The following is a 72,089-nucleotide window of genomic DNA, read 5'->3' on the forward strand; positions in this document are numbered from 1 at the left end:
TCCAGATGGCAAAGACCTTTCTTTCCTTAACCATCACTGCCTCACCTTCAACAGAATGAGAGGTATCCGGTTTCATGACAAATCGAAGTAACATCTCTATGCAGTATTGTCCATAAAGTCTTAAGATAACAGCATGCTATGAAGAGGAAGGCAACTACTCCCGTTCCTAGAGGTACAGAAAAATACTTCATCATAAAAGCATGCCAAACCAGAACAGGTCTTTCCACATCAATAACGAAAAATTCACTTTGAAAACACTCATTTTGTTAGAAAACCATTACAAAAAGAATATTTTCACTGAGGTTCCCTGCCCTGTACTGAATATCAACCCATTGCAATAATAATCTGAAGGAAAATAATACCTATAAAAAGTTACATTTGCACCTCTGAAAAGGACTGAAAGGATATAAGACCTACTTGCTGGCAAAACAGAGCATTGTGCAGTCCATAGGAAGCAACAGTATTAGAAAAAAAATCCATAACTATTATCACATTAGTTTTGACACAAAAGCTTTCTTCTCTCTACCTGTCCCACACTCAATTTCTGTGAAACCAGTAGAAATTTAACAAAAAATTTTTCATTTTTTGCACTGGTTGCTATGTCTGTGCTTTCCCCCCAGTTTTACAGGAAAAACAAACAGGCTGCAAGGATAGCATATTTTGAAGAGCTGGCAAACTTTTTTCTATTATTTCCTAAATCAGCACATCAGTTACATAAATTAGTGATGCATACTGCCAGCTGACTATTTAAAAGAAAATACATATATATTTCCAGACCAGAAAAATTTCTCTCAGCAACAAAACTCACTACTATTACTATCAGTTAAAAAATTTGTCACTTCCTCTTGTGAACCCTGTAATTACTTCAACACATTTTACCCCATTCTTTTGTCATTATGTTTTAGACTGCTCAGTGATTTTGTGCTCTCATGTTATCTTTTTCTCATTTTCTCAGGAAAAAAAAAAGTGCAACTCATTCAGATATTTAGGAAACAATACATTTATTAGAATTTTTTATAGCAAGATTTTCACCATCTTCCTCAAGAACACTGCTAGAAAGGTATGTCAATCAACAATATTCTGAAACTTTTGTCTCCCTGACAAATAGGAAATACTAGTAACCAGTAGAAAAAAAGATTTATGAGCTGACGGGCTCATATCTTCTCAGTATCTAGTGGACTACAGTGAAGCACTCCTTTGGAGATTTGGAGCACCTCAGCTCCCACAAGTGGGAAGGAAAAAACCCAACAGATTAAGAAAGGAGATACATCAAGCCACGATGGGATAGATGGACATAGGGAGAGGTTATGAGCTAGCTTAAACATGCACATAGCCTCTGGGCCTCAGGACACCACCTGCAACAGCTTTTGGGATGCATAAGGTAAACACCTGACAACTCCTTGCCTTGAAAGCCCCCTCTGCCTGTCAGAGAATACCCCACCACCTGCTAAAGCCAACAGCTTTGTTTCTAGAACAGACTCCTCTTGCCTCATTTCTTCAGGCTAGTCACAGGGCTCCCAACTGTAACAGTTATGGTTTGATGCTCAAAGTCTACCTCATTTTATTTCATATGCTAGTTTCAATGAAGATAATTGCATCCAAGGAGTGTTTAAAAAAAACAAACACCAAACATTATGCTTCTACCTAGTCTTTCTGGCAGCTTTGTAATAGAGAATATCTAGGTTGGAAACCCTGATCTGGATCCTTGACTCCTAGTCATCTGTCCTACCCAGTTCCTTTGATGTGGCAATGTCCATTTGGTGTTAGGGAAGATGGTTTTTGAAGAAAAATACTTCTAATAGGTCAAGTACACACCACTTCCACCAAGTGATTATCTAAAAGGAAGAGGGGGCAAGGCGTTTTGATACTTCATCCTTAACTTTCCTAAGCCAGAGGTGACAGAACGACTTGGCCTTACAGCTGTCTTGCCTGCTGGGAACTTGACAGAACCCTTATGGTTCACTTGGCGAAAGGAACTAGCCAACTGTCAGAAAGTTTAGTGGGCTGTGACCTAGAAAGGTAACCTCCCATTCCACGCAAGTAAATGGATTTTAAAGATTTCTGTTCAAATGGAGCTATTCCAGGTGATGTCTTTGCAGAGCAGATGATGCTTCCTATGACATTTGTAATGATACTTTTTGGATAGAAAACATTACATTTCAGAACAGCTGACCCAGTTTTGCTTCAGACTTTAAAATGACAAGGGAGACTACGGAAAATAGATAGTTTTAATCTCCTGCTTTTAAGTCCCTCTGATATAGCCTCTGACTGGGCCTTCCTTGAGTTTCTTTCTATAGGACAATAGAAATTAACCATCTGTTTGGGTGCGGTTTGCCTTTTTATTTTAGTCTCCGGATCACAAACTGAGTTTTCAGAAATGGAAAGCAAAAGGATGAATGCTTAAGAAATCAATAATGCTAAAGGTCTACATTTAACAAAAGTGTCAGAAATGTAAGTTTTCTTTTTAAAGTATCTTAGCCTCACATCAGAATACAGTCAACAGTCCATCCAGCTTCAGCAGCTAGTGTAGCATCATTAAGGCTAGCTCTGGAGCATTCAATGGGGAAGGCAGCAAAAAGTTAATTCTGCCATTAAACACATTTCATGGAATGTGATAAACACGAAATGTGTGACCTTTCTACACGAAAACATACTGTAATTGCTTGAAAAAATGGGTGCACGTGACTAACGGCAACATGTTGGTTTTAGCCCTCAAACAGAATTAAAAAACCTTAAGTAAGTACAGTACTTCCCCGCACATGCTGGTTTTTAACATCAGATTACAAACATCTAAACACACAGGTTCTCTGTGCTGACAGCTGCCAAGAAAGTATTCGGCTACACTGCCTTCACAACAGGACTGGACTGCCCTAACAGGTTGAGCGCTGCATTGGCAGCACTATCAAATCAGTTATTTGCACCCAAACGGTCAGTAGATTAGCAAAATGAGCACAGATCTCTACAAAAAGAGTGAACAGATATGCTGTACCCTGCAGTAAAGCAGACTACCCTACCACACTCATATAAAGGCCACATCCCTCATTTATAATGCCAAAACTGGGGAAGAGTGAAGCTCTCATTAAAGCCAATAAGATATACGTGCAGATGCACAGACATACTTGCAGTCTCTGTACAGAAAACTGTGAGCATAGGCACCCCCTCTTTGTTGACTTCCCCCCCTTTTTTGACTTCCTTCTTCAAGACAGGACTCTGTTCTTGCTCCAGAGTTAGGAGTTTTTACATATTTGAACAAGAATAAAGTTTTACATGTCTATAGTGCCTTTCACTCAAAGATCTCAAAGGACTTTATACCTATTACATATGTCCCAACCCCTCCCCCTGTGAGGTAGGTATTATTCCTGTTATTTACAGATGGGGAAATTCAGGCACAGAGGTTACATTATTTGCCCAAGGTCACACAGTGAGTCAGTGACAAAATAAAACAGAATCCAGATGGTCCGATTCCTGTTTGCACAATCCAACTACTAACAAGCCTCAATTTTAAAAGAGCCTTAAACAAGTACCAGTGCGCATAAGAACAATCTTGGGTTTCAAGGGCCACTCCTAAAAAGTGTAAGAAAGGAAGAAAAGAAAAAACAAAACAAAAAAGAGTGAGGGGGACACGTAACTTACTTCGGCAAGCCAACACAGCTTTACAGAAAGAGTTCCTGCTAATCCCCTTCCCAAAGCTGAGGCAGCTTGACTATGAGCCTGGGATACAGGGGGTGGGAAAAGGAGGCTGATGGAACCAAAGTTTGAAACAAAAAAGCAAGCTAGAGTAAACAGCCGTACCATAAGCCTTCATCTTTTTGAAAGCACAGGGTCATAGAAAAATAGGGCTGAGAGGGACCTCAAGAGATCATTGACGTCCATACAACCTGCCTTGAAGTCAGAATCAACTACACCTACTCGTTCCCAACAGTCTGGTTAGTCTGTTCTCAAAGACCTCCATCAGTGGAGATGCCATGCCCTTCCTCTGCAATCTGTTCCACCTTGCACTATTCACGTGAGCAAAAGAGGACAAGCGAGTCTAAGATAGCTACTTCTGCTCCTTCAGTGGGGGTACCATTATTCCCAGGGCTACCTAATGATCTGAATACCTTTCAGAGAAGGTAGTCTCCAGATATTTACTTGTTTCTGTCCTGGATTCCTTGGGAAAACATCAAACACTGGTTTCTGCTGTAGTGTAATATTTGAGTTTTGAAAATACTGATTAATACCAGGATAGATATCAATATACTTACTGCAAGTGCCAAATCCTACAAGGTCAGTAACAAAGACTTTGATATGATAATTTTAGCTCATTGCAGATTCAAACTGCAATATGAGGGCAGGGAAGACTACAGAAAAACCCCACAGCAAAAGTCAGCAGCTCAGAGTTGCCAAGTTTCATCCAACTGCAGACAAAAATCAGGCAGTTGAGCAACACATCTTCAGCAGAGGCAGCACCATATGATCTCTGTAGCATCCCTCCATCTCATCTGTCTTCAAAGTGCATTCTCAGTGCAAAAAGTAGGATTGAATTTAGAGGGGCTCACTGTCCCCAGCGGATTTCATACTAAGACCAGAATTCTTGCTTGAGTTCATATGCTGCAGCTTTGTGTGTGTTAAGTTCACTTCTGCATAGCGGAATGGTGCTGTCCTGGCTCTGCCCCTCAGCGTCTATGTCCAACAGTGTCCGCTCCTCTACAGGAAGACCCACCTGGAAAGGGAGCAGTGCAGGCAGTCCAGGTCTCTCTTCTACAGTGCTGCTGCTACTAGCAAAACAAGAGTCCAGATTGCTTGGAGTATCAGTACTTGAACTGTTGGCAGAAGATTCACCCTTGGCATTACTGGGTGACACAAACCACCAGGGATCAAGCCGCTGCCGACTGGCTGCAGGACGTGGCCGGGGCAGGAACTCCAATGTCTTGGGTCTTTCCAGTGTGGGGTCCTGCTGTGCATTCCATCGTCTCGGGGTTGGAGGAAAAACAAGGTTGGGGTCTGGCAGGCGAGGGACCTCATTGGGATCTCTACTTGGACTAGGTGTTTTTAATACACCTATCCAAAACAGAGAATGTAAGAGAAGAGGGAAACATGTTAGATGTCACTGCTAAATGGTTCCAACAGATCTTAGTTTATTGTATGTACACTGTGAAAAAATTTTCAAGCAGAAAGCCTCCATTCAGAATCTACAAACTCCGTATCTTCAAGATTACACCAATCTGAAGTGACTAACTGGCTTCTTTATCCCTATGCTGTTCTCAGCACATTGGAAGACACCTGTTTCACTGACCTAGCACAAGCAGCAAGTTTTGTTCATGCTCTCATCTGCTTTCTTCAGTTTTCAGACTGGAGAGCACAGATTTGACCTCCTACCAGAGGTGAGGAGACTCCAAATCGTTCAGAGGGCACCTTACCCATTAAGAGCTTGAACGGATCAGGGAGACACTTGCACAGCAGAGTATGTGACAGCTGTTTGCAGCGAGCAGGACCAGCTTCCTGGAAGAGCCATTTACCACTGCCTACTGTGGATGCTTCCTGGTTTGTTTTCCTTTAGGGGTGGGCGGTGGTGTTTAGCTTTTTGTTTTGTTTGGGGTTTTTTCTGTTTTTATAAAGACAACGTAACTTCTCAATTTTCATGAATACCATTTTAATGAGTATTCTCAGCTGCATTAACCCACATTTTACTGCAGACTGCCATTCAACAGACAACTTCACATTTTGTTTTACCATTGGGACAAGTCTAATTAAATCAGATTTTAATTTATTACTCTAGACTTTTTTTGTTCTCTCTGAATTACTAGGGCAAGAAAGCAGAAAAGCATTTTTTAAGTTATCAAGTCACAGCCGCTCCTAAAGACTGCAACAGTGAGAACACTACCTACCCAGGAAGATCCCTCTTGCTTGCAAAGGAGTAAGAGCAACAGTGGCACAGCCCCAAACTGCTTTAGAGATCCAGTTTTCACTGCCTTAAAGATCAGAATTTACTTTGAAATTGTAACAGCAATACAAACAAGTGTATAAAGGAAACTGAGATGCAATCCCGAGGAACTGCTAAAAATGCGCAGTATTTGTACTTTGGTACCATCTTTGTCTAAGAAACAATACTACACTCTGCCTCACAGCACAGGGGAGCAGAGAGAGTTCCTTAGTGCAGAGATGCTGGAACAGAGGCCATTACTGCATTATTCTGTTCATTATTTGTGTAAAGATAGCATCCATAAGCTCTTCTTGTAAGCTGGCCATCACAATGGATGCTGTATAAGCAACACGTTTACTTCCTAACAAGTAATTATACTGTTTGGGTCTTTATTCTGAAGAGGAAAAGGAAGATGGCTGAAAACCTACCTGCTCCCAGTGCTCCAGTTAAACAGCTACTGGAAGGGCATCCACTGGTTGGGCACCCATTGACAACTAGTCCACTCCCTTTGATGGCCCCATCAGAAGGTGTGCGCCTGTGCCCGCTCTGATGGGTGTGGGAAGAGACCGTCACATGCGTGGGAGTCAGGGACTGGTTGGGGTCTTGTTTGAACCTCTCGATCTGGACATTGACTAGTGGATTGGTAATGGCTGGCAAGGGAGCCTTGACTGTCACCGGGCTGACAGGCATTTCATACACCACAATCTCATCGCTGTCTGAGCGCAGCAGGGACCGGGTGGAATTACATTCGGAAATGGAAGACAGGGAAAGAAGGGTGAGGGATGTGGATGGCTCGCCTAGCAACAACATGGGATCCTCTTTCTTGAAGATCTTTCGGGAAGGTGGACTAGTGCTCCTGCGTGGGCGTCCAGCTCGCTGGAAAATGCTGTCACGCTTCTTCTTCTCTTCCTTGGGTGCCTCTGGCTCCTCCTCAATCAGCAGCTGACACTTCCCTGCTTCTAACAGATCAAAACCCAGGCCTGCAGCAGCCAGCACTGCTCCACAGCCAAGCAACGCAACCTCACATCGCTTTTGGTGGGAGCCACTACGTTTGAGGCTGTTGGTGGGTGTCAGCTGTGGGGTGCTAGTAGCAGAGTTCACAGGGGTGGACTCCTCATTGGCATCACTAGAAGGGCCATCCCAGTCTTCATTCTTCTGAAATGGGATGCAGAGGTATGACTGATTGTGCCCAGGTGAAGGGTGCACTTTGCCCTCCCCATTAAGACATTCGCTGTCTTCATCATCTGGAAAGCAAATTAAAACAGACTTTGCATGGATATAACATTTTCACTGGCAAATTTCACTGTCTTACAAATATACATGAAAATAAGCTTCTCCTCAGACAATGCAACTGTCCTTATCGCAAGCATCATTCACCAACTGCCAAATACTCACAGGCTATTGTCTCCAAAGCAGATAGGCTGAGACAAGTAACTGGAAACACCATCAAAGTGGAAGAAATTAGTGACATGTTAATCTATTTGGGATCAACTGCAGAACAGCATTTCAGAAGCAATCTACACCTCAGTTACTTCTAGAGTAAATTTATATGTTTGGGAGTGAGGAGCAAAAGGTAGGAAAATTATAAGGATCTCTTCTTGCAAGTGAAGATGTAACCATGCTGTACATCTAAATATCGTTAACAGGGAAGGAGCTGAGAGGTAGCATGGAGCTAGAGGGGAATTAAGAGAAGCTTGTTAGCTTGACAGATAAGAAGCACAAACAGAGAGGTGAACAAAAAGAAAATCCAGAGGGAGAAAGTAGTTACTTCACAAAGAATAAAAGAAAAACGGGTACCACGAAAATGAAAACATTGCTGTAAGCTACCAGGTGAAGGTCAGGAAAGGAGATGTTCATTCAAACGTGAATGGAAGCGGGGATGAGAATATAAAGTCCAGGGAATTCCTTTACCCATCTCTGCTAAGCTGGTGAATCCTGGAAAAGCAGGTGCAGTTCTCTGGATCTTCCCAAGGTTCGGTGCACTGGATGACCACTGTTTGTATCCTTCTACCAGAGCTTTCAGACTGAAACAGTAAAAAGATGAGAGAAAATGTACCATGGTCACAACTGATTTTCATTCTCCCCTTCTATATTCTCTATTGCTCTACTTAGAGCATGCACGTATTCTTCTTAATTACATAGATTTGAAGTTGTCCCATAGCAAGACATTTTGCAACATCTTTACAGCACCTTCAAATACAAGAAAAGTCAAAACATCTCTCCCTCATTTGTTATACCATGGCAGTCAAAAGACCTCTGCTGATAACCAACAGCTATGAATGCAGAATACCAGAAAGCACCACTGCAAAAATCAGATGAAACATTTTCTTTTTAAACCAAAGCAAGCCTACCATGGCAGGTAAAAAATAAAGTGCTCAGCAGGAGGAGGGAAAAAATATCCCCAAAACTTTTCCATGCGAAATAAAAATGAACAGTGAAAGTCAAAGATCACTCATTGGGACAATAATATCCTAAAGTCATTGTAACAGCAAAGTCATGCCTCTATATTATAAACCCCAATATTTCTCCTCTAAAGAAAACACTGCATTCAAGTACAGACAACTAAAAGCGTAAGTTCTAGATTACAGAAAAACAGGTAACTAAGATCATAAATCATGTCATTGTTTCTTTTACTTACAGACAAAAAACCCCAAAACCCACAAAAACAAACTAGTGAAAAACCCAAAGTCAAATCCCCTACTTTGACATCACCTGCATTTAAAGGTATGTCACCAGCTGCCTGAGCTTATTAGTAGTCCCCATTCGTAGGTATTCATCACCATCATCCTATTTGTTCCCTGCAGTACTTTCATGACATCAGAAACAACTTTAGTAAGCAGCACAACTTTCTGACATATGAACAGTCAGCAAAGTTTTATTGTACAGTTATCAATATAGTCTGAACTGGGAGATTTCTGGTGCCTTTCTCCAAACTACAACATGAAACACATCACAGTGTTGGTGAAAAGCTAACATACACTTAGGATACACAGGAATTGAATGAAAGGAGCAAAAAGATCTGTGGATAGTCTGAATGATCTCAGCTGGACACACACAAGAGCATTGACCTGTTATTGAAAGAACAGAAAACTTAGGAGATGAGACCTCTTCCAGCTCCATTACTAACTCACATTGTTCTTTGATAAGACACATAATTCATTACAATCCTTCCCATACAGAGAAAGGATATAAGCATATAAAAATTATCTCTCATATGCTTATATCCTTTCTCTGTATGGGAAGGATTGTGTTTCTTATTTTCCACCAGAATCATTCTGCATTTCTAAGATGGCTTCCACTGCAGAATTTCCAAGTTTTATTATATCACGTTTTTTGCCTTGGTATATATTTTTCCTCTATTCTCTACCTAACTGGGATGCCCTACTTGTCACCAAACTATATTGCTATAGCAAGGTCACAAGGACTAAATTTGATTCAGCACATGTTCAGTTGGTTGATGACTGTGCTATAGGCATTATGTTAAAAGTATCCTGTGCAGTTCTCAACTGTCTTGAAAGCCCATCATTTCCCCCCCATTAACCATTCTGGCACATGCCATGAACTTCAGTCACAGCACAGTGACAGCACAGTGCTGAACCCTGCTTGTCAAGACAGACAACCACATGGTTTTACAACAGAGATGCAATTCCGTGTGTGGGTCTGTTCTGATTTACTCCCTCCATACTACACTCAGCTATGTAACACAACCCACCAAATAATGTATGTTGTATCTAAATTATCCATATGTACAACATGCATAGTTAAGATAAATACTATAAATAGAGCAGCATATTAAGGGAAAGCTGGTGAGTGAAAAGGAACCATGTTAGCAGTGTGATCACCTCCAACAGTAAATGTCAAAGCTTTTATAATATGGGTAGGCAACTATTGAGGAAGGGGAGATTTCCATGGAGCTGGGAAAACACACACTCTGTTCTCTATACGCAGAGATAGCAAAGTTGTAAGTGATAGGCAGCAGTAATCTTCAGTTTAGCCTTCACTTCAGAGTCATAGTTATCTAAAGGGTCCTGGGAATTGCCCTTTACTGTACAGCAGGACACATCAACTTAGTTTGCTTCCTCGTGACTTCTCAGAGCCATCTTCTCTTGCAAACAACAGACTGAAGATTTGTTGTTGCTGACAAAGCGCAGCTCAATCTGAACAGAAAGATAAATAGCTACCAGAATAATTTCAAGGCCTGCTACATTTGCCTCAAGGTTATAAAATCTTCATCCTTCCCTTTTATTTTTCACTCCTCTCTTCCTCGCCCCCGAATTATAAGCAGACCCTGAAGACCTGTGCAGAGGATAGCTGCACATCCTCTTAATTAGACAGTAGTGTGCATTTGAAAACAATTCAAAACATGCTGAATTAAGAGTACATTCCTGCTACAGCAGTATTATCTGTTACTGCTCCAAGGAAAGAGCAACCGGAATGATCTGAAAGCACTAGCAGCAAATCTATTTCAGTCACCAGCATGACAATTCAGAAATGTAAAGACTTCTTACCTGTAATCTGTTTAGATTAAACAACAGGAAGGTTATTACTCTGTTTGTTGTATTATGGTTGAGTTACTTCTCTGTTGCCTTTTTCTATTGGGAAGTCAAAAGCACCTCTCTTTAGAAGTGATAAGGTGACAAGGCTTATTTGCTCAGCAAATTGCACAAAACTTCCCTACAACTGTAAAACGGCATCTCCAGCGTCTTAATACCATTCTGTAACAACATGTTGAGGCATTAATACAATACTGTCATGAATAAAAAGCGTCTGTTCCCAGGCTTACCCTTATTTAGCTTGCAAGATATTTATGAGATAACTGCTAAAGGACTATGACTACCCAACATTCAGTGCCACCTTCTATGAAATCAGTAACCCCACCAGCATGAAAACTTAAACAGGGTAAAGTAACAATCTGAGACTGATCAATGCCAAGTTTAAAGACAATTAAGACTTCACCATATATCCTTCAGAATATACCATAAGATCACAACTGAACTGTCACAACACTAGTCCAACATAAAGCTTCATCCAGTCTCTGCAATTCAGCACAGCAAGCTTCTGCTGCTGTGCATATTCCTTAGGCTCAAAGATAAATGCAGGAGGGTGAATAATCACTGTATAATCTTTTCATGACTGCCTTTACTTGATGTTAATTATAGGTCAGTTTACTCATGCTAGAGAATTTCACTGCAATTCCCACAATGTAATTCTTGCATAAATTTGGAATTACCTCCTGTGAAGAACACATAGAAAGTGATAAAAAAGATGAAGATTCAAGTTCCCTTGATCACAGAGTCGTGTAAGCAGCTGGAATAGCAGCACTGCTGCTACCAGAACAGTGTCATGGAGAAGACTTGAACTGGACTTTTCTATCCTAAGGTTAGCTCTTCACTTTACCCCAATTTTTATCCTCCTACCCTCTAAAATTAGAATTAAAAAATACTAAAAATAGCAAGCACTCTATCTTTAGAGTCACTAACGTTTACTGCAACTCTGCTCCCTTTTAATTAAAGTCTGCAGTCTGGCACGATCTCAGCAAGAAGCAGTAGTTCACTGTGTGTTAACCGTACTGCCCTCTCAGCAACACTATCATGTTTCAGATACTCTGCAAAATGCCATAGCTGTATTGAGTCTCCCTGGAAAAGGTGATGAATACTATAGAAAATCTCAGCTGTAGAGAGAACAGGATAGTTTTAGACGGTTAGCATGCAACTCCTTTCCATCTGTCTGTGCCCAAAAGCAATTCAGTGCTTCAGACTGTACAGTAATGAACAGAAAACTGAAGAGCTTTACTCCCAGAATTCTAAGAACATGATTTCAAGGTAGAAGTGTTTTTCTACCAGCTTCAGTGATCTCCTGCCCTTTTATATAATTAATGATTGTAAAGTGTGACATCTGTTTTAGTTCTGTAGAATGCTATACTTCATCTACAGAATAGGTAAGGCATAGGCAGCAGTCAAAGAAGCTTCCTCCACATTGCCCTGTTAACATGTCAAGAGTACCTTTGAGGGAGAACATATTTTAATGTCATTAGAACACTTAGATCCAGGCCCTCTTGCGGAGGACCGCAATAGTGATGCATTATGTAAACATCTATTTTCCAGGAATTTCACACTTCAGCACATAATATTAAAGATAAATTATAACCAGTTATTTTATTTTCCCTGCTAAAAAAATATGGCAAGAGTCAAACTATCAATTTAGCAGGGGAAAAAGCTTCAAACTCCACTAAAAAATAATCACAAGACATTCAAACCTTTTAGAAGATCAAAATGCTCCTATGTTTAAAGCAGCATTTCCGCAATCATCCATTGGTGTCCTGGTATAAATAACTCACACACACACAAAAAAAGAAGCCACAGAAGAAGAATCTGTAGAAATAGACGTACAACCTATTTCTGCAAAAATCACTTTAGGATGTATTCACTCAAGGTAAGTGTCCTTTTCAAAAGCCTGAAGAGAAGATATTTGCCTGGCCCTACCAAATACTTTTAAAATAATAGCATTTAAGACAAGAAAAAGCATAGCTGAGAATTGTAAAAGAGAAGTAGTTTCAGATATAAGAAAGTTGAGCCCCAAAATAAAGAAAAGCTACTAGAGAAAGTTTTGCACAGCTAATAAGTTCTACTTCTTACAAATACACATAACAAGGTACTAGCAGACAGTGAAAGCATCAGTCAGTGCTGAAACTCTAGCAAGGGACTGAATGCAATGCAATTTCGTAATCTGCTTTGAATCTCTAACATCTCTGGTACAGCAAATAAGTTTGAAAGCAGAAAAGTGTTTGCAAGAGGATAGGCAAACCTCCTGCGAGCCAGCTCATAACCAGTTTTAAAACCTGGAAACCAGTCTGGTTCCAGGCCCTCTCTTACCCATCTTCTCCTGCACCCAGCTCCTTGTGACAAAGTGAGCTTGGTCCCCAAGTGCGTCCCTTTTTCTTCTGGCCTCTCTTCTCTTCTTCCTCTCCTTCCTCCTTTGGAAGGACTGAGCTTCGTCCCCACGTTTTACTGCTTTCAGCAGGAGTCACTTCACAAGTGGGAAGAACAGTGGAAAATGGGAAAGGAAAAGAGATACACAAATTAAAAAACTGGTTCCACAGCAACATAAAGAATAAAACACAGGCCGGAACAGGAATAGTAATGAAAACATCCATTCAGGCTTCTTTCCCATAATTCTGAGCAATTATTAACACAGATCTAACAACCACATTCCCTCAAAAATAGTATAGATAGGCTTTACAGCCTTATTCCATCACTGGTTTCTCTTTTAGAACCACTAGTTTGATACCAGACACAAAAGTGTCATGATATCCAATACAAACACTACACATTAACTAACATCCCTTTCACACTTCTCATACACGCTTGTCTGCCTAGTTCTGTTTTATTATGGGGACACTATTTTCATGACAGGTGCCCTTGTTCTTCTTTTCTTCCAACAGTAACTTAATCCACTTCAATAATGTTTCAGTGATCTATTCTGCAAATTACTATTTTTAAAAACTAACCTGTACACCTAAGGAATGTATTTCCTATACAATCAAAGAGCAATATTTCAAGAACTTGGGTAATTAAGGTTTGGACTCCAGAGAAGGTGATACTCCTCCCCATCATCAACACACTCAATTTTTTTCTCCAAATGCATACATGCAGGGCACGAGGCAAACATTTTAGAAACATCTTTTTCTACAGTCCTGTCCTAGATATGGAATCTTGGCATCTTACCACGCTGACAGACTGCACATTTCCCAAATTCAATACTACATTGAGCTCCTTACACTGTATGGCCCTGAGTCTGGGAATAATGGTAGGACTTGCAGGAGGGCTGGAGCAGCTACTGATCAAGCTTTTCCTTTTATCCATCGTTGGAGAAGCCTGCACAGTGAATTTATGCTGGAAATCTGTTTACCAAAAGAAAAAGGAAAAAAAAAAAATCAAAACAAAAGCAGAAAGACGCAGTTAAAATTCATTTTTAATATAAGAAAAAAGAAATAATATTTTATGGTAACTTTCAAAGAGCACAATTTACAGGATCTCTGTAGAAATGAAGTTTTACAGCTAATTGCTATCCCCCCATCATACATGCAGTTACTTCAGAACAAAGATGTGCGCTCACACTCACGAAGATGTGTCTTCTTAGTGTGTGAGATACATACACATACACACATAGATCCCCATGTGTTGACTGTCATTTATGCCAAAGTATATCGCTGTCTAAATTCTTTTCACCTTATCTCTCAGTTTCTTAAACTAAGCAAAACCACCAGCATTAGGTGTTTACAGACCTTAAGAAAGGCATAGTAAACATGCACATTTTATCATCATTGTTCTTCTGAACAGCCAGTCTCTCTCAGAAAACAAAGAATTTAAGCGTAAGCCATCATCCTTGAGGTAATGATGAGCCTTAGGTGATTTACAAAACCCACACTTTTGTTGTTTTACAAATTTGAGTCTCCATACAGAATCTGCAGCAGAAATGCTAAGGATTCGATATTTCTGAAAATCACCATCTTCGTTCTTAAGAGTGACTTCCCTGACAGCTCACCAATATTTAACATTTCTTCCCAAAGGGTAATATTAGAGCTCACTTGTCTGTTAATATGAGTTTACATATGAACTAGCAATGTAGGGCTGTAGTCTCACAGCTATCAACGTATTTTTGATAATTTTTAGATTCCCACACCAGGAAATTGAGTAGATTATGGTTTCTGCTGCAGCATTATGTAAAATATTCCCAGAGCAAGAACCTCCACCATTTTTAATGTACATCCTTTATTAAACTGATCATTTTGAGTATTAACATGTTAAACTGCGACGCCAACATTTTTACCATGAACCATATACAGCCATTGACTAACAAAAATGTAACATCTCAAATTTACTTCTGACCTTCATACTTGGAACTTTGGGGAATGCTAGCCACAAGAGCATCAAATTTAGTTTCTTGATCCCAAAGAGGCATGTTTTTCCCAAAGTACATCAAACACTTTCTAACGTGTAAGTATCAGTACAAAGGAGCTACCAAAGCTACAGGTTCACCTGTTCCTCCCATTTCACCTGACACAGCCTAACATGTCACCAACCTGAAGGCAGGCTGATATGATTGCCATCTTTTAACTTGAGCCGGTTCCTCTTGAACTTCCCCATGCGTTTCTTCACCCGCGGCTTCTCCTGACACAGCTGGTGGATGATGATGTTGAGCTCCCTTTCCAGGATGTCAATCTCACGTTCTGCCAGCTCCTGTTCCCGCCTTCGCAGCAACTCCTCATGGTTCTTCTGTTCAACAGCAGCACGAGTCAGCTCTTCTTCCCATGTGCGCAGCTCCTGCGGGGAGATAAGAAAGGAGAAATGAAAAGCTCCCTTGTGGCCTGCGGGTTAAGACTAATGTTACCTATTCCTAAGGTACAGCAGCAATGACTTGTGCTCACAGCACTGCTAGCGCCACTGTTTAAAGGCTCAGCTGAAAGCCCAAAACCCAAAACAATCCTCAAGAACTTCTGTGCTTGCCATTTAAGGGCCTTCATATCAGTACTAAAATTTGGACGTCGGCACTTGTGAGGCCACACCTGGAATCCTGTGTGCAGTTCTGGACTTTCCAGTACAAGAAAGACATGGACGTGCTGGAGGGAGTCCAACGAAGGGCCATGAAGATGATTAAGAGACTGGATCATTTCTCCTATGAGGAAGGGCTGAGAGAGATGGGACTGTTTATCCTAGCAAAGAGAAGGTTTGGGTGGGGGGAAGGAGGATCTTATCAGTGTATATAAAAACCTGAAGGAAGGGTGCAAAGAAGAGAGCCAGGCTCTTTTCAGCGCTGCCCAGGGACAGGACAAGAGGCAATGGGCACACACTGAAACACAGGAGATTCCGTCTGAACACTTTTTTCCTGTGAGCGTTACTGAGCACTGGCACAGGTTGCCCAGAAAGGCTGTGGAATCTCCCTCCTTGGAGATATTCAAAAGCCATCTGGATATGGTCCTGGGCAACTGGCTCTAGGTGGCCCTCATTGAGTAGGGGAGTTGGACCACATGACCTCCAGAGGTCCCTCCAACTTCAACCATTCTGATTCTGTGAAAAGGCACTGAATCCTAAATTCAGTGTCATGAGAAAATACGCTGCGTATCTGACATGAACATGTTTACAAGAGCCATTGGAGAGTACCGTGCATACAGGAACCCATTTTGGAAGACTTATTCATAACATTGAAAAGAATTAATCCTTGCTTTCCTGTTAAGCAAGTACCTATGCTAACTTCAGTATTGACTTAAAACTGTTTAAAAGTAACCTTGTCATCTCATGCATCGTAAGATAGCAAAAACCACAGCTCTAACATAAAAATGAATGAAAAAAACATCATCAGGAGGTCATTCCCATCATTTGCCACCAAGCATGGCTGCTCGTTAGGCATAAAGATGCATAAGACAAACTTTTCAATCTTTTCCTTGTTGACAAAATGAATCAACTGAAATTGTCCTTGAGATCTCAAAATGTCTTCTCACTGCACTCCTCTCGCCACAAGGACAAAAGAATTCAGCACTCAGAATAATTATCTCCAGTTGGCTAATTCCACTGCAGGAGGTAAAAACTGAAGAATTCAAGTTAAACTTCAGATAGATTATCAGATAGATTTTAGTTCATATTATTAATTTTTTTTTTTTTCAATAACGTCATCATTACCTGTCCCATCACCACGGCAGTTTGGTACATTTTACTCATGAGGTGAATAGGATATAAAACCCTTTCCTCATTGCTGCAGACGAATACAGTAGTCAAAACCTGAGGCCAGTCTAGCTACTACTGTTTGGTCTTCTGTTTGTCTGTTGAAGTTTCTGGTTTTCAAAACCTGTTCCAACACAGTTACGCCATGGGACAACAGCAGCAGAGAAATGCCTATTAGCTATTTTATTTTTCCCAAAAGCTACTATAATATGTGAATAGAAATGTTTTAAGTATTGTTGCAGGACTTCTCTCCCCTGCACCAAGGTCTCCTTTTCTTTCTCTCTGCTTCCTAAACCCAACTTCTGAGCCCAAATCAAGTTGGCTGCTTATTACGAGTTTATTTTTAGGCAAGAGACGGTGAACTTAGAAAAATATTATTACTTTAGTGATTCCACTGCAGTATTTCACACCAACAACTGTAAAGACAGTCTCTGTAAGGACCTTAACATAGATGCAAGCAAGCTGTGCTTTCTGCAAGTGTGCTTGAAGAAAACTTCAGCTTTTTCACCTCTACTCTTTGAGGCTGATGATCACAATTCCTTTTATTCCTGCTAGCACTTTGTTTCCTGCTATTTACCCAGATGGACTTCAATTATAACAGTTATTGGACCATTCCCTTGGTAGCACTCACGTTTATTATAGTCTATCCACTTTGGCTGTGCTCAAAGCCTGGAAAACTGACAGAACCAAAGCTGCAATGTTTGTCACAGTATATATGACGAAACTACCCCTCCTACTTTTACTGTTAACAGTTATCATTGGGCTTCTCCATTAAGATGCTAACAGTGAAATAATTATCAGATGCATTAAACAATGAAGCCAACTCATCATAGCAGTTTGCACAGTGTATAATGGAAGCTCACTACAATATTAGAAAGAGTAGCAGCTCAGGATGCAGGTATTTATTTTACTCATGATTCTGCCCTTGTGTGCTTTATAACCTGCCATTGATTCAGGAACTTATTACAAGCTCCAGTAAAGCACATACAAAATTAACTCTGGAATGCACTAAACAACGATCCCTGTTTGAATTATGAAATGGGGAAAATTATAATCCAGAGAGCACAAGCATGGAGTGTTTTTCTCTACTTACCTTTTCTTTGGCTCTGAGCTGATCAAACATCTCTTGGATCTCTTGTTTCCAGTCTTCCTGCAGGGAGTGGAAGGAATCTTTGGGCATTTCAAAGAAACCAGACTCTTCTATGGCGGTGAGATGGTCTAGGATAGTGGCAAAGGAAGGTCGTGAGTGTGGGTCAGGGTTCCAACAATCTAGAATAGGACAAAGACAAGCAGCTGTTAAGCATCTCTTAGTATGGAGATTTGAGAGGATGAGTAGTACTTTACTGATCCCCAGTGGCTAAGAGTGGCATGCACACTATCTCTGTTACCCCATCTTTCCCATTTCCCACTTGCATTGCCTACTGTCCAATCATAAGACATATATGGAATTCATGCTTTCATGCTTATACAATATCCCACATCACTTAAGATCTTGAACTACCTGGTCTCTAGATTCTATTGCAATACTGTGCCAAGTAAAAGAGAGGTTGACTAACTTTACAGAAAGTTACATTCTCAATCATATACTAAAAAATCATAAATAATTTCCTTAAATATTTTGCTTTAAGTTGCACGTGCTCACAGAGATGAGATACTATGCAAGACTCTTGCCAACAGTTCTTTTATCACACTTACACTGCAGAGTTAACAGCCATACTGCAGAAGGATATCTATCAGAGTTCTTTCTAATGCCAAACTCTAATACTAAGCTGAGTCATTATGAATCTCTTCCACAGAACTGAGAATCAATCCTGCAAAGCAGACTGGGCATAGCTTGAGTGAAAATAGGAGATTCAAGTAAATAATTACATCAAATAGTGCATTTGGAGTTTTCTTATTTTTAAGGGCTCCTTTTTATTATTTGAGAGAAAATCGCTTGATCAGGCTTTTTTCTTTTGCTTTTAAGAGAAACCACACATAAACAAGCTTTTTCATTTACAGTCTAACGCAATGACTTACCCAATTACAATTCTGCTCTAAAACCGCAGAATTTAAGGTACGCATCTTAGACATGAGACAACTCAACTAGCAATGGTATAAAATGGTATTCGTTTTACAATGATGGGAATTGAACATTGAAAACAGAAATGGAAATAGAAAATGCTATGAAGCGACATATCAAGCTATGAAATCATTAAGAACTTGTTTTTAAAAAGCCATTAAGTCAAAATGTTTGACTTTTAACAACACTTTTGAATAGGAAATTCTTACTCATTCAGTCCCCCCCTCTTACTTCACCCTTATTTCTACTTCTGCAGAAAACATCACTTTCTCATTCTATACTGTCCTGTACTGGCACTTACACAGGTTCTTGTTCAACAAGTATCCTTATTGTCTTTAGTACTGCTAGACTCCCACATGCCACAATTTGAGAAGAACCAAACAGAAAAACTCAGCATTCAAGTATATTTCTAGGGAATACAGCTTTTGTGCATGAATGGAAGAAACTAACACGTGGGTCTCTCTCAATATATTCATATTATCATTGCTCTAAATGGTCACTGGATTTAAAGACACATTACTGCAGCACAAGGCAAGAGTTATAAAAATGTTCTAAAGTTTCCTAGACCTCACAGTTGGAAAAAAGGAAACATTCTTAAAAAAATTTTGGGGATGTCCTAAAAGACATTTATTGATCAGTTTTGTGGATTGAAATACATCAAGGACCAGCTGTAATTAAAAATGAACAACACTTCACAAAATCTGTGCAACTGCTGAGGCTTGGTTTTACAGGTCTTTTCTTTGATTTTAGCATTACTGAGATTTTGCATTTGGAAGCTTTGGTTTCAAGACTGCTGGTATCAAGATGCTGGTATTTAAGCATCTGATCAGGTTCCAGGAGGCATAAGCTGCCACACATTTGTGTTTATGGATTTCAAATTGCTTCTCTTATCAAAATAGAGAACTGAGGATGTTAAAGAGTGCTATGAAGGTCCCCTGCTGCTGACCAATTAGTAGCAATGGGCGATACAGCTGGACTGTCAGTACCATAATCCCTGCCTCTTTACCCCAGTTTTAAGCATGGCAAAGCAAACATGACCCAAAGTAAAACAAAATGCTGCAGCCAGCCAAACGCATGAATGAGTGAACAGGATAACTACGCAGGTGGCCCGTGGCTTTTATTTCCCCAGGCCTAGATCTGCCATTATTTGCACTAATGAGGACAGTTGTAACATACAAGTCTTTTCTGTGAAGAGGGAAAGTTCAGCTTTGTTGTCTCAGTGAAGACCACCAGGGCAGTAATTCAAAAGTAAAAGCAGCATTAGGGGAACAAGAGTTCACCCGAGCCGAGACGGGAAACAGCCTGTTTGAAAAACAGTTTTGGTGAAGAGGCAGAAAGCAATTTTTTTCTTGTTCTCTTCTTCCCCTTCCACATGGAGAAGCCAAGCGTTGCAAAGCCATGTGGGTGCTGACCCCTGCGCTGCTGGGTTCAAGCGCAGGCCATATGCCTCTACCTGACTTTCCCAATAGAGGGCATTATTTTTAACCCCAGCAGCAGATACCTCACTTATATTTAAGAAATCCAGGGTCCTTGTTTTAGGGAACCATATCAAAATAAACTGCCCTGGCACAATACTGAGCTGGTAGTTCCATTAACTCTTTCAGATGCAGCTTCTTGCTTTACATCGCTTCCACGCTACTGTACCTGCAACTCTGCTGCTGTTTGCTATCCAGTAGAATATTTCTTTTCTAAAACAACAGTATGTGAAATTTTCTATTTTAACTTAATTGAAGCCTGTAACCTACAGAAAAGACCAGGGAAATGCAAAAGTATTCTAAAAGCAGAGAAATCAATCAGAAACATTTTCTTGCATAAATCAAATTCCTTTCTTGGGGCTAAAAACACCACCAGAGGCCACAGAATATCAGTTCTATGTTCAGACTCATTCTTTGCTCACTAAGACTATAAAACATGTTTGATTCCTCTTTACCTCAGTTTTAATTTCTGCCGGATAGGTATAAAAATGTTTATTAGGTATAAACACCTGGAAATCCTTGGGAAGAGGGGCACTGAAAAAAACCACTAAAGGTACTGCTGTGAGAGAGGGAGGGAAGGAAGAAGGGAGGGAACAACAACCGAAGCTCGGGAGATATGTAAGTAGTTGCAATAGCCAGTAGGGCAGGTCACAGAGGTACACCCCAAAAACTACCTCACAGAATCCTTTTTAATAACTACAGCAGCTCTGATGACAAACTCCTGTATTTCTTTCATCCATATGTAGCCCACCTTGGGCATGAACTATCTCCACACGCAAAGCGGAAAATCACATCATTCTGACTGAAAATTTGGGTTGTTTTCAAATGTCAAAGCCACATTTAAACCCTCTCCCTGAAGTGTCAGTAAGATAAAGTTTCATTCCAAATCAATCTGACACTGCCCAGCAAGATGTTCAAGCTATGAATTTCAAAACAAGTTGAAGACTTCAAACTAGACCAAAATACTTGAAAGTTTGGTCTTGGTGAGTCTTCACTACTAGAAAACAACAAGCTAGATGATGACAGCAATAGCCCCCCATTTTCCTGTAAAGCCAGTTGATTAAAAAATGGCAGGGAAATGTCTTTCACATACTACTCTTGTAATAGAGTAACTGTCACAGCACACTAACAGCCAAGCCTAGCTCTCATAAGAACTTGCACCATTGAATAAAGCCATTTGAGAAATCTGTGCTCTTAGGTATCAAAACCAACACAAGGAGGCAATGCTCAACAGCACTCTAGAAACAGCACAAACCATACTCACACCACAGCTAGCTTACCTTCCATGAGTTTGGCAAAAGGCTCTGGACATGTGGAAGGGATTGGAAGGGCAAGTTTATTCATGGCAACACCGTATGCTACTGCAAGACCATCAATTCCTCGGAATGGTACTTCTCCTGTTAGCAGTTCCCAAAGCAGCACACCGTAACTACCAGGAAGAAAACAGAAAAGAGAATAGGTGTTTGACTAACACGTTCTTTGTTGAGCAACAATAAAGTACCTGAACCTATCAAGGTAAGTCTGGTACGCTGAAGAAATTGCTGGTTTCTGGACAAGCTTATCATGGCTGCCAAGCTGGTCAAGTGCCTTATCTTACCTGCTTTTTTAATAAGACTGAAATAAGATGCCATTTTCGCCTTTTAGGCAAAAATCATTTTCTCTCTGGAAACTGGGAACAATCTGAAAAACATTAACATAAATTTTCTAACTATTTTAGCAAATTTCAAACCAGACCCAGTGAAACTCTCAAAAATGTGAAGGAGGGTTGTTTGGTGCATTGTGATTTTTAAATATAAGTGAAAAGTACTTCTTCAGAATTAAGTTGTTCTTAAGATGTTCCATGAAATATTAACTATGAAGGTATGGAAGTAGTTCCAGGACTGTGTCGTGTGTGTGTGTGTGTGTGTGTGTGTGTGTGTCCCCAGGTATACGACAAACAACACATCCTCAGAATATTCTCTCTGCTTCTAAGAAACCTGAGCCAGAGATGGTTTCTTCATACTTAGTGACCTGACCATTTTTCCTTCCATTGATCTGTCTTACTCTCTTCTGAACCCCATTTACTGTTCACTATGTTCTGTGGTAGTGAGTTCCACAAATTTAACGATGCATTGCCAAAAAAATACTTCCGTGTGTTCGTTTTGAGCTTGTCATTTGGTAATTTCATTTGTTTTCCTGTAGTTCTTTCAATACAAGGAAGAATGAACATATGTTCCCTATTAGCTCTTTCCATGCCATCCATGATTTCACAGGCTCCCACTACATCCTGCCTAAATCATCTTTTTTCCAGCCCCCAAAATCCTAATCCAGCTAAATTCTAATCTAGTTACTCTCCTGAACAGAAGCCATTTAATATCTTTCATTGACCTTGACATCTTCCGTACCATCTCATTCCATTTAAGCCTTTTATGTTGGAATGACCAAAATCACATAAAGTTTTAAAGATATGGGGAGAGGCACAGTATTTCCTGTTTTCTTCTTTATTTCTCTCCTACTAAATTTTAATTTGCCAATTGCCTTTCTGACTCCTTACGAAATGAGATAGGTTACCCACAGTAACTCCAGTATCTTTTACTGAATCATAATAGTAAAATTTAGAGCCCATCATTGTACATGTGAAATTCTCCCATGGGTACTACTTTGTATTCATTACCGTTTCATCTATTTTATCATTCAGTATAGTAAAACTTTTCCTCAGCTCTGTGCCACAGATTAATTTTTCTTATCCTGAATAACTTGGTACCATCAACAAATATTACCTAATCATTTATTGCTTTTTCAAATCACTTATTATGTTGAACACAGAATTCCCCACCAAGAAAACTGACTTATTCCTTTAGTAATTAAGAATTGACTAAATGATGGGAAACAGACTTCCCCTCTTTTCCCACATCAATTTACTTTCTTTAAAACCTTTTGATGAAAGATTTTGTTGAAAGTTTTTATAAATCCAAATATGGCACAAGCAATCTTACCACTTGGCCACATACTCAGTAAGTCCTTCAAGAATTTTCATTTTACACAAGATATGATTTCCTTCTACAAAAGCCGACTCTTCCCCAGAGATGCTCATATGTCCACCAGCTTCCTGCTCTTTAGTGCTCTTTCCACCATTTAGTAGAACTAAAAATCAGGCTTGCTCATCCTTAGGAAGCTCTTTTAAGACCTGTCATCATGTTTGCTGCCTTCCATTTCTCTGGTATTAAGGCAGCTTTAAGCAACAGATTACACAGCACAGCTATTAACTCAGCTGGCTCTCTCATGTTCCTGTAGAAATCTTGGGTGTTACTGTAAATCCCAGCAATTTGTTACTGTTCATTTTATCAGTCAGTTTTAACACCTCAGTGGACTGTATTTCAGTATGAGACGTCCTGCAGCTCAGTTCCCTTAAAGAGAAATTTTCAGCTTAAAAAGCCTCTCATTGCTCCATTCTAGCAGACACAAGTCACTTACTAAGTTTTTTCTGCTATAGTCTTATCTTCTTTGCGTTCTTACATCTTGGTCACCTCTGGGCTGTATGTTCTCCTGCAGGGTCCTCACCTGGGCTGCATTTGAAAGCAATTTTTGTTTTTTATGCTTTTTGCAAGACTCCTCAAAACCCTTTTAATCTTCTTGAGTGTTTTACATTCAACTTGCTAGCACTTACGTCCATGCCTAATTTTCCTCATTTGGATACAGGTTCAACTTTTTCAAGGATGCCTTCCAGTAGCCTCTTCTACATCATCATCTTCATTCATTTAAGGTCTTTCCTATGCATTTCCTCTGAGCTTTAACTTAGTGTCCTTAAGAGATATCCATGTTGCGCATTCCCATTTTGCCGTTTTTACACAAAATTCCTCAATGTTGTCATTAATCTCCTTGAGAGTAAACACTACTGTAATGGACTAATTTTTCTTAATTGTTCTTGCAAAGATATTGAATCTAAGTATACATATATTTTGACCATGGTCATATTGTACAGTTTTGAAGGCTTCCTAAGCACGCCTGAAGACCAAATGAAAAACTGCTTCTCCTCCTAAAAGCTTCCTGAATAGCTGCTCCATGAAACAGTCATTTCTGAAGCTAAAAGATTAATCTCTTCTTGTTTCAAAGCAACAATTGCCCTGTCCATTTGGGACTAATCAAAATTTTCATTATCACAACCTGTACTCTTGCAACCTCCCCTCCACCCCGCCAAGTCTTTAACATTCATTGTAACTGCTGTCACCTTAGTTGGACAGCCTTAATACTACTTTTACTATTTAGATATGGAATTTCAGTCACTAGAGATTCCACCTTTGCTGCTAACACAGTTTACTTTATTAAGCAAAATACCGGGTTTTTTTTTTCACCTATACAATCTTTTGCATTTTTCCTATGTAATTCATACTCTTGATATTATAATGATAATTATAACTGATTATTGCTTTCCATCAAGGTTCTCAATTTCTTATTGTCTCAAGAGCCTCATTTGAAAAAAATAAAGAGGACTTTAAGGATTTCCCATTTTCTTTTTGGTCTTCTAGGATTCATAAGACACTCAAAGAAAATGAATACTGGACTGAATATATATTTGGCCTGTCTAAATCTGATTGATCGTTCATGTTACTCTTCAGTTTGGATGCGAGTGTTGATATCAAAAGGTAGGAAAAGCTCCTGAAGAGTTGTGTTATTACTTTACCACTAGTGCTGGATAAAACATGTATTACATATTTCTCTTAATGGAATGGTTAGGAAAGCACTGTTTATGTGCTCAAAGCATTTCTTCTGCAGGGTAATTTTGAAAAGACAAAGGAATGGGACAGATAGATTGATGTTTCTTCTAGCGTGACACTAGACGTATATATTGCAGGAAAGGTCACTTTGTTTCTGACAAAACTGAATGCCACCTCTTCCTCATGTACTTAGAGCTCATTGCTGAGAATACTGCTTCCACCGAACTAGGGAAACACTGCTTTGTGGCATTTGAACAACAATCATCCCAAGTGATTAAACAGCAAGAGAGGTGCTGAACAGAGTGTTTTCCATTAACTCTCAAGCAGGGGATTGGGAATTACAAAGGAAAAAGCCAGAGACAGAAGAGATTTATAGAAAAAAGGCATAGGAAGAAAGAATCAAGGGCCTCTCCTCATTTGCAACAGGGAGGAAGAAAAACTGATCAAGCTCACCTACTTTTCCAGCATCCAGCAGTAATTTTTGGACTTTAATTACGAAATGAACCATGTGATACAGACCATGCGTCCAAGTCAGCTGACACTTGTATGAATAATTAACCATCTCCCAGTGTTACAGTAATCCCTTAAGCCATTTAACATCACGTTCAGTCCTACACACTGGATTTTCAGGGAGAGGGAGGCTTGAGGTCTGCAGGATTTCACGTGTGATTTTGCCACCTCCCTTGTAAGTCTGAACTGAGAAAAAAAAGCAGTAATTTCTTCTCACTGTTATTGTTCAATGGCATTTGTGCCACAGGTTCCTCTTCTCCACCACCCAAGGTTCAGCACTTTCTATGAGAAAGGAACTATCAGCCCAACAAGGAAATTCCAGCAACAATAGAAACTAGAACATTACTTTTGTTAAGAAAAAACTTCATTACATTTTAACGGCTATTAACAGTTAGTATTTCGCATGTTATCAGACTGGCAGTTCGAGAGATGATATTCCTGCTTATTTCACAACAGTCAGTTGCACACACTTCTCCCACGTGAGCTTCTACCAATATTGCTAGTCAACACTTATCAGCCAGGTACTGAAGTCTTGCCAGTGCTTCATTACACACAGAAGACTACAGAAGTGTGCAAGCAGTCAGTTGTGGATGGAAGTGCTTGCCAACACTTGATTCAAATGAAATATTCTAATGACTGAAGTTCTACACCCACCACTGAATGCCTGAAACATCCTGATCTGCTAATCAGATGGTTTTAGCTAGTTCTGGTATTCCATTCCTAAATGAAAATTAAATTCCTAATTATTTCACTGGTCTCGGAGTAGATACATCTTAAAGCATCTAAATTGAGGAACATAGGGAACTCAGATGAAGGCTGCATGGTGGCTTTATATTCTGCATACCAATCATATTGACAACATGATTGTCTTTTAAGCAGCACAAGTCAAAAATGAAGTGTGCAGCAAACAAGAAATACATTTAAGCAGTTAAAATGACAGGGAAATTTGAATTACATGCCTACTAACATTAGCATGCCATACAGTACTTGATAAGCTGCAATATCTGTGCTTCAACTTTACCCCTGTAAATCCAAAGCAAATATGTAACTCTCCTCTCAAACATATAAATAGATTTACAGGAACTGACATATTTAAATAAAACCATAGCTTCTTTGTCCTCTGTGCAAAATAAGCACAAGGTTTCTGCCGTGTATCTAAAGCGTGAGGATGCAGCACAGCAAAATTCATAGCAACAAATTTTCACTAGCAAGATGTACTAAGTACTCTTATTATCAACAAGCTTTACAGTGGCCCGGACCCTGGTGATAGACACCGGCGTGTGGGAGCATTCCTCAGCCTTGTAAGTTCTTTGCCAACCCTCCCTTAGAGTGGGACAAAACAAATACCAGAAACCAAAACAGATGATTGATTTTTTTAAATGGAGCTTGATACATGTTTTGAAAGGAATTGCACGAAGCAGTTATTTATGATGAGATAAGACTGACTCAGGAAATTTCAGTCCTGGCAAGCATCTTCTTCAGCATCTTCTTCACCTGTTCATGCAGCGAGAACACAAGCAGAACACGATTCTTGTTAAAAGGCTGGGCAATAATTCAGCCAGCAGTATTATTCTAATAAGCTTTAAAGAAAAGGCGTTGAAATAAAAGGGTTTGTGAATGTTAGAGACAGAGACAGCCAATTTTGTTGATGCCGCACAGACTAACTGGAAGGTTGTCAGGCAAAAAACTCCCTCGACTCCAGTGTTTAATCAAGAGGTTGAAGTGGACAAGAGGAGGGGCGAGTCTAATACGATAAAAAAGTTCATCCTGTTAAGAATTTCAAGTTGCATCCTTTGGTGGGTATAGGATTTATTACACATGTCCATGACTGCTTTTGTAAAATCCAGTGCTTACAATTGTTGACACACTAGCAGTGACCGCACTGGCAAGTATTTGTCCTCTGCATACATGCCTCAAACACCATGTTCTTTTCAGCTTATTTAACTATGTCTCAAGGTTTTGGCCACCAGTGAGAGAAGGCTTATTCAGAGACAGTATAACAGCTCTCTTAATGGTGATGACCCTCTGTTTAAGGAAGAGCACTGAGAGGAACTCAACCTGTTTTCAAGGGAAGACTGGTAACTATAAAAAGAGAAAGTAATGAGGGAATCTTAAAAATAGAAATACAGTATTCTGAAAAACTAACAAATAATTTAAGTTATTTACAATCTTTAAGTCCTGAAGCGATTCACAGTCCTTAAGTCAATGACCAAACTGGCATTTTTGCACAGGTACTAGAGCTACCTTCACAAAAATCACCAACTGACCTATTAAGTCTTATCCTTTTTAAAATGAGGTCATACTGGTACAGAACATCTACTGATCTGTTCACAGCATGCCTGGATTAGTAAAGTTACAATCACAGTGAAATGGTTTCTCTCTTCCCTTCTCCCTCTCCCCCAGGTTACCCTTAAAGGCCATTGCTGGCACTGTTTCAGAGAAGAGCAAACTGAGGTTTGAGCTTGACAAGCTGTGCACAAACCAGTACTGTCATCATGTGCACAGAAAAGGTGCGCAGCCTTGAGGTTTTAACTTCTGCCAGACTTCACTCAGAATAAAAGCCTGGTTCTTGCTCAATTCATCTCAGATTAACTACAAAGGCTACCACATTTAATTAGAGTCAGAATTTTATCCACACCATTAGTGTGCAAAGTACAAGTTCACAGACTTATCACAAGGCAGTGCATTATCTATTCAGCAAAACTGGATAAGGAAAATGAAAATCCCCACACCAAATCTCTGCCATCACAGCCAGACAATTCTGTCAGCTGGGATATTTTTTTATCCTGACAGATTTCACAGCATGCACACAGTTGTGTGGGAGCATTACTGGCCAGCGACAGAATCTTACTGCTCTAAAGATGAAGTCACCCTGACATTTCAAAACCTCTCTCCCCACAGGAAAAACTAAATTCCATCTACTTCATCTGTTTCAGATGCTCAGTACTAATTCTGTGTCACACAGCATCCAGAAAAGTCACTGTCCTAGAGCTATTTACTGAATATTTACTCAATTTCTGGAAGCCTACGGGCTGACCTTTATGCTCCTTCCCACCAAAGTAGCTCCTATTCTCAAAGATCCGGGTGCATAAATGGAAAAGACAATATATATGTGCAAATCACTACTTATGGCTTACATACTCAGATGGTTGTAGAGAAGAGATTTATTATTTTATGTGAAAGACTAGAAGGGTGGAAATAATTCATGAAATTATTACGAAAGTGAAAAACATTGTATTCAGGCTGAAACTGCACAAGGAATTCAATTAGATACAGTGTGTTTGTGTACATGTACATCAGTAACAGATTACTACCAAAACATAAAATGATCTCACTGTTGGTAAAACAGTAAAGAATTAGTGATTTTAAGTACTTCACAGATGGGTTTATGGCCTTTTATTATGTCAGCCAATAGCCAAATAAGCACAAAAAGTTTGTTTTAGAGACAGGAAAGGGAATTGGGATTATGAATCCTAGGATAATCTGAAGGTAACTTTATAGAACAACAAAAATTTAGAGGCATGCAGGAGCTGGTTCACCACTTTCTACAGTAAAAAAAGAAATGTTTACAATTAATACAAAGTAGTCTGAGAGTCTGATAGATGGAAAGCTGATGGATAAAGTTTTCTTAAGACCTGAATTTTAATATTTGATTCACTATTACTCATTCTTAAACATAAAAGAGGTTTCCTGGCAGGTCTAGTTACTCTTTAGTATCCAATCACTTAATGCCAAATCAATACCTCCACACATCGCTGCCTTTGGAGAACATGGAGGAGCGGATGACCTCAGGAGCCATCCAGGCATATGTCCCAGCTGCGCTCATTTTGGTAGTTTTATGCCATTCCCTGGCCAAGCCGAAATCCGTGATCTTCAATATCTTGTTGCTCAGATCTCCATTTTCCACCTTTTCGAGTATCAGTACTGGAGAAAAGGGAGGGGGGGAAATAAAAGGTATGCAGAGTAAAGCTAGTATTTATGCAAAAAAGATCCTCCTGGACATCTCCCAGATTTCAAGATTCCCCCTGACTTTTAGTTATTCAAACGTACCACACTCCATTACAAGTTACTTCAAGCTGATCTCTTCATCTGACAAGTGAACAGCTGTCAAGCAAGTAACTTCAAATTTAACTGAAATATGAAGCCCCAGAGAACAAATAGATAATAACATAATTATTTAATATAGTGCCTAGTGTCGTTCTGTATAATAATTCTCTGCTAAGAGGAAGTGAACCACTGTAACTTCTAGAAATCCAGATAAGGGAAGACATTTCCTAATTAATCCTCTCTCAGCAAGCCAGTAATAGCATCTTTTTCTTGAACTGCTTAGACGACTTTTTTTTTAAATCCAGATACACACGCAGGCTGGATATACCCTTCACGTAAATGTATTAGGAGTGGAAACTCTACGCGCACAGATTTTTTTTTTTTTTTTTTTAAATCACAATTAAAAAAAAAGACTCATGATCAGTAATAACACACCCAATTCAAGACTTCATATATGCCACCACGTTATAGATTCCTTCCCCCATCATTATGAAACTATTTTTTTAGTTAAGCTGCCGAAGTTTCTACCATGTTTCAGTAGCAAAGCAGTCTATACCCCAAGAACTTTAAAAAAACCTTGAGGCAGAACTCAAGAATGTTTTGGTATAAAGCACATATTCCTCTTTACCCAGAAAGCTGTACTGTCACACCACTGTGAAATGAGTGTAAACCAGAGTCCAGAAGTACCCACTCTGCTTTAGCAGCACCTCATTATCCTCTTTCTTTATCTTAACATAAAGTGACCGCACAAGTTGCGTCAGCAATGTAACATCAAGCAAGAGACTATAATAGGCCACCAAACTTCCATAACTAATGTAGCCATAAGCCCGTGAAATGATTTTCAGCCACTTCGTAAAGGGCCACAAAAAAAATACTTCTATTACCATTAGTCCAATGACTTTACAGCAAAAGACGTCAAGCCACTAATACACCATCATTATGCAGCTACTCTGTTTTTAATGTCATTACAGACACAGGTTCTTAGAAAACAAGAGGGCTTTTTTCCCTTTTATGTATGTGTGTGTGAATTGCAAAAGAAGAAAAAAAACCAACAAAAAACCCCGCACACGCCACACAGCCAAACAATCATGGATTGAAACCTATAAAAGGCAAAAACATTGCAGAAATTACAGTACATATAAAAATCATCTTCAGGACCATTTTAAGCAGTCCATGAAAAGACTCAAATATCAGTCTCAAGCTAATACAGCTCTTTGCAGGGAGGATTTAATTCATTCTCATACTTCCCTCCAATAATCAAAATGGGATTTCCCATGAAATAAAAGCCAAAAGTGTTATTTGAACCCTTCTGCATAATAATACACATCTAAATGTTAAAATACTGCATTTACTTTTATTATAGTTAAATGAACTGTCTGTTCTCTGAAAATTAAAGAAAATGATCTACCCTTTCTACAAGTCTTCAGAATTCACAAAATACTACTTCATTAAAGATTTTTGTGGGCCAACTCAAGTTGTGAACGAACTACTTATGGTTAAGCTCTTGGTTCTTGCTTCTTTTGCAAAATTCCTTTCTAATATTACTGAATGCTCAATTTTCTTAATTGCAGAGGAAGGAGGAGTTTGAGGCCTAGAGTTACTGTTCTCCTCATTTGGGCAAAAGCATATGTATTTTTAGAGCCACACTTCAGTGTAGAACAGAACCACCACAAGAAACAAAGCAGACTTCCTTTGTGCCTCCTCTTCTAGTAAGCCTAACTTTTTTCCTTCTTTCTAGCAGATGAAGAACTGCTAAGAGAAATTGCTAACAAGTTGCTCATTGATTGCAAGAGTGAAAAGCTTCCTAGAATATACGTACTAAGTTTCTTCTTCCAGCATGTACCCACTCTGCCTAAAGAGCCGGCACAATAATAAAATCTAATTTTAAATTTAAATGCAGTAATATATAGATATACAGTGAAGTTGTAAAGGTAAAACTTTGAAACAAAAAACCATGGGTTTGGGATTTTTTTGCTTCCCTCCATAAGCACAACGAGCAACAAACAAATTTGTTGTTCACAAGGTAGATCATATTCTGTCTGAATGAGCTCAGTAGCAGGACAGAGAGCCAGATAGCACAGTTGGGTTGTACATACCTTCCTGGCAAGAGGTTATTTAAATCTAATTAACTTGATTTGTATTAAGTTCTAACAAAATAATTAGTACTTACACAGATCTTTTGTATCCATGAACTTGTTCTTTTGTCAGATGCAGGCAAAGTAAGACAAATTACCATGACAAAAGACCACAGAGAAGGACAATGAAAGAGCTGGATTTATTGCAAGTCCTTGATTCCTTAGTTACATCCTTGGCTCCCCTCCTATTTCCTAGTAAAAACTGCTTGAGATAATAAGCCTGCAACCCAAAATTGTAGAAATTAATTTTAAGAATCGTATCTCTCTCCAGCATCTGTTTCAGTTCTCCTTATCTTGGTCCGTATCAACAGGCTCACTTGTAACTGCTAGGAGTCTCCCTAGCCCATCTGTCAGATTTTCAAACCGAAAACCTTGACTCCCCCTCTTGCATTTGCTCAGATTTCAATGAAGAATCTTGTAAATAGGTGAAATATGAATTCCTTTCAGTTTCCGCCTTAAAAATCTCTTCTATGGAGAACACAAGCCAGGTTGCTAGGACACTGCAAACGCCTTTTACTCATGCTAATCAACATGGTCTCATTTGCTTGTGAGCTTTATCTACAACCAGTTATTGCCTCTTGTTTAATACTTTGAGCGCAAGTTCTCTTCTGCAAGTGCTATCTCTTCTGTACTCATATTAGTCTACCACAATACACACACAAATAAGCAATATACTTCCTACACTTACAGAGTTAACATACCTTTCCATCTTTGAACAGATTTGATCACTCAGGACAGAGCTAACAGTGGCCAGATGATCAGCCTAACAAAAAAAAAAAAAAATCCAGACACAAATATAGACCAGCTACACCAAAAATGCAGCTAATCTACCAAGGCAGTAAATCTTCTCATTCTGGTCTGTTGATTTAAAAGATCTGCATGAGATAAATAGGTTTTAAAAAAGGTAGAAAATTGAATTTGAAATTTTTCACATTCCCAGCCTTAAAAACAGAAATTGTTTGGCAGCAAAGATACTGGGCCTAGTTTTCAGGCAACCAGGGAAGAACGAGAGCCGAATCAGCAGGAACATGCAAAATGTGTGTCAGCTTGTTAGTGGTGGATCACCGTTTCCCCGTTCCAGCAGGGCCCATGCAACAAATCTCCTCCTGTGTGCATGCACAGAGCCAGCCAAGTTGTAGATCAAGGTGTGCTATGTACTACTGCTCCTAACAACTCAAAAACATCTTTTTCCTCTGTAGCACAGGCTAAAAGCTGATCTTAAGTTGCATGGGTAGGAGCCAACTGGCAGCGTGCAAAAGGGACCGGTGAAGCAAACTGGGTGTTACAAGCACATTCAGACAGCTTTGAGGATCCAACTGCTACAGCAAAACAACTTAATATAGCAAATCACCAATACCATGTTCTTTGCATACTGCAAGTGCAAAGCAAAGCATGGTGGCTTAAACTAGCATTAAAAATCGTTAGCAACTTTAGGTGAAGGGTATCACGAACATGTGTGCTTACAGGAGTAATAATCCAGACGTGCTCACATACATTTTCAGATATTCCTGAAAGACTTGGAACTTGTCCTCTGGAAAATAAGCATTTGACAATGAGAAAATAGTTACAGCTCAGATGAATTCTGTCCAGCAAGACAGCTCTTCCATACCTCAAGGTGTCTCAGCTGAGACAACAAGAAAGGAATATGATCCAAATAGGCCTTGGTATCTCCTAGCAAGACCTTCCCTGGATCAGGCAGTCATCCAGATACAGGTACATATGGTTTAGAAGTGTAATTTCAATTACTAAGAATTTATTAAGAACTTTATTACCACAAGTACTCTCAAGAATCCTTACTGGTAATGATTTGACCCCACTGTTTAGTTTCCTGTAAGCCAGGCAGACTGCAAGTACTGAAAGACAACAGCCAATCAAGACACGTTAGGTGCAAGCTTAGAGAGATACAAAGGCAGAAATTAAACACTGGGCCTCCTCTTATCTAGGTTATGATGAAGACGAGTCTTTTTTCTTTGAAATGAAAATGTCTGTTGAGGTTCCTTCATATTCTTTGAGAACATCTTTAGTGCCTTACAAGAAGCATCAAGGATATTTTCATATCAGACTCCTGCGAGAAAGCTTCCTGAAGTACAGAGAAAGAAGTAGGCACCATATAAGCAAAGCAGTGGGTTAGGTAACCAAAGGCAATAAGCCAGCCCTTACTGGTTTGATGATGAGACAGACTAACTAGCAGAGTAGTGTAAGGCAGAATTCAAAGATCATTTGACAAGACTCAGTCTGGTGCAGTCCTTAGTCATACTGTCTGACATTACAGCAAGTCAACGAACAACTGTGTGTTGCTAGAGATGAGAAAACTTGTCATCATTACATTTTCAGTACTTTTGAACACAGGTTTCCATGTATGTCATGCTTTGGCTTCTGCTCAGGATAAAACAAGTTGCAGTAACAAAGAGGAAAGGCAGCACTGTGTGGCTTGCTTTCATCACTAACTTTACAGCATTTTCAGTTGTCTCCGAGTAGTTCAGAGCTATAGGTGTCAGTTGGTAGCCTACTCTCTGAAGATTTAGGATATCCTATGCTTGGGACTTTGATACTTCATGGACAATTACAATCATGCTCACACAGTACTAACTGCAACACCCAGGCCTGTAAGACCATCCCAGCTATTAAACAGCCTTTCTTAATTGTGTTCTTTAATTTGTCTTTGCTACCATGAGTGAAGTCAGCAATCAAGATCCATATTATCAGAGAATCATCCTTAGTCAGCAAGTCCTGGCATTTACCCCTTCAGAATCACAGTCATGTGGAAGAGTATAATTTTCATAAGACAAGTCCAGTTGCTTAAGACATGATTTAATTTAGTTGTTTTGACTATTGAAGCAGTAGTGAAGAGGCCAGAGTCAAAGCAGACTGATGAAGTTTACAAAGAGCATCTCCAGTACATTCTGCAGATCACTGAATGCTGGCCATTAACCAGACCTTTCACTAGATCTAATACTCTTCAGTTTGTAGGCAACACCAGATGCTGAAACAGCAGTGTCATTAGAGACTTTCCTGATACAACTGGATTTTCTCATTCCAGTCTCAATCTACACAAAGAGTGACGGGGAGTTAACTCAGCCAATGCTGGTACTATTTAAAGACGATGTCTTAGTTAGTAAGGGGGGGAAAGAACTGATGATGTATCTAAGATCTTCTTATCCTTATCCTTGTTTGTGATTTGAGCTAGCAGCTTTTCTAGCAGAGTTGGAAGTGATGGAAATCAACTTCTTGAGGTCAGGTGAAGCCAGTTTACCTTCTCCAGTTTAAGTATCATTCTGTATGTGTAAAAATAGCTAGCAGGCTTTTGATAGAATCCAATGTCAGTCTTACTGAAAGTAATCAAGTCTTTAGAAGTACACAGATCCCAGTGATAACAGATCCCAAAGGGGAAGATTCTCAGTTTCATGAGTCGCAGTTTTGTATCAGTGACATCAAGAAGAATGAAGTTTTTTTTCTAGAGCCAGGGCCAACTCAGATGCTTTTGTTGTTTAAACAAAGATTTGTACTGAAAATAGACCTCACAGAAACAGACCCACTGAAGTATGACTGACACAATGGTATCTGACACTGAGTCAGCTCTTCCTCCTGCTCCACCCCATTCCACATTATTATGCTTTACTCGAAAGACAAAAACATCTGCCTTAGTATTCAAAGCAATACAAAAAGCAACTCGATTAAGACTTCTAAGATAGCATTATAGCATTATATCCTTCAGCCTTCACGTAGTTGCTACTACTGGATCTTCAGTTCTGCCTTGTCATCACAAGTCATTATGGAGATGCCTGCTCTGTGGGGCACCAGACAGTGCAGGATTATTTAATAGGACAGAGTTAAGGCTGCTGTTGGTCTAATGAGACATTTAAGGATGGTTCCAAAGGTGGAGCTTCGCGTTATAACATTGAACTTTCACTAGCAACTCATGAACTTGCACTAGTAGGTTTAGGATTGGGACTGTATATATCTAGCACTATTCTATGTCCTTTCAGAAGGAGAAATCACTGCAGTGAAAACACTGAAACCTGCAGCTTTAAAATTTTGTTACTGAAGGCATCCTGTACTAGTACCCAAAACCACTGGTTAGTTCTAAGTAGGCAAAACAGAGATCAAATGAATTCTGAAGGAATACAGACTGGAGTTAAAAAAATTAACAGATTAAATGCTAGCCAAGTTTCAACTCCACCATAAACAATAAGATAAAACTACAAAAGGGCTGCCCTGGAGGCAAGTGATAAACATTTCTATAGAGATGAAATTATGTCTTGCATGCATGAAATAGATGCACACCTACCACAGCCTCACATATTCAAAAAGGTGAATTTCCTCCCCTTCCCCTACCTCCATCCTCATGGATCATTACAGTGAAAGCTGGCTTGGATGAAACAAACAGCATCTCAGAAGGCAGTCTTACTGGGCTCCAAACATAGAAAAGACAAAGCCTCTCCAGAAGGGGATTCCAAGCATGTCTAATATACATGCTCTGAATTACTCTCTACAGGAGCCTCTCTTGACTAGAGGCACATCTGTGCTAAGCGCCCAAACTCAAACCACACGAATCTCTGTGGTCTGGTATAAGTAAGCAATTTCAATTAGAGAAGTTCCCCAACACACCAGATGTTAGAGAGCCATCTGGTGAAAACCAATTTACTCATAGTTGCAAGATTATCTCAGCGTTCTGAACTTTTTTTAAATTAAATTTTCAGAAATATATTGTTCTATTAGTAGGACGGCTAATGTAAGTCAAACTGGTACTAGTTAAATCAGTCTTAAATAAAACTGTCCCTTGGCCCACAAAGGCAGTTGGAGATCATAATTCATTGCATCTTGCACCACTCACCTTAATGATCACTGAATCAATTGAAAAGTCAATGGTGAACATCTTTGTCGAACACACAAAGTCTTACTGCAAGGAGGACCTCGTTTCCAGATATTAAACATCTGTACTTTCATTTCTCATGCATCTACCAGAAACACATGAGAGCTGATATACAAATACACCATGACAAGGTAAAGATAGGGGTATAAAGCTATATATCCTTTGATCTACTTGTACCTACATTTTAATAAACCCTAAGACGGCTGGGTAAACCACATCTAGTATGTCAGTATCGCTCCTGCTTCTTAGCCACTGCAGCAAGAAGTTTAAAACTGCTGAGCAAACTTTTTTTGGGAATATTCTCAACTTTATTATAGTGTTCCAATGCAAATAACTGCATTGTTGATATATTTTTCATTCTGCTTAACCCAACTTATTTCTATTACAACATGGTTTTTCCTCTTTCCAATTATGCTAGAAGCACTAATTGGTCTGGATCTTTTTCCTTCTGCCAGAATATATGCATTTCTATCACTTTTCTTTAATTTTCTTCTTCTCAAACCCATCTACTCTTCTTCCAAGCACACTCCTCTACCCTACATAAACAGATAAACTATCTGCACTGAATCTTTCAATCCGATCACTAAAACAAACATGATAAACCTTTACTTAGGTTCTAAGCTGGTCACTTTATAAAACCTCAGTAATACACCTCTTATTTTTCATCCAGCATCATACTACCCCCAGTATGCATGAAAAGATAGTTCAAAGTAGTAGATTACTTTCACGGGAGGAAAGTTTTCACAAGGGAAATTAAGAAAATTTTTTTTGGCAGCAAAATTAACAGCTGCTGTTTTAATCCTGTTCTGCTCATATTACACCAGCAGAGCCAGAAAACATGTTATAACCTCCTCTCACAAACACAAACTTCCCCTGGAAGGCAGTAACACTGTCAGATTTTTTGCTTGTATCTTTTGGGAAGGTTATTTTAGTTTTCAGCTACACTTCTGGATAGCATTCTTACTCTTCAGTAGGCCAAAGTAGTGGGAAAGAGCAAGTAGGGAAAAATAAACACTTTAACCCATGTTGATCCAGTTGCTGGTAACATCAAAGAACTGATAGGAAGTGGCTCCTTATTTCATCTTATTGTCAAAATTAAGTGACAAGGCAGCAAAATATGGTCATATAACTGCCTTTTCCTGGTTTCTCAGCCGAGAGAAAGGATTAGGTTTACCTGTGTAGTGTAACGCTGAACAGAATGCTGCTTTGCTTTGCTTGTGCTAAAAGCTGACTCATCACTTCAGAGGCAGAACAACATTCAGGAAGGAACTACTACAGCATGATCACCCACAGCAAAAATAGCCCATTTTTTATATATGAAGGTAGAGGAAAGGGCCTGCTGTCTACTGCACAAAGTAGGATGAACAGCCAGGCATACCAAAGTTTTCTGGTTGTACTGGCTTCAGCTTCTTCAACTACTCTGCTGTTGTATTCCCAATTTGTTTAGCACACAGCACACCAAGAAAATAAAGAACTTCCTGACTTAAGAGGCAAAAATTGATAACAACAGACTACCAAGGAAAGCAAGATTACCTTGCAATACCACCACAATAGTTAACCACCAAACTACCCATTGCCCCCATATTTCATGACAACAGCTGTATCAGCAACTTCATGCTCCCTTTCCCAGTCCAGAGTGTGTGTGTGTGTGTATTAAGAAACACGAAAGAAATTGCAAAAAAATCCAAGACAGTCTCTTGTACAGTCCAGCTTACAGTTCATGCCAAGTCATTTACCTGTGCATGATGCTATTTGGTAAGCCTGGCACACAAGAACAGAAATCTATTAGCTAATGAACATCAAGCCTGATGGAAATGGTTACAGTCATTAAGTGAAGGGAGAAATAAAAAAGAAATAAGAGAGGGACTAAGTGCAATGAGAATTGAAAGCATACCAGAAGAAATATGGAAGGGAGCAGGCTAGGAGTCGAGGATCCCTACTGTAGGGGAAAAAAGCTGGATTTGTTGTCTGTGGTACACCAGGATATATCTCTGACTTGATGGATGATTGCTGGCTTCACATTTAACTTCCATATAACTCATCCCCAACTGAGACAATACAGTCAGTGTTTTAGTGCCAGAATACCTGCCATTCTTTTATTTAAATACCACAGTTCTAGGCAGGCCATGAAACAACAGGGCTACTACCTAGCGATAAAGCAACACTAACTCACGTATTCTATTGTTATATTTTGAAGCTTTATCAATTCTTCATAGAGACACCTACCATTAACAGTGTTTCTAGCGTGCTAGGGTGGATAGTGGTGCTCTGAAACAGGTTGGAAGCAATCTGAAGAAAGTATCAGAAGCTCGTTTGCCAGAAACATAAGAAAATCTGATTATGAAGGTACTTCAAGTTAGCCCGAGCTTAAAGGGAGCTCCTGGACCTAGAGACAGAGGGGATGGTGGGGGTCCCAGGTGAGGCCCTGACTGTGGGCTACCAAACAGGCACAGCAGCTTGATGATGTGGAGTTGAGAAGGCATGAAAAACCCAAAGGTGGTGGAAATCTCTGAACACCTGTTAAGTGTCAGTGCACCTCAGTAGTTGTATTTCAGTCTTCACCAATGTTAGCACAGCTGCGCGTCGAATGCTTTGCCATCCAAGATTCCAGGAATGAGGAAAGCAGGCATATCAAGACATGAGGAAAACGTCCAGCAAAAGGATTTAGCCTGCAAGCACATCCCACTCACACCCATTCCCAAGAGCCCCTACTCATTATTTTGTGCTGCACTCTGTCTCCTTAGAGCCACATCAGCTGGTTACACAGTCCAAGAGCTAGATGGCAGCAACAGAGATGGGTGGGTGAGAGTGACAAGAGGAAGGACTATAAATGTGATAAATATGTCATCTTTGTTATTTTGCTTGGTGTAGAAACATTTAATTCCGGTATTTAAATCATCCAACTACCTGCACAGACTTAGTGAAGTTTCTTCCCCATAGTCTTATCTGGACTCTCAGCTAGATTTCTCCTTTAGTCCCAGTGCTTCACCGTATCTATTCTTATTTTGTTAGATTGAAGAGAAGGGAGAAGACACTACTCAAGACCTCAAAGGCTGAAAAACGGCAAAGGAACTCAAACTCACACAGAATGACACTACCTAACTTTTCTTTCCCAGAATAATACCATGCATTTTTGCTGCAGTTGGGTGTTTTTGCACTCCAGAGCAACTCAACCACCTATAGATACAACAGCCTAGTACCAGCTTTGTTTTCTCATAGGCCTTTGCTCATCTCTTACTGTACAATCACTGTTTTCAACAGCAGAAAGGTCAACAGGCAGCTACAAAAAGGGGTACTAAAGCTTACCCTGACATAGCCAGAGTGTGAAAGACCACTGCTGCAGTTGAGTACTCACTGTGGGTGGGAATATTGGATACATTTTATTTCTTCCTCCACTCTGCAAGCGGAAGAGCTTACTGTGGCTTCACAGTAAGCTTTACCAAAATGCAAAATGGCAAAAGTTTTACCAGATAGTGGATAAGCATCAGCCCATCCACTTCCTCCATTTAGATAATTCAAGTACTGTAAGGAGATGTATCGGATACCGAGTCCATCAAATCCCAGGTGCAAGAGCTTTAGAGAAAGAAAAGAACAGAGTAAAACCTTTACGGAAACCAGTGCTTTTTCACTCTGAGACCCTTAAATGCAAAACATGAGCAGGGTTTCAGTTCTAAAAGCTGCAAGTCTTTTCTATGGTAGGATTTAAGAGCAATCCAGACCTGTATGAGGAGGTACTACCATTAAACTTCTCCCTGCCAGCAACACAGCAGAAGTCTCAAGTTGAAGGAAACAGAATACTCCCATTTCCAAAAAATTCCAAATTTATCAAAAATTGCTTTACACAAGTTTCAGAAGTCAGCTAAAGGCTTACTGAAGCTGAAGGTATGCCAGAGAGGAAAAAAGTCTGATTAATATCACAGGATCCAGCCTCTCCCACCCACCCATGGCAGAATGTGTCCAAAACTGAGCCAATCTGTTACAGGAAACCTTGTCTTGAACAAAGAATCTCCTCACTCAACCCTGTATATTTTCTAAGGGTTTGTTTTTCAGACCACAGAATAAAGTTATCCAAGCTAAAACAGCTCTGAAGGCACCTTCTGAGAACTTCTACTCCTAGCCACTAAAATGAACACTAAAATATTAATATTGCACTTAAATTTGTATTTCTTCCCTGACACACAAATCTTGGAATTTCACAATTGGGACAGCCAATTTCAGTTTACAGTATTTTTTTGTACTCATCTCCCCACAATCTAGGTATAATCTTTGCTTTGTCCAAATCCCTTTGACTGCCTTCTAGATCTATTTCCAGTCCAAACACTTTCAACTTGGGGGAGGCTGTGAAATTCATGCAAATGTGGATTTATTTTAAGTGGAGACTAATTCAGAAAAATGAGATAAGCATATTTCGCCTCTCGCATGGGCCAATTACTACTTTTTATACTTGCTTTTATCTGAAAAGTGAATAAAAACTTCCACTGTACTCCGAAGAAACACAATGCCTTCTGAAATCTTCAGGATTCTTATTTAGAAGGTACTATAGTAATAGCAAATATTAACCACAGTCCTATAGTTTTTGAACAGTCCTTATTTGAAGAAGAAGAGTATCCATAGATCAAACAAAAATGCTCTTGCATAGAAGATGGCTTCAGTGAACTTACTGTGATTGTTCCAGTCCCATTTTCCCCTCCCATGAATAAGCAAAACTCTCCAAGATGCACTTCAACTCAGATGGTGGTGGTGGGAAATACTGGATGTTACATAAAAAGATAGCCTTAATACATTGCTTCATGCTGCTGCATTGTCTGAGAGTCATGGTCTCAGAAAGCCAGAAGCTAGCTAGTAAGTCTGCAGTTTGCCTAACAAGTCAAAAAAAGCAGCGTTATTGCAAAGGGGACAAGGGACTGAGCTTGCCAGGTGTTCCTTTTTTTAATTATTAAGTCCTAGTGGCAGTACACTGGCATACTGCCCTGAAGACAGAACTAAGCTTTTGGGAAAGGATTTCAAAAAAGCTCACTCCAAAATGAGACCTCATATTGTAGCGGTTTGCCAAAACCTAATTTGCAATTTTAGCTCTACCTTCCATAGTCCGCCTGCACAGCTTTGCTTCACAAGTATCCAGATAATGAGCAATCTGCTCTTGATCCTGCATTCAACGTACTTAAAGTGATTAACAGATCTGCACATGGACTGAGTCCGGGCTTTCCGCATGCAGCCTTTAACTACCTTCTGTTGGGTACTCTGCCATTCATTTTAGTAGGACTGCATCTTTATTCTAATATTTGTTTGTGGTGCAGAAGGCTAAGTGTTGCATAAGATCCTGTAAAGCACAGAATTTAAGACTCACTCAAAATTTCACATCTTAGAAAGAAAAACAAAGAATACAAATACTGTCTCTAGTAATAAGCAAATATTTTCTCTCTTTTATTACTAACCATCCAGCAACAACACATTTAAAACAATATATACCTTGGAAGGAAAAGCTTTGTAATTATTGGGTATGTGTAAGGGTTCAGCAAATCCATAAAGCTGGCCGACTGTCCTCTTCTATCAACCTAGAGGAGGTGATGGATGTGACAGCACAGCAGTTCTTGGATTTTAAGCCGTGCAGTACAGTAACTCTAAAGAGCTAATGCACAATGGGGGAGGGGGTAGGAAAGGCCTCCAGAGCCACGATATATTTAGAATCGATCCTTTCACCTAGCCAAGCTGAAAAAAGTCTTATCGCTTTAGTGATCTGGTACAAAACAGTTTGAATGCTCCTGGAGAACACTCAGGTGAGTTTCCTGGAAAAATGGAGCTGTTTGGCTCCAGTTTCAGACTAAATCCTACCATACTGCTTACATTGGAACAACCTTCTAGCTCAGGCATGGATTATTGTACTCTTCATAATTAGTTAAATGCTCCAAGGAAAAAATATAATTACATCTGTACCCAACACAGTGCTTCACCAAATCCTATCAGTTTGAAAGCTTGCAACATATCAAGAACTGTATTAGGCAACAACAAAAAAGGGGAAGAGTAGAGTCACGTGTATGACATTCATTAATTGTTGCTCAAGAGACTGTCTGAAAAGAGATTTAATAATAATGCTGGTTCAGTGGGAGCCATTTCCAGGCAAATAGAAACATGACATTCATGATGAAAAAAGTAGCGCAGAACTGTTTTGCTTTGGCTTCAATTAAGACGTCTCTATGAAACAGTCAACAACAGCAAGTACTATTCATTCCCGGAATAGGCTAGTACTCCATGATTTAGAAGGTAAGGAAGACACAAAAACTTCACAGGCAGCAGCACAAACGACACCAGAAGCTGGTTTTTTTGGTGGTTTGTTTGTGTTTGGTTTTTTTTTTTTTAAATTAGATTTAATTAAAAAACCTTAAGAAAAGGAAGAGAGGTGTATTTCCATTCATCAGAACAAATGCTAAAAGGCTCCGAGATGCACAATCAACACCAAGCTACAGCTGACAACAGTGAAATTCAGACTTTCTTGAATGCTGCAGAGTTTTACCTTAAGCTGAGCAGAACAAGTTGCCAGCTGCTGAGAAAGGGTAGTCCTGCAGTGTTGCACATGAAAGTCCATGCAAGATAACAGCTCATGCAGTAAAGCTATGAGAAAGCTGTTCACTTTTTGATGTGTTAGATTTCTGTTAGTTTTCTGACACAGCTTACTTCTTTGTAATCAAAGAGTATGTGACTACACAGTACCCTGACGAAGCATTAGGAACATCCCCCAGTTACCAGATGACCATAATCATACCAAAGCCACACACTATATAACTGATTACATCAAACAAGAAAAAGCAAATCAATAAATCCAACAGCAAGACTGACAATACTTCAACAAGCAGAATTAGGCATATCAAGTTCTATTAATCAAAGTTATGGGACTTTTCTTATTTTCAGGATCCTTGAACAATTCAAAGTCAAAAGCAACTAAAGACTATTCTCTCTAACATCTTTTCCTAGGCCCATACTCAAAAGAAGAGAAACAGTAAGAAATTCTGTAATACTTTTGTATTACAGAACCAGACCACATGGCCTGGTTCACATATATCCCACTGCCCTGACACATAACATCTTTACAGCAATTATCCATACTAGCACTTCTTTATAGTACCCCAAGAACCCTCCAGGAATCACCAATTTAAGCACAGCAATTGTTGCGATAAGCAAAATCTTAGCGGCAGAAATATTTACCTGTTACTAGTAAATGGAGCTATTGGCACACCGACTATCATTTGCCACACATCTAAACAGTAAGTCTATAAATCAGCAAGGTTGAAGCCATGCTCGCATTTTAAATGAAAATTTCCAGTTGTAATACAAACAGCAAATCTTAACATTTCTGAACAGCCAATGCAAATTCCAGAAGCCTGGTTGATGAAGCATCAGGGGAAGATGATGTACAGCTAACTAGGAGCTTGGCCTGTAGCTCTAAAAATCATCCCAGGACTTCAAAGCACATACAGGATTCAAAGCACATACAGGATTCCAGAAGTAATTTGGAATCTATATGTGCATTATATAAAGTTTGGTGTTTTGGGAGAGTATTTTTGTTTTTAATAAAAAATGGTGTTATGATATAACAATGCTTTTAGGAAGCAGAGTGGAAGGGCTGTGCATGGTAGTAGCACAAAGAGTTCACAGGAAGGCTGTCTGTCCTCTGGCTACTGCCTTCCGAAGAGAACCCTAATCGATGCTGCAGCATGCTGCCATTACCACCATAGCGACTCTGCTACAGGCTGGGACCCAAAGATTTACTATTATGCAAGTGAGTCCTCTTCTCCCTGATCTTAAGAAACACTGATGAAACCAAACAGCATAATTATAAATCCTTACACATTGCAATAGTTTCTCTTCTCTCCGTGCATGATGTTCTGTTACTACCTTTTTTTTCATATCTGGAAAAAGTTCAAGTCTGAAGAAGGCTGAATTTACCTTTCCATTAACAGTCAGACAATTAAGAAGCAATTACCAGACATGCCAGTCAACTTTGGCAACCTTTTGGAAATCAAAGTCACACCAATCTACCGAAGCTATCCTAGAATCAGAAAGTAAACATGTACAAAAAGCGGCTTCTTAAAATCATGTGCTATATCCTGTGTTCTTTCCAACAGCTTAAGGCTTTCCTTGTCTTGTCATAAGGGAATATGAGCCATCTTCAAGATGGGATATTACTTAAAATTAAGGAATCATCTTGAGTGACGAATCATCACTTCAAAGAGCAAGACTGTGCTTAATTTCTAACGCTCCAAGAGTGAGTTTTTTTGCTTGGGATATGTTGAAATTCTGAAAGGAATTGTTTGATGAGAAAAGCAAAAGTGAACCTGCTGACAGAAATCTCTCAAAATTCAGATTAAGTTTACTGACATGGGAGCAACACCAAAAAAAAAAAAAAAAAAAAAAAAAAAAAACAAACACCAAAAAGTGGAGCTGAAAGTTATTCTAACTTCCTGGAACTGCCATAACAAGGCTGTTCTCATGCTTGACTTGCTACTTCAAAATTTCAGAAAAAAATACAGATTTATACAGATTTATCCCAGCTCTGTCACAGATGGTCAGACAGTGAATTCATGGGAGCGGCACACAGATGCCTAAATACATCTCCTGCATGATGGTGCTCAGGTCTGCTTATATCTGTTCTATGGTTCCATATGCACAATTTGGAGAAAGTGCTTAGTGTTTTAACTGTTGGTTATTTTTTTCTTAGAAGCAGAAAGAATCCTGCAGAAAAATATATGCAGTAGCACAAAGACATGAAAAGGATATTAGCTAGGTTTTTAAACGTAATAGGCACAATTTTGCTTCTTAGAAATGAAAGGAACTCTTTCCATTCTTGTCTACAAAGATAAGGGATTCCATTTGTGAAATTGCCTTTTTGCTACTTGGTGTGGGCAGGAGAATACCAAAGTGTTCTTGTGGACATCAAACTTATTCCATAAAGTCTTTCTATTTTTGACTTGTAATTAACAGTGAAGACATCAATTCATATTCAACTAAACCAAACTATTTACAGGAGATGTATTTTCGTTTTGGAACTCTCAGAAATCTACTAAAACGTACTGAAAATAAGACTGCAACATGAAAGCATCTGTCAAACCTCTCAGAGAGGAAAGCAGTTGCACTAATTTAGACAAGCTAAGAAAAGAAAAACCACCCCGATTTAAACTGTCACCCTACTTCTGTGAATTCCCGGTCTCTCAACAGCTTAAAAATTTACATCACTTTCAGGTATAATTTACATCTTCTGAACCAATAACACATGAAATTAATTTTTTTTTCATTCTGTTGAACAAAAAATTGTAGTATTACTGGCATGAATTTCATCATATTACCACATACAAAATTTATAGTTGTTTGGAATTTTTTTTAACCACCATACAAGTGACCAGGATATCAGCACAAAGGCTGATACTCTGGGGAGACAGAGAAATAAGCAACCAGTACTAGCAGTTATGCACCATTAGCAATATCATATAGCATGTCCATAGAACGAGATAATTGCTTAAGGGCAGAACCTGAAAAGTCATATTTAATCACCTTTAGGAGTATATTCAGGCTATGTGAAAGGCTTGATTTCTACTGTACACACTTTTTAAATCTTAAAAAAACAACAGAAATGTTTACTGATTTTTGCTCCCTGAACTGAACCAGGAAACATCTACATAAAATGAATCTCCCAGCTCTTGTCATACCCCCCCCCCCCCCCATCTCACATTTTTATCACTTTCCTCTTACAGGGCAAAGGACCACCCAACTAAGGGCAGATCAATTATTCACCCAGTGTAAAGCGTTCAGATGCCATTGAAATAGTTTCACTATACATGAAGCATTACTCACACTCATTTAATTGCACTGACAAAGGAAATCCATTCTGATAGAAGGTACAACATTGGAGAGTTAGTCAGCAAATTACACTGAAGTACCAGAAGCAGCAATAATAATACAGACTTCCAAACTGCTCTGCCAACATACTTTAAGCAGACCCTGGAAGAGTTCTCCCCTACAGCACTGCCAGACAGAGGGAGAGGTTTACATTAAGTACTTTTCCTTCTCTGAAAAGACCAACAGAAGAGTGTCAATTATGAATGGACCGGGATATGAATACTGCAGCAAGGAATGAGATAACTAAACACATGTTATCAAGACTGATATGTAACATTCAAGTCCTGTTGTCCTTGGGTTGGATTTGAAGTAGTCACAAGGAATCTCTGCTTCTAAATTCTGCCCATACTTTAAAAAATAAATAAAGGACAAGGAATATTCTAAAGTCCTAGGAACAACTATCCAGAGACCACGTGAAAGTCAGCTCTATTAGCATCTTTATGAACAGAAAAAGGCTTAACAACTGCATAAAATAAATAGGCAAAGCTAAGGCAGAGTTTAGAATTCTTTAGAAAGCTAGAGCTTTGAATCTCAGGATACCACAAGCTTACCTTGGTGGTCCAAAAAGTAGGAGAGGTGAACACCTTCAAAGAACTAGAAGGGAAGAACTACTGACTTGACTGAATCAGAACTGTTGGGGTTTATTTTGAGCTCTGTCCTTACCTCTTTCTTTGACCTTGGCCATGTCACTGTGCTGCTAATCTTCTGTGCCACTTTGTGGAATACAAACATGGTGACTTTTATAAAGCACTTTGCTAACTGGCATGAACACCCTCAGCAAAATCTTTCAACGTAGTGCAAATAACAAATGTATTTTGCTGAGCCAGTCAAAAAAAAGAGCAAATATGCTTTTTCTAGTTCTCTGCAGCATTAGTTAACTGGCATTATTCCTATAGCAACGCTGGCATATCTAACATTGACAGACAAATAGAAACAAACAGGACCAGCTTCATTATTTACAATACTTCACTAAAACCAACAGGATTGCCCTTTTTGATCCTAAGCATTATATGCCATGCACCTTCCTCTGGCCAGAAATGAGACCCAAATCACAGATAAGAGATAAGAGAAAGGGAAACTCTACGAGCTGTGCTGAACACAGTGATAGTGATGACATTCAGTGGGCATTCCTAGTTGCTTTTTTTCTGTAGCTCAGCATTTAGATTATTTAGGAGCCTTCACATTGGGAGAGGCCTACTACCAATTCTGTAACGTACGTTCAGTGGAGCACCAACATGCACCTGAAGAGGGAAAGGTTAGCAATATCACCAGATGAAGAGAAGAAAAAGAAGCCAGAGAGGATTCTCACGGATTAATAAAATTAATTTTCATATGGAATAAATTAAATCTCTTGAATCAAATGCCAAAAAAAAGAGAAATACTTATCTCCCCACACAGCAGAACAAAATGGCTTTCCTGGGTTATCTTCTTTCTCTTGTGTAGTTATACGACTACCATGCGAGTTAGTAATGCCACTGGAACACTCACCTACCAGACTCACTGACTGAACTGACTGACTGACTCTGACACTCATCGAAAGAATTTCAGGGTGTCTAAAAATAAATCACAGGTGTGTGATTTGCTCTGTAAAGATCTTGATGTACTCATTTCTTGATAGCATCCCCAAAGCAATGAAACACAGAGCCCTCAGAACCTCCAAGATTTACAAAAAAAATCTGCCTTACGCAAACACGGTACTTAAAATGTACAAGGCACTTTTCCTACACTCTAAATCTATTAGCATTAAATGTAAAGTTATGATAATGAAAAGGAGAAAAAATGAAGAAAAATGATGGAACAGAAAAACTGTGCACATTTTTCGTTAAAAGAAGGAAAACAGACAATTGGTTTGAGAGTGCTTTTTCACAAGGAGAATCTCAAGAAACAGACACCTCCTGGAATCTTCAAATAATCCCCTGAAGTTCAGTCCCTATACAAGACGAAGTTACCTCCCAAAGCAATCAAAACCTTATGTTCTTTACTATGCCATCAGAAATGTTGAGAACTATTCTGAGCATTGTTTTGATATTTACTACTTGAGTCCACAAAGCTGCAACAGTTTAGATTAAAAAGGATTTTTTTTCAAATCCTTATGCATATATAATGGTGTAATTTCTCAGACTTGTATTAAGGTGCCCACTTGACTTATTTTACTGTTCAAAACGTAACGTGACCTTCTTAAAAGGTTCATCATGAAGTACTGTCCTTATGCATTCTGTATCTGCCTAAATACAGGCAGACATCTGAAAGCAAGGCACTCTCTGATTTTCTTCTATTCTAGTAGAAAATTTGATTTTAAATAAGGTAACTCTGTTCTTTCCCACTCCCCCATCTTGTTCCCTAACTCCCAAACTAACTCATCCTGCAGCTTCAGATGGATAGAGCGGGTCCCAGCTGGTGCTTGAAGGCAAGATGAGATGTATGAGAATCACTATCTATTACTAAACGTAGGCGGTACCAATCAGTAGATCAATACAGCTGATGCTCCCATGACTGCTCTACAGTACTTGTAGATGTTTAGTACCTGAAAGAAATGTGTCTGCAAGAATCTTTTCCAAGTTCTTGCAAGCAGAAGCTGTTCCTTCTCGGTGGGCGGTAACTTGTGCAAAGAAAATGCTACAAGCTTGTAATTCTACAGGCACAAAACTAACAACGTAACCTGTTCTCGATTATCCACAGTAACTGAAACAATCAAGTACATCAGAAAAACACAGAAAACACAAACCATATATAAATCAGGATGCAATAACATACTTTGTCCACTAATCTTTATAAAACTCGTAAAAAGCTTTCCATAGAAAACAGAGTAATTTCCAGGATGCTTATTACGTATAATGGACAAGGGATTTCAGCAGTGCAGTGAGAGTATTCAGGAAAGACATGACTTGGGCAGTCCAGAGTTGTTTACCCTACAGGTAACCATGAGTTAAGTCTATGTGCATAGGTAATATACGTTTTTTTGGAAAAACAAACAAACAAACAAACAGAAAAGACCAACAGTCCTCCCCTCGCTGCCAAAATAGCTCCACCATTGTCACACTCTAATATTTATGATACTTGCTTTATAGATACACCCAGAAAAGAACATATATTTTGAAATGTTTAAAATATAGTATTAATTTTTTAAAATTTCTCTTCCACCACACAGCACAGAATGAAGAACTCAATACTGCCAAACTAAACAGCTGTTGTAATATGTCAAGCCCATACCTCAGGTTACTAATTCATCTTATTTCAAAACAAAGTTATAAAACAATGACTTTTCCTTAAAATATCTGAAGTCCTTCCCTCCAGTAGCAGCTTCTACATTTATTTAACTTCCCAAATGTAATACTGCCTTCTGCAGACTTAGCTGGGCTAGAATTTTCCTATACCCATTGTTTCTGTACTAGATCTGATGGTATCTTTGGTCAAGACCACCATGTAAATTCTCTGCCTCTCCCCTCCAAACATAGGACATCTTTGCATCCTTCCACTGGCATTCCCACTCATTCTTCCTCTTCCTTTACTGTTGCTTCCTCCCAAATGAGGAAAATTCTGGTACTATATGTAGCAAAACCCTCAACTTCTCACTGACAATTTACAGTGCAGCACAATTATGTACTGCTGATTCACTGTGACAAGAGACATTTACTCTTGCTGCTGACAGCACAGATGTTTTCTAGCATCCATATCTGTGTTTGGTTGGTGACACTGTGCACTACTGTCCCTCCAGTTGGGCTGGTTCTCTGGTTGATACATTTCCCTTTTACAACTAGTAGCCTCTAAACTAATATATTATTTCACTGATAAAACAGTGAAATACCAGGAGATAACAGCTTTTTATCTGAGAAATAATTTTCATTCTAAACCTCAAAAATGTTCAGATAGCATTAAGCAATAAAGTCTTAATGGCCTGTTAGAAAAATAAGCAAGTAAATATTCTCTTCAGTAAGGAGGAAAGGCCCAGGACTTAAAGGCAACTATTTCTTATTCACAGATGCAGCCAGTCATCCATTAACCAAGCCAATCAATCTTTCATTTTACAGCATTTATCAATATGCCCACATATACTGCTATCTGTAAGGGAAGGGTTTAGGTATTAGGAAATCTTTATAGACATTAAGATTGCCTTACTAACAAAAAGGGAAACTTTAATAGCATAAAAATAATTTTATAGAAACTAATTTGAAAGCTCTCATAGTTCCTGTTTTCAAACTCACTAACAATTCACTACCACGAGATTTGAGGACAAAAAACCACAGGAAGATTCTGCAAGGCCTGGAAATTTACAGCATTGTAATGGTTAATGCTAGCTCTAGTGAATCTATTTAAGATATTAAAATTCCCATCTGTCAGACCTCTTTGCTAGATGTTACTGCCCTCAAAACAAAAGAGAACATGTGCCTGCATCCCAGCCACCCAGTTCATAGCGCTTCTTATTAACTCAAGCCATAAATGAAAACGCGTTCATACTAACACACCTATCTAAACCACTGCAGCCAACATGCAGGTACGTGTTTGCTCTTGCCATCTAGATGCAGACAAGCAGAGAGAAAGGCTGAACATCTGCATGCAGGCATCAGGAAAGGAGATTATGATCTCTAAACCACTGCAGCAGTTTGCTCCCACACTCATAAATAATGTTCTATGCATGCGTTTGACTTCAAGGCAATTTTAAGTTGTGGAAAACAGACACACTACAAAAACAATACCCAAGTGGCAGACAATAATGCTACCAGTATTACACAGTAGCTATTCACCATGATTTCCAGAATCGTAACTACCAAAGTTCGGTCCCCATGCTCCAACGGGTCAGCTGCATCTCACGTAAAGCACCACAAACATCAGCTGAAGTCCTGGGTGTACAAGGGAACCCACTGGGACATTTCATTTACCTAAGTTAATGTTTCTGTCAACACCAGCTCTATGGGGGATAGAGAGAAGATCCGATTCAGCAGGGATGGGTTAAATCTCCCGTAAGAAAAACAGGCTTGCATCTCATCTATAGAGCAAAATCTAGCAAGCAAAGTGAAAGCTTGGGAGCATTTCTTTTTCCAAAAGAGCATTTATCCTTCCAAAAAGTGCCTGCTGAAATGGCAATAAAACTGAGACACTGTATATATATATATGAACTACTAGAGAAGCATGCTCCATTTACAGTTGCTTTTGCATCCAATCATTTAAGTTACTTCTACAAAGTGAAAGCATTTACAGGTTTCCTGTGGTCTGTAGCACCATACTGTAGAAAAATAAACCCCTCTGGGATTGAATTAGAGGATACAGTGGTTCACAAGAAAGGATCGCTAAGTTAACATTACGCCCCTCTTTTCTTTGTACAATTTCTTTCCAAAACCCTGTCCCAGCACCCTGGCTGTTCACTGTGTAGCACTTACTGTTGCTGGACTTCAGGTCACGGTGAATTATGGGAACAATTGCTTCCTCGTGCAGGTAGTTCATTCCCCTCGCAATCTGCACTGCCCAGTTCACTAGTATGTCAGGAGGTATCCTTTTACCAGACAACACTCTATTCAGCGATCCTCCACGGGCAAACTCCATGATCAAGCAAAGATTAGGTTCCTTCAAACACACGCCCCTGAGGGCAATGATGTTGGGATGCTTTAACATTGCAAAGAGCTTGGCCTCTTGGCGGACATTCTCAATGGTCTGGCTGATGTCCTCATCAGGGTCATAGCGAGCTGCCTTGACAGCAACCTCATCTCCTATCCATACAGCTCGATACACTTTTCCGAAACCCCCTATGCCAATGATTTCCTCCAGAACAAGCTCTGAGAAGTCGATCTCCAGAACTAGGGAAAGAGGGAAAAAAAAAAAAAAAAAAAGATGTAAACATTTAGCAGCTACGCAGCCTGTACATCAGCTGAAGGTCCACGTTGCCCAACCTCACCCATGCCCTTGGAGAAATGACCAATTTTCATTCCAAAACAATACAAATGAAAGCAGTAGTCCCTTCTGACAATCTTTCATGGCCAAACAGTGTAGTAAAACAGATCTTGCGGTACCATAAAACCTGTACGAAGGACTTAATGTGAACGGTGATGAATTTGACTTAATGGTGGTGAATGACACACTTAGTAAAATAGCCTCCTCTTAACACACTTAAACCCTTATAACACTGACACCCCCTTAAGGATAAACCCTTATTTCCTGCCCTCAGTCACAGTACAAGATTCCAAAAATGAAAAACACATGCACAGGCTAATCTTCACTGACTTCACTACAGTGCTTATTGTGACACAGCCAAAATTCAACACAAAATGCATCTGTTCCTGCATTTGTCCCTTATTTGAATGTCTCATTCAACTGCCACTAACAATCTCTTAGTCCTTCCCGAATCATGCTTTTTCTTCCACATCTCTACAAGCTTTGCAGATTTGTTCTCCACGAGATCTGCTAACCAATTCTGACACTACTGACGACAGTGTGACAAACAGATGGATCAGATCACATACTGAGTATGCAGAGCTACCAATAGGAAAAACATTTTTTGATTAATACATACTGCATTTTTATTACAGAAATTATATGAAATAACAGAATCATCATTTTCCATTCCCATGCACTCACAGCTATACTTTACAGGCTGCCACAGTAACTGGTGGCTACTTGGCATTATATAATAAAAATCTGCAGATGCAGATGTCTTAATTCAGCATACAAATTGCATCTGGATCAAAAGATGTGAGAAAATGTATCCTGTACAACTGTACACTAAACATAGTTTATGCTCACAGATGGCCAAAAGAACCCATCCAATACTGACTAATGTAGAATGGAAAACCCACAGACTGACATGGCTGAATTTCCAGCAGTCGTAGGCCACTGGTGAAATACCATTGATGCTGGTCTGTCTGATATTTTGGTGGTTACCAATTACAGACAAAGAAATTTTTACAAGTTTTAAAGGAAAAGATACCATAATGCAAGCATTTAAGCAGAAAGTCACCAAGACTTATAATATTTTCCTGCATTTGAAACGCCAAATCTGACACAGTTCCCCTGCTTTGTCTAGGAGAAAGGAAGTTAAGCCTGTAATGGACTTACTTGATGTAGGTATTAATTAAGAGTACTGTACTATATTACTGAGTATTGTAGATATCATTTGTATATATAAACCTCTGTGCTGTTTTTAAAATAAATTACCTTGTCATATAAGGCAAGGGAGCAGGTTAGATTCCGCTTAAGTAAAATATTTTAGTTATTCCAATCAAATGTCTTTCCTAAGTATAAACCTATAGTACAAGAGGTTGTCACAAAACTGTATGGAGTTAATACAAACTCTGCTGTCCACAATTGCAGACTTTTGTTTTTCTTTTTGACTGAGCTGTGTCTTCCATGAACATGATTTTAAAAATTCTGGTTTATTCTTGTAAGTGAGTCAAACCTATGAGCTAGGAGTGGACTACCTATAGGGATTATATCATCAACCTTCCTATGCAGTACAGCCAATACATCCGAATCCTTAGCTAGTGTAATAAGGATGCCCGTGTTCTTTTTTTCTAGTGTTCCATGAACAAAAGATGAATGGGAAACAAGATAGAAAACTGACCAGGATAAAGTCTTCCAAAAGGAGGAAAGGCCCTTTCTGGTCCAGAACACAAGAAGAATTTATTTGCCTGTTACTGTGAGTACATCTTTTGGGTAACACTCTGAACTTCAAGGATTTACACAACAAAGAAGGTTTCGCTCCTACAGGAGCAGCCTTGGTGTTCAAATACTCATGAGCTACAGATTACTAGAAAAGATGAAGGAGTAGATTCTGACCAGCAACACTGAAATTTTAGAATGCGACTGTAATGACAATAACTCCAGATACGAGACTACCTCGTCACTGAGAACATGCAAAAGGAGCTGCTCTGGTATTTCTCAGTGATGAAATAGCTGAAGAAATCAGATGCTGAGTCCTATCACCTTCAGTCAGTAGAATTTCAGCACCGGTAGAACACTCACTTAACTCGCTCCTAGGGACAGGGTCAATTAAAAGCCGGAAAACGAAGGAGCGCGTAAGCCACAAAGCAAGCTCGACGGACCGTGCCCCGAGCTCCCGACCCCCAGCCTTCCGGCGGTGTTCACAGCCAGCCTTTTTCCTCGGGCCTTTCACGCACGCAGCAGGCGTTACCGACAGGCCGAGCCAGCGCTCCCCGCGCCGGGCCGGCGGCTCCGGCGGTGCTGAAGGGACAGCTCCGGCGGCTCCGGCGGCTCCGGCGGCTCCGGCCGCCCCGGCCCCGCGGGCAGCGCCCCCCGCCCGCCCAAGCTTCCCCCCAGCCGCTGGTGCAGAAAAGAAGTGCGAGAGGAAGGCGGCAGGCAGGAGGAGGGGACGGGCAAAGGAAAACCGAAGACGTGGAAAGCAAAACTCGTTCTGTATGCCGTCACCCGTTTTACTGCAGGGGGGAAAAAAAAAACCAAACAAAAAAACCCAAAAAAACCCAAAAAAAACATAGCTTTGCCGGATGCACAAATGAACTGGAACAATTCTGGGACGTAAAACAGTGAGATTTATGCTTCCAGCTGAAATGTAATGTGTTACACTGCAAGTTATGTTGCAAAGAAACTTTTCTCTTATTTGCAAGTACGACTTTAGCTTTACTTTGAAAATGCACGCTTCTTTAAGGCAGACTGGCCAGCTCACCCTCATGGGTAGCTTAATTAGAAAAAAAAACCCACCCTCACCTTTAGAAAAGTTCTGTTTGTTTTTAAAGGTATTTTGTGTTGAATTAGTTTCTTTGCTTTCGCAGACTTAGTTATACAGCTACATTAGTGCACAAAATACTTGTTTTTTCTTCACCTTTCTAAACACACTAGCTCCTTTTCTAAACTCCAGTTTAATTTGGCAGGCATGCCGTACTGGACTGTAAGGGCAATGGGAATGTTTAACATGCATTTTTTGCCTTAGAATTTAAGAACTGAAGTGCTATCATTCCCCCGGGGGCCGATAAGGAATTACAGAGCCTCTACACCACAAACCAGTGGCCATGTTGACAACTGCAAAGTAGCTGCTGTTTAATCAGCATTTATTATGCCGTATGATTGAGCTATTTAATTCAGTGTGTAAGAGCCCACAGCGCAGATGTGGGTCCTTCAAGCTGGCCCGCTGCTGACAGCCTCAACAGGCTACTTTTATCACTCATGGTACCCCCACAGAGGTGAGATTCAAGCACACTATGTGGATGGCATGCAATTACTAGCTATACTACCACAGCTCTCGGTGTTGAAGCCTTGAGATTCTGCTTCCACTTTCATGAAATATGAAGATAAACTTCAGGAAAGCAACTAAAAGTAGCTTCTGCACTGAGGGGCACGCGTCTGGAATGACGCCTTGCATTACTCCTGCAAAACTTTAATACTTCGCAGTCCAATAAACAAGTTAACAGTAGACTGTTATTCCAAACAGCTATGAAGCTAACATCACCAGCTCTAAAAGTGGGTATCATTCCTTGCAAAGGGATTTCTAACATTAAACTTGAAAATCCAATTCGACAGCAACCAACTTTACCTCCCTGTCCAAACTGCATTGTTTCTTTAAAAAAGGAAACATACTCCTTTAGCATATTAAAAACTTATTGGAGGGCAATAAATTCTACCCTGTCATGAACATACGGTTGATGACTTGAGAGAACAGAAGTAGTGTAGTCCTGTTGTGGCACTAGAAGGGTAAGACAAGGATAAAGGGGGAAGGTGCAACTCCACAACTGTTCCTCCACTATCAAACCACGGAAAGCGCAATAAGGCAGGAGAATCCATAGTTACAAAGCCTGTACTCGAACAGTCAAAACAGGAGGGGAGCTGAGGCTTCAAGAAGTTCTGTAGAAATGGTTCTCTTAACTATCTCAAAGGCAAAACCTAATCAGCATTCAGTGTTTTCTGCATGTGAGGAAAAAAAAATAATTTATCTATACTGTTCCAGAATGAAAGAAAACACCACCATTGCCCAACCTAGTCCCTTCACAATCCCAAAGGCAATATTACGAATTACTGAGTTTTTACCTAAATGCTTTCAAGCAGAACATAGAATAAGAAAAAAGCTATTAGCCGTATTCCTTGGAGATACGTCCTAGATAGGATAAAGCATCTTTTTACTCCTTTTACTTTCTAGAAAAGCCTACTAGTCTGAAGACTTTTCTCTGCCCCTCCAAAAAAAGCTTTATCCTTGCCTGAATTGTCACTAGTGATAGATAAGCAGGATCTAGAAACAGTCATTCCACAGTGTTTCTCTCTCCACAATTATACAGAGTGGCTAAAAAAAAAAAAATGTGGAGATGAAATGGCCCTATTCTCTGGCTCCAACAAAGGCTTCAAAACTGCACTGAAGTTCACAGAAACAAACCGATCCCTTCGTGCCTTCAGCATCACGACTTAGTCACGCAACCCTCAGCTAGGCCCAGATATCCAAACTTGGATAAAACTCATTCACAGGTATTTTAGGACAGAATTTGTAGGAAAGCGAAGGGCTAAGGAGGAACCTGGTAACACAAGTCAACTTAGGAATGTTTAAGTCAGAAGTAATAAGCTTTTGGTTAGGAGAAAAGAAGATACTGAACACGTATTAGCAGTGAATCGACACTGCAGAAAGCAACTGCTTCCCATCCAGCAACCTCTCCTTAAGGATATTCTTAAAGGGAGAGCCCCCGGTGACCCCACCACTGCCCAGCCACCAAACTTCAGCCGTTTGCCGAAGATTGATCAGCCCCTGGAAACACCGGACTTAACAATGGGAAACAGCCCCCGGCGCCGACGAAGGGCTAGCACACCGGAGCGCTAGCACACCGAGCGGGGCTGGGCCTCCCCGGAGAGGAGCGCTGGCCCGGAAGGCAGAAGGGCACTGGAGCAGCAGGAATGCGGCTGCGGGTGGGGAAGCCACTCGGACCGGAGAGCAGGGCCGGGGCGGCCCTGGCCCAGCCGAGCGGGGCCGCCGGCCCGGGGCAGCCCCAGGGCGTGAGGGGCCGGGCCGCCGCAGCCCCCTCCGCTCCCCCGCCAAGGGCCGTCGCGGGGACCGCTCGCCCCTGCCCCCTCCGCCGCCGGCCCGGCCCCGCGGCCTCCCACAGCCGCTGCCCACCGGGCTGGGCCTCGCCCCGCCGCGGCGGTCCCGGCTCCCGCCAGGGCCGATGGAAGGGCCGGGCCGGACCGGACCGGGCCTCCCTCCGCGGCGGCGGTCCCGCTTCCCCTCGGGAGGGCCGGGCCGGGGCTCCCCCCACACCACCCCGGCAGTGCCGGCTCCCGCCGGTCCGGTTCTCCCCGTCACGGCCGGCGGCCCCAGCCCCGCCCCCGGGCCCAGAGGAGGGCCGGGCCCGGGCCTTCCCCCCCCTCCCCGCCTCCCTCCCGCCGGGGGGCGGCGAGGGGCCGCGCCGAGTCCCTCGCCCCGGGCCCGGGCCGCCTTACGCTGTATGGCGGGGGGCGGCGGGTAGCGGGCCCGCAGCTCCGGGCCGCCCCCCTGCACGCCGCTGCTCACGTAGTTGCTGGGGAAGATGCCGACGCGCTGGTCGATCTTGCCCGTCCACCAGCCCTCGTCGCCGGACACGTGCGAGTCCCGGGACAGCACCTGCACCACGTCCCCCGGCCGCAGGCTCAGCTCGTCCTCGCCGCACGCCTCGTACTCGAAGACGGCAGTCCAGAGCGGCCCGCCGCCCGGCGGCTCCCCGCCGCCCGCGCCCTCCTGGCTGAGCTCTGTGAGGGGCTCCATGGCGAGGCTGCTCCATAGGGGGAGGCGCCCGCGGCAGCCGGGCGCTGCGGGGGGCGGCGGGGCCGGTACCGCCGCCTATTGTTCATGCGGCCCGGCGCGCGCCGGCAGCAGGTGCCGCCGCCGGGGGGGGCCCGGCGCGGGGCCGCCTCAGCCCAGCGCGGGGAGAGGCGAGGGCAGGCAGCGCGGGCCGCCGAGCCGCCGCCGCATCCCCCCCCTCCTCCTCCTCGCCCGCCTCCGCCTGCCGCCGCCGCCGCCGCGCATCCCGGAGCCACCTGACTCTCTGGCAGCTTCGGCGGCGGGAGGGGGAGAGGCTCCGCCTCCTCGCCGCCATTGGCCGCCGCTACCGCCCGTCAACGCCGCCCTCACCTGATTGAGGGCCCTCGCCCGCTTGGCCGCGCCTCCTCCCCGCCCAGCCCCTCGCCCCGGAGGCTCGCACTCACCGGTGTCCCCCCCGATTGGCCCCCGTCTCGTCAGCCTTCGCTTCCCATTGGGCCTCGCGGCGCCTGTCAGTTAAGCGCTCCAAGCTCCGCTTTCCCCGCCGCTTCTCATTGGCTGGGGAAAGGGGCATGACACGGGACGGGGGCGAGGGCGGGGCGACCGGGTGGGCGGGGCGACCTTCGCCCGCCGGTGGCCGGAGGGCAGGGCCGTGCGGGGCGCGGCGGCGCGGGCGCGGCGCACCTGGGGGGGGCCGGGCCGGGCCGGGCCGGGCCGGGCCTGCCACCGCGGAGCGGCTCAGCGCTCCCAGGCGGCCGCCGCTCCGCCGCCTCTCGATGCCCTCCCCCCGCTCCCGGGCGCCGGCGTCCCGCCCGGGCCTCCTGAGGGGCGCTGAGCCGGGCCGGGTCTCCCGTGGGCGCAGGCGGGTGGGATTTAGGGTGACGGCCGTGCGTCGGCAGCGCTGCCTGTCCCGGCACGCTTTCCGCTCTTCCTGGGCCACCGGCGCGGCCCGCGGCCCCGCTGTCCCTCCTGCACCCTGAGGGACGCTCAGAGCTCCGCTGCGGTCGCCTGGAACAGGGGCTTAGGCCGGCAAGCAAACGGCAGCGGGAGGCAGGGAAGCCGTCGTTCCGAGTTACTGCGTCCCGTCGGCCTGCGCTTCAGCACAGGCGTTGCCTGGATTTTGCACGAGGTTAACGTGGATGCGTCCCCGCTGAACGCCTGCGTTAAAAATTAAACAACAGAATTTATTTCTCGCTCTTGTAATCGGTGTACGCCTTCTTGGTTCTGAAAATACAGATTCCATCTTCCTGCAACCAACATTTTCACAGCTTGAGAAGACACCAGGCCTTGTCAACAGAATCTGCTTGTACTTACTGATATAAAAGGGAGATTTTCTTTCCATTTCACTCCAGTTTTATTTAAGACGCTAATTTGATTTTCAGTGGTAAAACTGGAAATGAAAATTCTCTGTTCAAGCTTCATCGTAACAAGGCCGGCTGATGCCGAACGAGAATCCCAGGTACCCTGACCACACATGACGTCTTCCCGCTTACATAAGGTCTTTTTCTTTAGTGTTTTGTAAGTGGAGTTACACAATTCTTCTCTGCAAGACGAAATTTTTTAAAATTCTCCATTCCCTAGTGAGGCATTTGTTTTGGTTTATGTACAAAGTAACTGCTAACAGTTCTTAAATTTTGTGCAGTGGGGCTTTGTCTATCTATTTATCTATCCCTCTGTTAGCACTATGCTGCTGCACTTAGGAAGCACCAGGGCTTCGGCTTTAAAAAGTGATGAAGATCTTAAGAGTAGCGTGCTCTGAGTTAAAGAGGTCATTCAAAATCCTTATTGTTGTTTGTAAAATACTTGAATTTGCCTGTCTACTTTATGGGAAAGCACCACCACCCAACTCAAACTTAGTAACAAGTATTGCAGAGAACCCTGCAGGGAACTAAAATTTTTCTAGTTCCTTTCTTTTTTTCACAAACTTCACAGCCTTTATTTCTGACAGAAACCAAAACCATCTTGCCTAGAAAGAGCTGTCATATTAGTATCCTTATTTTACAAATAAATTAAAGAGCAAAATATATATAGTTGAGGTCAGAACTAACATTTCAATGTGACATATGCAAGATTTGGGCACGGTGCAGATCTAGTTTTCAAATTGAACTTGTCTAACAAAAGAGCTTCAGATTTTCTCCTGTATCTCCATCTCCTCCTGCCAGTGAGGATGGAGCTGAGGATGCATCCTCTGCACTATTCTTTTGTTACTTAAGGGTGTGTTTTCACAATTAGCATAAGCTTATCCAAAATTACTCTGTTGCTGAAAGGGACTTTCCTGCCCCTTGCCTCATGCTTGACCCGCTTTCCTGATTGCAGCAGTGGTGACTGCATGGCTGTAGAGTCATTTCAGCTCATTTATCTAATTGAAAGCTAAGCCGCCAAGTAAAAGCAGCTAGTTTTCAATCCGCTTTTTAGATTGATCCGACTTGCATTAGGACTGCACGCACAGTCATTAAAGCCACCACAACGTACGGAAGCAGGACAGGGCGGGTGAAAGGGACAGCAGACCTGGCCCTTTCAGTAACAGCCCAGAGTTAGGTTACCTTGTCTTGATCATGAAGCCGAGGGGGAACAAATAGCAGCATTCATAATTTTTGGAGTTCACATAATAGATGATTGGGATGGAATCTGAATGACTGAAGTTAATGTCCCTAGTTAAAACAGCCTCAGTTGCATGCAATACTTTTCTGTCCGATTTTATTTAGGGAAAAAATGATTTCTTTAATTCACACAGTGGGGAATTATTATGCTTTATGTGAATATAATGCTTTAAAAATAGTAATATAAAAATTTTAGTGAGATAAAAAAAGAGGTCTCCTATCTTTCAGCTGTTTGACACTTACTTTGATCACTGCTATAGAACACTGAAATATTTAAAGTGCAGAGTTATATTACCGATAGTGAAAACTATGGTAGGAGAAAAATGACTTGTGCAGAGGCTCAAGTCGCCTGCTGTAGTGACCTGCCAAGACAGAACCCTGCCATCTTGTGGAACGCCTTGATATTGAAGCACAGAGTCAGCTTTGCTTCTCAAAGACATCTTGTTTTTTTTTTTTCCTCCCCTTTTTTTTTCACCAATGATGTGTTTGTTTCTACAGAGACGGTGTGACTGGCTCAGGAAGCTCAGAGCAGCCAGTGCCTGGAGCTGGGAGAGCATCCAGGGAAATGCTCTGAAGAGCCATGATAGGATTTTCCCATTCTCACAGACTTCTCTTGGCATCTTTTACCAGCCATGTCAGAGACCGGTTTCTGAATGAAAAGATTTGGCCAGATGGGAAGGCTGTTGTTAAGATCAAGGTAAATAGAAGAATCAGTAAATGTTCAGTTCGTATTTCAGTAACTGGCAAAAGGCATAAGAAAAGAACATTAAAGACTGTCTGCATGCAATCTGTGAAAGATGACATTTTAGCATTTGCAAGATACAGGAAGATTTTCGAAACGGTGCATGCCTTTCTGGTGAACGTATAGCCTAAATGCTACACCGGGGGGTTTTTCTTATGCATTTTCTAATAAGACTGTATATGCTCCCATTATTATTCAGCAGATCTGAATAATGGGAGTTAGATTCTAGATATAGCAGATCCAGTTCTCAAAGTCTGTATCTGAATACACACTCAGTGCTTCCCAAAGTTTGGATATAGATTTTGTTATAATGTGTTTAAAAAGGGGAGTCTAATCTGCAGAATGCAGATGATACTCTGAATGTAGTTCAAACTTCCTCCAACCTGGGAACTTTGGACCACGGATTTAAATTCAGGCTCATTTTTGCATCTACACTTAAAAAAACGAACAAATTATTAGAGGATAAACAAGAAGTCCAGCCTATCCCCAGCCCTTGTTTTAAGAAGCTATGGAAAGTACTCTGCTTATTCAATTCCATTATTCATATAAATTTAGGATGAGCATCTTCGCTTTTGCCCTGTCTTTTCTAGATGTTTGTGCAGATTACTAAACTAGTACTCTCTCTTTCAATGGATGCCTTTCCTCTCTCTTCACTGGACTTAGCAGCTCTGTAACAACATGTTACCACTGTGCCAGTCCATAGTTATAAATCTGCACTGGATATCAAAATGTTGGCACTCTAGGCTCCTAGTCGCTGTGCTCTGTGAGGCGAAAAAACCAAAATGCTACAAAAAAAAAAAAAAAAAAGGAAGAGGAACGTCCAGAAAGAAGGAAAGTACCGGCACAGTTCAACTACACTGCAGTACTAGAAAACCACTGTACTTCAACTACAGCTACCATGAAAGCACATCTCTATCAGCACAGTAAGAAAGTATAAAAGATTAAGGAGATGCTCCTTGGCACATCTGCTTAGTGCAGCTCACTCCTTTTACATCCTGTGGTAATTTATGTTGCCTCTTAAATTAACCCAGCACTAATGCTCTCATTTGGCTTTTATGCATTTCAGAAGATGTGTTCCATGGTTATATCCACAGATATAACCATATACACCACTCTGGAGATGTATCTCATGCCGGTAGACAGATTTGTTTGACCAATTGCTGATAATCTGTCCTCAAACAATGTAAGCTTTACTGACAAATGGATTCTTCTGTCATTATAAATTGCCTCTCTGCACAGCCGGACTGTGTTTTTTTTCCCCACTTTAGAACAGTGCTGCCTTGCCACCATCACTTTAGTGTAGGTTTGTTCTTCATGCAGGGGAGAGAGGTAAGCCATTGGCAACAGAAGCTTTATGAACTGTGCTGTGCTTGCTAGGAGGCAGGCTGCGAATCTGGGTCTTTAGCATCTGAGTCAGTAAAAGAGGGAGCTCTACTCTGCTTCATAAAATATATATGCTAATCTCCCAGATGGCTGTATCTTCTTTCTCCATAGAACAGATGACCTGGAAAATAAAAGAAGACTAAAAACACTAAAGACTAAAGTGGAAATTCTGGGCCAAAATCTGGGAGCTTCCAGTAGATTTCACAGACAGACTTGGTTTTTAAATTTACCTTGAATTTGTCTTGATAATAAAATATAGCAATGATTACATGGCTATTATTACAGGTCACAGCATAATTTCACATGTCACATGAAGCATTCATACATTTATCAGCATGTCTATAAGAAAAATAAACCCAAGGAAGACTTTCAAATGACATTTCTGCCTGCACTAAAAGATACACAGCTAACAGGAATAATGTTTAACTTTGGCTTAGTAACGACTACCATTTGCATTCTGTGTACTATCTCAATCCAAGCCACATTTATAGCTCTTGTTTAATTTGTCATTGGTTGAGTTGCTGCTCCTGTAGAGGAACACCAGAACCACACTGCCAGACCGGCAACATTGTGCCACAGTTTTGCAAGTGTGTGGAACAAGAATTTAACTTATTTGAATAGAGGAACTGAGATTAGTGCAATGCAAATGCTCCCACCAGAGTTCAGCAAAGATACTACAGCAAACCTTTTGGGTTCCTGAAATCTTTATAGGTGCTGGTGGCCTCTATATTCCTTTTTATGTTTTGTGTGAAAAAAGAAGCAGCAGCACAGTACCCTTCGGTGCCACAGCCAGCATATGGTGCAGCGCTCGCTCAGAGTGTTCTGCACTGCCTGCGCCACCTCCGCTCCCATTCGAGGCCTTCTGCTCAAGGAATGACCAAGTCTCCCTTCTTTGTGAGGGCAACGAGGTTTTGTTTGGAAATAACAAAAACAAGATGGAAAACAAGATATTAGCTAGTCCGTGGTTTTCTTTAGGCTTTAAGATTGTCAAACAAAGCATTTGGGCCAGTGTTCACGTTGCTGAGGCCACCCTTGAATACCTTCAGAAACACAACACGAAAATGAAGAATCTTGTATCTGAACTCCAACCATAGGAGATGGATGCAAACTTTACTCCTAATTCTAACGGTGCATTAGAATTACAGCATGCAGAGACATACAACATCCATTAGATACCAGCATTCATATCCAAATCATAGCTTTATACCCAAATCATAACTCTACTAAATCTCCTGTCATTACAAAGTTATGGACATAAAATAGATAGCCTTTTCATTTGGAGTAAAATAATCCTTTTGCTGATTGAGGCTGATGTCTTCTTTCTCTAATTTGTATTCAGTAAGTTAACTTCCTATTCAGAATAATAAACCTCAATCTAAAATAAGACCAACTAGGTCAGTGCAGCAGTAATTGTTTTTTTCCATGTTGTCTTGAGGGAATAGGCAACATTTGCCTGCTGTCTCATTTTATTTGCAATCACAGTTTAAATCCTTAGCAGAATTAGTTAGAGGAGCCTCTTTCAAAAAACGTATGACTCTTCACCGGGAAATTTTCTGTCTTGATTTTCCTGTATAGCGTCTACTCTTTGCCTGGTGACTAAGCTTAAATATGACACTGTATTCATTTGATATTTCATAAGGCAACTGGAAGGGGATATCCTTGTACTTACATGGAAATGAACCTAGTTCTGTTTTGATCTTTCAGTTAAGTGTGGGCAGAGAGACACATCATGTTTTTATTGTAATGCCATCTCTCGGTACTGGCAGCACCAGATCCATAGACAGCCAGAGTCATCAACCCATTGAGCAGGGATTTCATGTTACACTGTTGCAACCATCTCCAGGAGCCTGCCGTTACAATACAGGATTAATTTGCATTATCTATTTACTTTTTTTTCCCTCCCCTAATTGGCAGTCTTAATTGGTGGGCTCTGGTTATGCACATCATCGAGGCACTGTACAGTTCACTGTGCAGCTGAAGCTTTTGTAGAATGAGAGAAGCATGATTCATGGAGTTAGCCTACACAGATCAGTCCCAGACTGCAGACTGTTGAGTGTCTTTGACTCTAATTGGTACCTGAGTAATTTTCAAAAGATAACATTAAACATAATTAACTTCTGAAGGATATATGCCTCCTCCTTTCTCATAGTGTGGTATTTTCCCTCCAAATTATGTCGCTGAAAGGGCCTGTAAGAGTAAGATTCGTTAATGGATGAATGACTGGCTTTCTGCACATATATATTGGTTAAGCGTAAGTCTTCCTGCTTCACTGCTGGTTGAATCTGAAGTTTCGTATCACTGGGAAGCAGAGAGGCTCAGCTTTGATCCCAAAAGATCTCAGGTAAGACCCTACCTACAATGTTTATGGACAGACAAGTAATAATCAGACCTTTCTTGAAGTCAGCTTTGACCCTTGTATTCAAAACAAGTAAGACACTTGTCTTTATAGGAAGAGGGGATTTGAAAAAGTCACAATAAAAGGTTTTGCAATTCTCAGATTTTTTTATATCTCTTTTTCTGTAACTTGTGTCAAGCTAACAGGGAACAGGGTAACGATGAACCAGCACTCAATAGAATGAGCTACATAATACACTCACAGCTTTAATGCTCCTTAAGCGTTCACCTCAAATTCATGCCAGCAGAGCCCTTCCATTGCTCCACAACAGTATCTACTCTTCTTAGACTCCATGGTGCTCCTACGGGAGCCTAAAGGGCCTGAAACCTATAACACAAGCAAGCACCTCCCTGGGACTGCAGAGGAGTAGCTGGTGGGATTGAAACACTGAACAGAACCCACCATTTTCTAATAAGCTTTAGGAAAATCTAGCATGCTATTTGCCTATATTATTTTAAATGCATATGTAAAATACGTTACAGTGAGACTATTTTGATGGCTACAAAAAGTTCATTTCCCCATTTTCACACAGTTATCTCATCCTTTCTAGTACAACAGCTGCTTTACTACCAGCAAAGAAAAACGCTTCCTTTCTCTCCAGTTTTAGTGTATGAATTGTTTTGCCTGCTTAACCCTAGCAGAAGGTATTCATCTTTAAATTGTCAATACTATGCCAGAAAGGAAAGGAAAGGTTAACAAACTCCAGAGCTGCCTGGGGAGGAGGATCTCTAATGAGGCTGGTCTCCTTATAGGTGTGCCAGGGGAATGCCACCCGTGCTGAGGAGCTGCAGTGCCAGCCCTTGGGCAGTCTCTCTTCTCCTCGGACCCGCTCCGGAGGTACAAGACATAAGACAACATTTACAGTGCCCTTCCAGCACTTATTTTTGGTCATTCTTACCGGTGAAGGGGAATCGAGATCGCCTCACCAGCAGGAGCCGTAACTAATTGGCACTGATACTCTCACCGGTCTCAATTAACACAGCAGAAGGATGAAACCTCTGACTTCAGGAGCGTAAAGATCCCTGCCTGGCCTGCCCGCCCACCCGCCCGCCGGCCTGCCCGCCCGCCGCCCGAGCCTCCACACGCTGCTGGCTCTCTCTCCGCAGCACTGCAGACGCCCGTCCAGCCCCTCACCGCCAGCGCCGCCTTGTAGAGACAGCTTATTTTTCCATTCTGCGGTTAACAATGAAGAAATTCTCGCCCAGGCTATTTTCAGTCCTGCTGGAGCCGCACACTCTTTCCTCAGGGCTCAAAGCTCATTGTTTTTATTCACTTAGATGGAACAATTGTAGTCTACATAGGACATATTTGTTTTCCAGTTCCTCAAACCATTATTACCTTTTCCTGTTCCCCTTGAGAAAATGGACCTTTGATACCCTGCCAAGTTGCATTATTGAATTCCCTGCCCATTTCAGGGTGAAATCATGACAAAGGCAGGCACTTCTACTGAAAGGAAAAAAAAAATCACAGAAAGAATGTGGAAGAAAACCTTACTCTGGAAAAAAAGCAAATTGTGTAATAGTGAAGGAATGAGGTAGTGTGAGTCATCTCCCTCATGAGCACTTCATCTGGTCGAGTTCTCACCCATCCAGGAGGGAGTTTGCCAGGCCTCGTTTACACCCCACAGCCAGTAAGCCCAGCCAGGGGTATAGCACCGAAAATAGACCTGTATATAGTCATCTCCTAGCATATACAAGAAACGATCTCATGGTTGCCCTCAGTAGAAGCATAAATTCTCTTTACTTGCATTTTAGTATGAATGACAGCACAGAACCCAGCCTCATCTAGGTCTGCAAGGAAGTCTGGAAGACTTAGGTCCACAGGCTCCCCTAAACACCCAGTGCCTCCTTGGAAGACCCCTTCTCGTGGTCCATGCTTCGTACTGCTCTTACCACACTTTTCGTCTAGCTTCCCCCTCAGAACAACTCCTTTTATCCTCTGAAACTGGGGTTGATTTCAGTTCTTTCCTGTTTGCCCTCCAGTTTGCCCTTTTTAATCTTCTTTGGGACTTATGTGTGCCATTACAAATCCTGAGGGTGCTGTAAGAGTGAGAATAAAGAAACACATGCTTTTGGGATGTAATCTTGTTTCTTTTTCTTAACAACTGTGCAGTAGGTGGAGGCAGGTTAATTAATTTTCACTTAAATTAATCTTAATTCAAATGTAACTGTACATGCACATCTAGGACTCCTGGCTTTTTCCTCAGCTCTGCTACCGACCGATCCGAGAACATGAGAGTTTCCAGGTTTGCATCCACAGAGACTGACTAACTCTCAGCACACTTCTACCCTTATTTTGGATAGAGGGTGTTAGAAAGACAGACGGATCACAAAGACAATGGTTGTTGCTATCTATCTTATCAGTGGGAAGAAGATGAGGTGTTATTGTAAAGGATAAGCTTTCAGTAATGCAATCTCTCTTTTTTCTGTAGACAACACAAGGCCACACGCACTGTGCAGCCACCTCCTACTGAATTTGCTTGAAGGTCACTCTAGCTAACTGAATTTGATGGATTTTCTGGAGACATCAGTCCCACTCCTACTAAACGCTTCAAGCCTGGAGTTGATGTTCTTCCATCACTCCATTAAACTCAGTCCTTTGTAATTTCTCTGTTGTATTTATGAGCAAATCTGACAATTTCTTAAAGTTTATGAGATGATGAGGTTCATAGAACCAGGAGATGCAATTAGCTAGTGAGAATAGCATCCGACAGAAGTTCCTACCAGGCCTACCAATCACATAGAAGTCTTTTTGAGAAAGCATGTGTTGTTTAGATCTGTTGTAAGGAGTAAGGCAGAAGGGAGGCTAGTGAAAAGTTGGATTATTATAAGCTCTGAACTGTCTACTTGTAAGACCCAGGTCCTACAGACTTTCTGCATTAAGAGAGTCAAGTCGTGTGCAGTTTTCCTGATGTCAGTAGAAGTAATAGTTGTGAATAAAGATGCTTTTCAACATATAGCTTGCAAAATTATGCCTGAAGCTTTGACTTATACCTCTTTTTTAAAATTTAAAATGTTTTGCTTGTTTTCCATCATATGCCATTTGAAGATTTACAAGAAAACATTTAGTTGCATTGCTACCAACATAACTGCGAAGCAGCAGTGTGTACCAGAAATTCAAAATTCATTCCAAGAGTCAAAATACTTTGGCCACCTGTGCTTAATTCTGCTGTTACCACAGTGAGACTGTTTTTCATAAGATTTGTGTAACAGTCAGTATTGAATTAAATCTTGGAAGTACATTTTCTACTGCAAAATAGCTTTTTGTGGTTAAAATACAGTTTGCAACAAAACCTCCTCTTTTCATGTCATGTCACATGCTGAAACAATGGCAAAAAGATAAATCACTCCAAATCTAATTTTAACTGCTGCAGATTTTGTAATAGGTTCATTAATTTCTATAACGTTTAGAACACTGTATATAACAGCTATAGGCATATAGCTTACAGATTTCTGATCCAAGCTTCACTGGCATTTCTGGGTTCTATAAGCAACACGAAGCAGAGTATAAATCTCTCCAAAAGGGTTGCTTACTCCACCCTTCCTTTGTTTCGAAGTAGTTTCTGATTTTTTTTGCCCTTAGGGTTATTTTTAATGTCAGATGATTTCCATTGTTTATCTCCAGAAAAGTGTTTCCAGGCCATTTTGCAGTCATCACTGTTATGGGAAGGCCTATGAAAAGGTGAAGGTTAAATGTTTCTCTGGCAGATGTGGTCAGAAATATATGACTGTCATCAGCATCATACACCTATATCTAATTCCTTTGCTCTCTAACAGTTTTCTCCCTGTTCATTTTCATTGCTTAATCCATCAAAGATTTCCCAAGTGGCTGAATATGTCTTTCCATGCTGTGGGCTGATAAAGAATGCACCAATGAAATAAATAGACTAATGCTATTAATATGGACAGTGCTCTGGAGCCAAACCTGGAGCCAAGAACCTAGCAGCTGCACAAGGCATCTGTGCAAGTGGCCTTGGGAAACACAGATGCCTCTGGATGCCTGAAGATCCCTAAGAATCTGCCATGAGGGATTTACAGGCTGCTCCACGATGGGCAAAATCCCTCACTCCTGAGCAAAAGATCCGGAAGAAACTCTGCAAAGGGTTGCTCGTGGATCCACCCTCTCAGAGCATCTCCTGTGGGTTTTTCCACAGAGGGGATGGACCAACAAGCAGTGTTGATAGACAAACCTTCAGGCTGGCTGAGAGTTGGAATGAATCTGCCTGCCGTTCTCTGATCTGTGAACTCCACCGCTACTGTGCTCTTCAGTATCTGCTCTTGACATGAAGAGGGGAACAATCATTTCATGTGATAAATAAATATAGAGGAATGAATAGCCTTCGTTTCATCCCACTGCCTTGTCTCTGAACCAAGAAAAAGCTCATTTGTCTAGTACTGACTCTGCAGAAGCTGTGAGAGTTTGTATGGATGCTCTTTATGTTAAACAACACTCTGATTAATGGATCAGGACCTGGGAGATCTCGGTGCTGGCTTTGTCAATGGTTTACGTCATGAACCAGAGTAAATCACTCGATTTGCAACAGTTTTAACACCTGTACAAAGGAATTAAGGATACCTCCTTTGCAAGTTGCTTTCATCCACAGATAAAAAAACTATATCCAACACATGCATTGGTATCAGCGCCACTTAACAGATAACATGGAGTTGCAAAAAGTGAATCTATTTTTAAGTCCAGTTTTCTCGGCTGCGCATGGTTCCCTACTCAATATGGTGCCGCTGTGCTTCTGCTGTTGATGAGGATCATCAGGCCTTACCTGTACAGATGAGGGCAAAGAATTCTGATGACAAACCTCATGGATACAAGGATAAATGTAAAAAGTGAAACACAATCTGGTGTAAAAACAGACTGAAGACTATCAGCTAATGCAGCTGAAAGAATATTTCAATGAAAAATTATGCTTTTCAGAACCTGTGGTATATCTATATAGGTACATGAACGCATGGGTCTATATACATGCATATGCGTGCTCTGTGTTCACAGGGACTGTCTCACCGGGTTATAGCAAAGAGATAGCTGAAAGTAGGGGCTGCAAGGAGAGGCTGAGTTGAGTGTGTGTGTGTTTCTATATAGCTATGGATTTCTTTTACAGTAAGAGCTTCCTCCTAACTCAGCTTAACATGAAATACTGTTTATGGAGGGTAGGTTAAAGCCAGTTGCCCACTGAATGGCTGCAACAAATCTATTCAGCCAGCAGGGGAGGAAGAAGATCTTTGTAGCTGCTGTTGTTTTCCTGATGAATAATTATGCCACCTCCAGCTGGCTGCCGAAGACCCTTTCTTTAAAAGCCATATGTCCTCTCTAATAAAGCTCTCATCACACCTCCTTCAGGCTTCCCTCATTCTGCTGTACTTATGCCTGATTTCATTTGGTTCATGCAGTGGTACGGCTGTAGGATGACGGCTTCTTTAAGCTAGCGCTTAGAGAACACATGGCCTAGAGAAAAAGGAAAGATTGTCTGGGGCAGCCTGGGTCTGTGCCTCTCTGATTCCTGGAATGTTACTCACTGGGTAGCTCATACGGGTTTTCTTTTTGAATAACTCTTTAAAAGGTTGCTGGAATCCAAGTTACTTTAGATCTGCCATAGAGTGGCAGTGTTTCAGGGCACTCCCCCCAGATTAATCATTTTCACATTCTGAAATCTGTCAACTGTACCTTCAGGCACTGCCAAATCAAGCAAATACAAAAATAGTAGTCACAACACCTCAGGGCATGATTTCATCAGATCTTCTATACTAAGCAGGTCTGACTTGCTCAATATTTATCTGGGAGCCCTCCAGAGAACAGAAAGAAGAATACAGGAAGGGGCAGATCTTGTGAGGCAGCCGAGGTTTCTTGCCAGGGTAAATCATACAACATCTCTGGGAATTTAAACCTTGGTTGTTTAAAAAATAGCACTGCTTCCGCTGCGACTGACCTATATTGGTGCTGAAGCAGCGTGTGACTAGAGATGCTACCTTCCAAAAGGGATTTAAAACTGAGATTCTGCAGTTCTTTTCTCAAACTCAGGTTGTTAACTATGGCCACATTCCATCTCAAGGCAATGAATTACATACTGTTTCCAATAGTCTTGAATGTCAAAATTATTCTTCACACCTCCTACTAAAGCACACAGTCACTGCCATATTCCACTTCAGACAAGGCTGTATTCAGCGAGGAGTCTTACATACACAGTTAGCAAAGGAGTTGAAATCAGACAGAAATATAAAGTTAGTCTTCTGTTTATTCAGAATGAAGCTGAAATCCAGGAAAGATCTCGGGAAACCACCAAGGCCTGCAGGGCCTCTCAGCTAATCTGCCTGAGCGGACCCTTGTACTCATATGAAATTCAATCGCATGAAATTGTGACTTATGTCCCCTACAACATTGTTGCCTTGCAATGCCACTAGTTATTCCACAGATTTCCACAGTCCCTGCGTATGCACATTACTCTCAGCTTCTTCCCAGGCCCTCACCACAATGTCATAACTTCCTCAGTTCCCCACAATAATCGCCTTAACCCATGTTCCCTCTCTACACATTTTTGGCCTGCTAACTGTGCAAGACATGGTCCATACTGTGAATAATATGAAATTACATGCCTGTTGATAAGCCAGCCAGTTTAAGACTATTCTCCAGATTCTGCTGACATTTCCTCTTTGGGGATCCTAATGTCGGCCTCTTTTCACTACCCTGAAATTGAGAGGCATTTAATATTTTTTTAAAGTTCTGCCTCTGACAATGTACTTGAAACAGAAACCTTCTCCTAGACAAGGACTGACCAATTCAAAAGGCTTAACTTTCTTAGAAAAACGGCTAAAGAGAGCCATAAGAGAGAGGAAATCCTTTAAAATGGAGAAGATGGTCTTGAAGACTCATTCGCATGCTATGGGAGCTTTGTGCTTCAGACAGAGAGTTTTAACTGTGAACAAAGATCTTAAATAGGAATTTATCCCAGTAGCATCATGAATCATTGTTTGGTAGAAATTTCTTACAA

General features: G+C 41.0%; 1 protein-coding gene across 1 annotated transcript; it reads right to left on the reverse strand.

Annotated features, from left to right (window-relative positions):
* Positions 1-4,558: 4,558 nt before the first annotated feature.
* On the reverse strand, positions 4,559-57,981 carry MAP3K9 (mitogen-activated protein kinase kinase kinase 9; the record flags this gene model as incomplete). The annotated part of the gene is made up of 11 exons (XM_082317034.1): positions 4,559-5,040; positions 6,331-7,146; positions 7,814-7,926; positions 12,775-12,928; positions 13,680-13,802; positions 14,985-15,225; positions 17,714-17,889; positions 21,438-21,586; positions 29,105-29,285; positions 51,680-52,093; positions 57,681-57,981. The coding sequence occupies 11 exons, from the start codon at positions 57,979-57,981 to the stop codon at positions 4,559-4,561; spliced, it is 3,150 nt and encodes a 1,049-aa protein (XP_082173160.1).
* Positions 57,982-72,089: the final 14,108 nt, after the last annotated feature.

The sequence above is a fragment of the Platalea leucorodia genome (assembly GCF_965183815.1).
Source record: "Platalea leucorodia genome assembly, chromosome: 7".
In the NCBI taxonomy this organism is placed as follows: Eukaryota; Metazoa; Chordata; class Aves; order Pelecaniformes; family Threskiornithidae; genus Platalea; species Platalea leucorodia.